This window comes from Coccinella septempunctata, chromosome X (genome assembly GCF_907165205.1).
Source record: "Coccinella septempunctata chromosome X, icCocSept1.1, whole genome shotgun sequence".
Taxonomy (NCBI): Eukaryota; Metazoa; Arthropoda; class Insecta; order Coleoptera; family Coccinellidae; genus Coccinella; species Coccinella septempunctata.
This window is the reverse complement of record NC_058198.1, coordinates 14,096,237-14,168,325: the sequence shown is the minus strand read 5'-3', so window position 1 is coordinate 14,168,325 and position 72,089 is coordinate 14,096,237. Positions and strand designations below refer to the sequence as shown.

Sequence of the window (72,089 nt, the reverse complement as noted above, 5' to 3'; positions counted from 1 at the left end):
AAAACCATTATTTATATTCTCACATAGACGTATAGACATGGACTGTGCCTTCCCTTTCTATCTATGCATGAAATATCGTAAAAAAAAAGTGACAGAGAAAAACGCACGTCGGGAATACAGTTGTCTCTTTCTAGAATTTTGAATGGTCTACACCGTAGATAGAGGAAAGAGACAGGTAAATTCCCGATATTGAACTCTATGGGTTCCCATAGAGTTCAATGATTCCCGACGATCATTTCTCTCTTTCTATAAAAAAAGCCAATTTCATGCATGGACCAGTATTATACATCTATGATTTCATGTTGACATTGCTCAGTCCATGTGTCTATGTCTATGTATTCTCATTGAAAATTGAAAAATTCCCCAAATTTTTTGAAATAAACTAACTCAAAACGTTAACGCATCGAGTTCTCTTCAAACTAACATTTGAATTCACTGAAATTAATGAAAAAATCGAAGACAGAAATCCAAGGTGGGTAAACATGAGTCGGAAGTTCTGTGGTTGAAACATTCTGTGGTCCGTATATGGCGAATCCAAAAATCTAGACGCCCTCTGTCGACTGAATTACGAAACTACTTTGTCAGTATTGCAAAGTCAAAACAAGTTTTGTTCCTCATGTTTTTTCTTATCTCACGTTGTCCAACAAAGTATTATAATTACTATTTGGAGAAGTTATATTGGAATTATTGTCTGGGTTTCTGAATATAAATATTGATTCCGAAAAAATATTGGAAAAGATATTTATATCAGTGCTTTCAACTGGCAGGAGTTAGATTAAACGATTTTTCTTTGCGAGAATTTTCGGTAATCGTACGAAGGCATATACGAGACCGGGGACGGTCTATGTTTTATCAGCAAGGACCGAATCATAAGTATCAACCAATTTGAACAATATGACAATTATTCAAACAAAATTACACATTCAATAATACAACAATAAACATTAATCGCCCCGAACTAAAAAAACAAATTGAACTTAAGTTCATCAGCAGCCCTGCACAATCGATAGACCGGAGCTTGCTCAAGTATGTTAGTCCGAGGTTTAGGGAGTCGAAAAGTTGATGTGGTCCTCGCTTCAATTCTTGGTACACGAATGTCAACCCTGGACAGTAGATGAGGCGAATCAATTCCTCCAGTGACAAGCTTTTGCGCAAATTTAGCGCACTGTCGCTTCTGTCTCTCCTGCAACGTTGAAATTCGCATTTCCCGCATGATCTCCGACAAATCCGCACCACGTTCAGGATACCTGCCGGTCTTTCTATATTCAGCACACTTCAAGAATTTTCTATGAATGCGTTCAAGTGATGTTAGGTGGGAACTGTATATCGGAAACCAAACCAAGTTGGCGTACGAATGATCTTTGTTTTACATATGGGTTCTTTTTATACCATTTTCGGAACATTTTCCCCGCACCAATGAAATTGTACGACGAAGGAGGCGTGGTTTCCTATGTTTCTCCGTTTTGATTTTCCCGTCGAATTTGTTGTAGGAATTCGGCACGTAAATTTATTTTCGAGGAAATTATTAAATTTCCTACACACTCCTCCACCAGTGACGAAGTTACGAAACCTACTGCAGGAATCTCTTGGGAAAATGAACTCTTCTGCCGGATCTAGTAGTTGTTCTTTCCTGGGCTGGAGTTTGATCTCGGGTTCTACAGGGTGTTCTTGCACTGGCTGGTTCTTCATATCGTCGTCCGCGATGACGTAGGCTGGTTTTAACCTGTCGATTGTCACTGTCGTTTCCTTGCCGTTCATTTTTATTGCGAAGTGTTTTGGACTTCTAATCAACACTTCGTATGGTCCGTCGTATGGGTTTTGCAGGCCTTTCTTCGGACCGTCATGCCGGACGAAGTTACCAAGTCCTTGAACACAAAGCTGGACCGCTCTACGTGGTGGTTTCCGTCAGTGGGCCCTATTTCTTGCATTTGTTGCCTCAGGTTCACTATGAAGTCGGATGTGCTCTCGCTGTCATCCGTACTTCTGGAATCCAGGAACTCTCCAGGCAATCTGAGTGGCTCCCCATATATCAGTTCTGCTGCCGTTGCTTTAGCGAGCCAGTGTTTCGGTCCATCGGTCGTTCTTGTGGCATTTCATTGCTGCCTTAAGTTGTCGATGGATTCTCTCCACCATGCCGTTTGCTGCTGGGTGATAGGCGATAGTTCGGATGTGATTCGTGCCAGTCAACTTACTTAATTCGTTGAACAGGCGCGACTCGAATTGTCTTTTTTGATCAGTGGTGATCCGAAGTGGAGTACCGAACCTCGCTATCCAGTTTGTGTGAAATTCTCTGGCGATGGCGGATGCCTCCTGGTTTTGGAGTGGGATGGCTTGTGGCCATTTAGTGAATCGGTCGACTCAAGTGAGGCAGTATTGGTAGCCCTCAGAGTGTGGCATGGTGTCCATGTGCACGTGGTCGAATCGACGGTTTGGTGGCATGAAAGTACCTAGTGGAGCATTGACGTGGCGAGTGACTCTGGCTCGCTGACACTCTATACAGCTGCGGGACCATTTTCTGCAGTCTGCGTTGACTAAAGGCCATACAAGACGTTGTAGAGGTGCAAGTGTCTGTGATGCTCGGGGTATGAAACGACGATAGAAGTTTATCATATCCAAGAATCTTCGAAGGTCTTTGGCGATTATTGTACAGTCTTAAAAAATATTACAATATCAGTCTCATATGAGGGGCTCAGAACTGAAGTGAACCAAGTCCATTCAGCCTAGTTTTGAGATGAATGGCTTAGAAGTTGTTTATCTCCAATTAATTCAAAAGTGACTTCTTTATTTATTATTATTCTTATGTAAACATATGCTTACATTCTAATCTTTTAAAATCTAAAGAAGTCACTTTTGAATGAATTGGTGATAAACAACTTCTAAGCCATTCATCTCAAAACTAGGCTGAATGGACTTGGTTCACTTCAGCTCTGAACCTCCCATATAAACAACACCAATCAAACCATCCTAATAGGGTATTGTAATGATTTGTCAAAATAAGCTGACCGTTCATTGCCGTGGGGCACACAAGCTTTTCCCTCGATTGATTTACATAAGTTTCAGTGACGTTTTAGTGAATTTATTATCAAAGAGTAACAAATCTTTTGGTACTCTTTGTTATTATGCTTCGTGAATGTTTTTGGAAAAAAATTGTTTCCGACGTCAGATCCCCTAATCATGGACAGTTCATTTAATCGAAATTCCAAACGACGGATATTCTTTAAACCTTTCCATCGTTCCTATCATCTCTACTTCTACACTTGAATACACAATAAAAAGCAGGCATTTTCTCATTAGCTGCGAAAATATAAAAATAAAATTTTTTAACACACACCAATAAAATGCTTTGTGCTTTGTGTGCCCCACGGCAACGAACGGTCAGCTAATTTTGACAAATCGTTAGAGAACCCTATAATTTTAAGACTACCACAGAGTTGTGTTTATAAACTTACTCCTAGAGAAGAGTATGAGTATGCATACCCTGAGGAATTAAAAGTACGTTTGTGAACGCTTCGAGTAAGCAGAGCTTACTCCATAGGGTAAGCGGAGTTTACTCCGTAGCTTGCTGAGAGTACATTTGTGAACCCAACCCAGAAGTAATTTATGATATATATTATCTACATTTGATGTTCCAACAAAAATTATTGGGATACACTATCAGGTTCAAATTAAAACACTCTTTTTAATTCATTCGAGCTTAGGGTAACTAGGGGTTTTATTAGCATCTTCAGGAATCTACAAATATACTCAGTGAATTAAAAAGAGTTTTCTAATTCGAACCTGACTGTGTATCCCAATAATTTTTGTTTGTCTCAATCTTACAGTAAATAATTTTTCTCTACTCTATTTGATGTTCTGTAAATTATCTCATATCCCCAACTACTTTACCTTTTCAAGCACACGTATGGTCCGTATACACACATTTGGAAACCGAAAGTTACCAGAGTGGTTACTCTGGTGACAGATATCGAACCGAATTGTCAGGAATTCTACAAATACGGACAGCCTACTTATTAGAGAGTTGAAGTGCACACAGAACGTTAGCCTGAACGTAAACGTTAACGTGAGAAATAACGTCAGATATAACGTTTACGTGTTGTAATGAAATTTGAGTTGAAGTGCTGTCATCATGAAACGTCAGACGTTAAACATAACCTATCAATTTGATTTTGCTTTCGTTTCGCGTGAACTCTCTTTTATCTAATATTGAGCTCCGACAGCTGAAATAACATTTGGAATATTGATGTTCTAATGATTTATATGCCTAATAAAGAGAATTTTTAGCTTGGAAGTATTTTATTATCAATGAAATGTTCAAGTGTTAGAGACATCAGAATTGCACTGTAGTTTCAGCTATTTCCTTATGTACTGAATGTAATCTGATAACACAGTAATTTAACTTAATCCTTTTGATAACTTTCAAATCATTGCTGATTTCCTATAATTTTCGTTCATTATGAGAAAATACACAGGAAATGTAAACAATGACAGTTTGAGGTTATCGAGAATTGCATTTAACAATCAAAATTCGGCCATTCGCAAGTCATCGGTGCTACTCGTTCAACGTTCGGTTAACGTACGTCGATGTTTAAGGTATACGTGGGAGACCGCTAGTTTACGTAGGCCGTAAAGCTGACGCTAACGTTAACGTTAAAAACGGACGAATGAGCATGCGTAGATGTCAATTATAACGTTAACGTTTACGTTCATGGCTGCACTTCAAGTCTCTACTAACCAGAAGAAACCAAAGTGTATACAGGGTCTTTCACGAGGAACCTCACCCATATTTATACGGGAAACTACTGAACGTATTTTCATGAAATTCAGCACTTATAAGTATTTCACGATGCTGATGAAATCTAAAATATTTTCAAGGCATGAGCACCTCCGGTTTTTCCGGAAATGACGTCAACTTCCGTTTTTCAAATTAGAACACCATTTTATTATTGCAGAAATAGATTCCTTAGAAAATTTCAAGTTATTTTGATGTAACATTCTGTTCTTTGATGCTTCTGGAGTGAAAGGATCAGCCAGCCGGAGCTGTTGCCCAGGGGACGCCCGAATGTGCATTAACACATTCTACGAGGAGGCTCCATAACATCCCATTCAGACGCAGATATAACTTCCAAAAAGCCAACTGGACCAAATTCCAGAAACTGTTGGATTGCGCAGTAGATACACTTGCGCCTATGCCGAGCTCCTATGATATCTTTGTGGATACCGTAAAAAAATGTTCACGACTCTCCATACCCAGAGGCTGCAACACCAATTATATCCAAGGCCTAACAAGAGCGTCGAAAGACCAGTTACAAAACTACTTAACTCTTTTCGAAGCCGACCCCCTGGGAGAAGATACTTTAGAGGCGGGCAAACAACTGATCACCTCTATTTCCGAGGCCAAGACGGAGAACTGGATCAAACTGATGAAGGAGCTTGATATGAGCGTAAGTAGCCACAAAGCGTGGAGACTGTTAAAGCGCTTAAACAACGACCCAACTCAGTCAAGAGCCCATACCAACGTAACCGCAGATCAAATAGCCGCTCAGCTCGTGCAAAATGGCAAACCAGACCAAAAGCCCAACAGGAAAACAACCAATATCAAACGAATAGAAGGCGACGAAACGACCGAACTCTCCACCCCCTTCACAATGGAAGAGCTGAACTCCGCCATAAATAAATGTAAACCACGGAAGGCCGCGGGACCGGACGATGTCCTGACTGAGCAGGTCAAGCATTTCGGGCCGAAAGCAAAACAGTGGCTGTTAGACATGTTCAATGCCTGCTTACAACAGTGCAAGCTTCCTAACATCTGGCGAAAAGCCAAGATCATAGCTATCCTCAAGCCGGGCAAAGAAGCTAATAGCCCAAAGAACTACCGCCCGATCTCGCTGCTATGCCACACGTATAAAATCTTTGAAAGACTCATATACAACCGACTTTCTCCGGCCGTGGAACCAACCCTTATACCTGAACAGGCTGGATTTCGCCCCGAAAAAAGCTGTACGGCACAAGTGCTCAACCTAACCCAGAACATTGAGGATGGTTTCCAAAGAGGATACATAACGGGTGCCATTTTCGTCGACCTCACGGCGGCATATGACACCATCAACCTCCGACTCCTGATGCAGAAGATATACCACACAACGAAAGATATGAACCTTACAAACATTATCAGGAACATGCTTCAAAACCGGAGGTTCCTGGTGGAGTTCCAGGGAAAGCGGAGTAGGTGGAGGAACCAGAGAAACGGCCTGCCACAGGGAAGCGTGCTGGCACCACTACTCTTCAACATATATACCAACGACCAACCCCTCCCTGAAGGAACAAAGAGCTATATATATGCAGACGATAGGGCAACCACAGCACAAGGGAAAACATTCGAAGAGGTGGAACAACGATTGAGCGCGGCCCTAGTGGAGCTGGATACGTACTATAGAGATAACCAGCTGAAGCCAAATCCGACAAAAACGCAGGTATGCGCCTTTCATCTTAAGAACAAACACGCCGGTAGAAAACTACAGATCGAATGGAAGGGAGTACCATTGGAGCACTGCCCTAACCCTAAATACCTAGGCGTAACACTGGACAGAGCCTTAACATTCAAGCGCCACTGCCTCAACACCAAACTCAAAGTTTGCGGAAGAAACAATATAGTCCGCAAGCTGACAAGCTCTAATTGGGGAGCCCAACCCAGAGTTCTCAAAACCTCAGCACTCGCCCTCTGTTACTCCGCCGGCGAGTACGCATGCCCGGTTTGGTATAGCTCAGCGCACGCAAAACAAGTTGATGTCGCCCTCAACGAGACAAACAGAATCATCACCGGATGCTTGAAGCCAACACCCCTGAACAAGATCCACCACCTAGCTGGCATCGCTCCCCCTGCCATCCGTAGGGAAGCAGCTGCACTCAAAGAACGATTCAAAGCAGCAGAATCTGAACGCCACCCCCTACACAGTGTCCAACCGGCCCCTCAGCGACTAAAATCAAGGCGAAGCTTCCTGAGATCGACAGAAGATCACGAGGAACCTAAAACCAGAGTAGACCTTTGGGGGAAGACCTCAAACCAACATTGGATGAAGCCGAGTGAAGAACTGGCACCGGGAGGCAGTGAAAACTGGGAGATCTGGAAGGCGCTAAACAGACTGCGGACGGACACGGCGAGATCGAGAGATACCCTAAATAAGTGGGGCTACCCTGTGGACTCCAGACTGTGCGATTGTGGAGAACTGCAAACCACGCAACATATGTACACTTGCCCACTGTGCCCTGCTAGATGTACCATAGAGGACCTTGTGGCAGCGAAGCCGAACGCAATTGACGTCGCCCGATTCTGGGCAAAAAATGTTTAGCCCTACTATACTTTATTACTGTACTTATTATATGACTATGCTTATTATGTTACAATACTTATTATATATGATGCTTCTGACACGAATAAATAATGTAACATTTTTCAGTTTTGGTTGGAAAATTCTCTCTGAGCGGGAAAATTCGAAAAAAAAATCGAAAATAGAGCTCCGCTGAAACAAGAATAACTTCGAGATTTTTGGATGGAAAATTTTCATTTTTGGGATTTTTCAAGATGTAAGATTGATGTATCCACTTTAAAAATCGAAATCGCGATTCCTGATACAGGGGGTGAAAAAATCGCTTTCAAAGTTAGGTTATGACAAAATCGTGAAAAATCAATTTTTTCAAATTAGAACCCTATTTTTTTTATGGCAGATATTGAATCTACGTTAAAAAATAATGTGAGTATATGCATCACACCCTTGCCATAAAGTGGATATTTTCTGAGTTATTCACAAAAAACTGTTTTTCGTCTTGAATTTTCAGCTATTTCTTCTCCATTCACGCCAAAAAGATGAAATTTTCAGGAACTGTTATTTGAACCATGCTGTAGATTTTTCACCCCTTCCTGAAACCGACTTCAAGTTACTATTAGGAGTACCATGGCAAACTCTCGCAGTTATAACTAGAGAAGATGCTCAAAGTTTTGACCGTTAATTTCTAGACATTTATTTATACGTCTCAGGAATGCTTCGTGCGTTGCTCTTCTTATTTCATCGGGAGGAAGAGATCTGCAAAAGTGTTTAAAAACCAAATTGAGTTTCAAAACTATGAATCTAAAAATCTAAACAAACCTGAACGCATTTCTGACTCGTTCTATGCAGTCCTCTTTATCAGTCAGGGGAGTTGAGTAGACAATATTTTGTATCCTACCCCAAACATAATAGTCTAAAGGAGTTAAATCGGGAGAACGTGGTGGCCAAAGATGTGGACCATTAATGAATATATTGACGGCATGCCGTCAATATATTCATTAATATTTAATTCTCAGACATTAATTCCACCACTCAATGTGGACCATTGTTCGCCAACCATCGATCTTCAAATAGCCTGTAGAGGATATTTGACACATTGAGTGAATTGTGTGTAGGCGCGCCATCTTGTTGATACCATAAGTCATTATGGTTCTGTACTAGCGGCTCAATTATTTGAGTCAATATGTCAGAATATCTCCTAAGGGAGAACATTCTTTAAATAATGCAAACATGTGTAGTGTTCTATCTTACCAGTTAAAGTCCCATCATAAATGTGAACATCGAGAATTGTATTATTTTTGATGGCGCAAAAAACATTGAAACTCCAGGTCTCTTGAAAGTTCCATTGTCTGAAGTGGTGGTTGTTCTCTTCATCCCAATAATGACTGTTATGCCTATTGAAAGAACCATTCTTTGTGAATTTAGATTCATCTGTCCAAATTATACAGTCCAAAAAGTTTTCATTCTCTTGAAATCGAATCATCATAGCTTCGCAAAACTCTGTTCTCCTGACGAAATCAGTTTCTTTCAAATGCTGTACCCTATTGAATTTATATGGGTGCATTTTATGTTTTTTTAATATTCTCCAAACACTCGATTGAGGTAATCCCAGATCAATCTCGGCATCTTTGAGAGAATTTTGAGGATTCACACGAAAATATGCAAGAACTGTAATTTCGTTGTTCTCATCTTCTACTACACTTTTTTCTCTGTGTATAGTTTTCTTAACGAAAGATCCGACATTTCTCAAGTTTGTCATGGTTCTGTTAATGGTATCTCTCGTTGGTCTGGGTCGGTCAGGAAACCTCTCAATGAACAGTCGAATCGTTCTATCTACAACTTAATTACATTCTCCATGAAGTAGAATGAGATTTAAATAATCTTCATTGGTAAAATTAGGCATAGTGATCGATTTTATAACTTAATACGAATTATCACCAAATTAATAGTAAACACAAAATGCTACTGAATAAAGAGGAATTTGGCAGATGTAATTGATGATATCTATCATTAAAAAAAAAAGAATGTAAAACATGGTTAGTTTTTGCATATGGTTCATAAGGAATTATTTATTTATCACTGGAGAGAAAACCGATGGCCGATTAGTTGAAATAAAGAGGATTCCGATACAAATTCGAATCAAAATTCGCCATCTATTTAGGAACAACCTGTAACTTTTTTCTCTTGCATATAAGGGTAGTAAGATCTAAAACATGGTTTAAGTAACAGTTCCTGAAAATTTCATCTTTTTGGCGTGAAGGGAAAAGAAATAGCGGAAAATTCAAGACGAAAACAGTTTTTTGTGAATAACTCAGAAATATCCACTTTAGGGTAAGGGTGTGATGCATACCCTCACATTATTTTTTTAACGTAGATTCAATATCTGCCATAAAAAAATGGGGTTCTAATTTGAAAAAATTGATTTTTCACGATTTTCTCGTCCCTAATTTTGAAAGCGATTTTTTCACCCCCTGTATCATGAATCGCGATTTCGATTTTTAAAGTGGATACATCAATCTTACATCTTGAAAAATCCCAAAAATGAAAATTTTCCTTCCAAAAACCTCGAAGTTATTCTTGTTTCAGCGGAGCTCTATTTTCGATTTTTTTTTTCGAATTTTCCCGCTCAGAGAGAATTTTCCAACCAAAACTGAAAAATGTTACATCAAAATAACTTGAAATTTTCTGAGGAATCTATTTCTGCAATAATAAAATGGTGTTCTAATTTGAAAAACGGAAGTTGACGTCATTTCCGGAAAAACCGGAGGTGCTCATGCCTTGAAAATATTTTAGATTTCATCAGCATCGTGAAATACTTATAAGTGCTGAATTTCATGAAAATACGTTCAGTAGTTTCCCGTATAAATATGGGTGAGGTTCCTCGTGAAAGACCCTGTATACGGACCATAAGAAATCATGGATAAAGAGTTTCACTCTTGATATTATATGAATAAGTATTATCAAAAAAAAAAAAAGATAGCGAAGTGTCAGGAATTCGACATTACTTATTTGTAAACGCAATCCTGCTAGCTATTAAGGTTGTATTCACAAACTTACTCTGAGTAATCTTTGATTAGTCGAAGCGCTCTGAAACAAAATCAGTTAAAAAATTTAAATAATCGATTGGCTCCTGCGTAAATTCTTGAAATACCTAATTTGTCAAAAGCGAATCAATTGGAAAAAAATGTTACCTGAAAATGAAAGGAAAATGGAATTCCAAAATGATAAAACTTCGTTACGTTTCGGAGTCTGCATCAGTCTCCATCGGACGAATTCATAAAAATCTTCATAATTTTAGATTTTCAGTTTGTCAATAGGCATTTGTCAATTTATCATTTCAAAGTTTCATTTTTCGTTTATTTTCTAGCAATATTTTTTTTTTCGTCTGATTTGCTCCTTCAAAAGATGCAGGAGATTAAATTTCAATCGATATTATACTCAATAATCTTGGAGTAAGTTTGTAAACGCAACCTTATTAAAAACATTTCCTTCTACGATTTACATTTTTTCAATCTATATAATACTGAATTATAGTTTTTGTTTGTTACATTTTTTCTTACATCCCCTGTCTGATAATAACAATACCATAATTCTGATGATAAATCGAAATAATTCAAAAATTGATCTTCTTCCTTACAGAATATAGTCAGAAACTATACCACATTTATGGCGGAGTACGCAAGAGCGTGCAATTACGTAAGTAAATTATTTTTTCTTACAATTAATTTAAAACTCGCAATTACAAAATATAAAGAAAATTCATTTTTTTTGTTCTGAAATAATAAAATAGTATTTTTAATTATTCGCAATTACAAAATATAAAGAAAATTCATTTTTTTTTGTTCTGAAATAATAAAATAGTATTGTTAATAAAGAAAATTCCAAACGGTTAACTATGGCCCCAACAAAACAATTATACGAAACAAATTAATGAAATAAAAGAACATGTAGAAATTTCCTATTCGATAAATAACGAGGTAACTGAACAACTGTTTCCATCGATTTTAAAGATAGGTAATTGAAATACCCAATAGCCTTATGTCTATAATTATTTATTATTAGTTGAACTGGCTCCTTGTGGCTCGATTAGCCTTTCGGGAACTGCGACCATGTAAATTTTTTTTCTCTACTCTACTCATTCATCGGAACCCACGGAGGTCGTTAATGGTATTGATAAAACCGATAACATCTTTAGGGATCTTAGCTGTTATCTCATGAGTATCCGCAGAACCAGTTTCCCCATATGTGTAGTTCTCAAGTCCGCCAGCTCAAGACACTTACGTAACGGGTGTTCAGCTGTTTCTGTTCCTGATCCATAGAGCCTACAAAACTCATCCGCTGACTTTCCCAAATATCATTTGTACCGACAGTGCCCTGCAAACAGTCCCACCATCACCCAAAGCTCAGCTCGTGACAGCGGTTTTCTGGTGTAGGTCGGTGAAATCGTCTCGAATTTCTTTGACTGAGTAAGCCCAGGAGTGTTTCTCCAGAGGGTTATTCTATTGTTCAACTCCCATTGTTGGACCGTCGGTTTTTTTCAAGCCAACAAAAAAGTTCAGGTCCAGGAGGTGTTAACCTTGGTGCTCTTTCTGCCAGAGTTATTTTATTGTTTCGGGCCAGTTGCTTTATGATATTACGGCACTCCTACGTCAACAGAGATCCCTGGCAATGTGGTTCCAGGGATCTCAGCATGGCCTGGCTACCCCTGGTGATATAAATATGCGTCCCTTTGAAGTTCATTTTGAGGCATTCCTGAGCGCATAAGTAAACAGCCAGTGTCTCGGTCTGTAAAATAGAGGGTTCACTTTCCAGGGCTTCAGAGATCCTTCGTTTAAGTCCATATACGCCAATGCCTGCCTGTACCCCTTTCTGATTTTAATCTATCAGTAAACCACGTGAATGACTTTTTGTCCAAATGATTTACAAAACTTATTGCACCAGGACTTGCTATGACCGTTTCGAAATCGAAACTAATTGGCATAACATCCGATGGTTTTGCCAAGAGGGTTGAGTTCAATTGATTCAAGATCTTCATATGTCCAACCCAGTTTCCGAGTAGTAGATTCCCATTAAGACATATTTTTATTGCTAATAGCAGGCTACATTTCCTCATATGTGAGTGAAAGGAAGGCAGATCAAGTATGGTCTCAAGCTCTGCTGTAGAAATTGTGTGCATAGCTCCCGTAACACCAACACAAGCCAGGCTTTACATTTTCTGCAACCGGCTGCGTGTGGGGATCTATACAGCTTTTTTCCACCATGCTAAAAACGCATAAGTGACAATAGGGAGTACGAGCGCTGTGTATAGCTACAATATCATTTTCGGTTTTATGCCCCATGTCTTTCCAAAGAGTCTTTGCAAGTTCACATGGCCACCGTGGCTATGGAAAGAGTTTTATCTATGTGTTTTCTCCAGTTGAGTTGGCTATCCAGAATATATATATATATATATATATATAATTTTTTTTTCTACGGAAATCAGAGTCTACTTTCAAGTATTTTGAATATAAGGTAAGGGTTATTGACTCAATTAAGGAGAATATTGGTGTATTTTTCTCTTTATTCTTCGCCGAGCTTTCGCATTTGTTTAATGCTTCTTCGGGGCTTCTAAAAAGTATAATCATGGTTAATATCAATCTTACATATTTGTTTTTCTTGAATTTTCACTTACCGAATGTGAGGTTTATTTGTAAACTTTCATCAAAGCTTCAACATTCGTCATTTTGATTTTAAAAAACATAAACATAAATCTAGTCACAAGGAATAAAATAATTTAAAGTACAATAAAAACACACAAAAGAGTTTGTTTTGATTCATTTCAGTTTTTGTTAATAAGGTTATGTTACTTTTTGTTGTTTTGTGGTCCGTTGTTCACCACTGAATATTGTTTCCATTGCAGTCTCCTGCTTTCTGGTTCCTTATTCATCTAGAGGGCCATCATAAAATTTTTTCATGCATAGACATTTTCAATAAATAACTGTATATATTGCTCAATTTATTAGTATCCGTTTTCTTGTTTATTGCATTTTCGTTTTTATGTATCTGTATCATTTCATGTATTATTCTTTTATGATAATTTTTCTCTGATTTCAATATTTTTACGTTTTCAAAGTCTATACAATGATCTAAATTATGTGCATGTGTTGCCAGTGCACATCTTTCATGTTGTTTTTTTATGTCCGATTTGTGCAATGCCATTCTACTCTTGACCCATTGGGATGTTTGTCCAATATATTTTTTATTGCATGTTCTACACTCCACTTGGTATACGACATTACTCTTTACGGGTATAGGGATGGGGTCCTTTATTTTACTATAAAGATTTCCAACAGTTTTGGTATTATAAACTGCAATTTTTACATTTTCATGTTTAAATACGTTCTTTAACTTGTTCGTGAGGCCATAAATATTTGGGTACGATGTTAAATGAGGTCCATCAGATATAACATTCTCTCTTGCATTAACATTAACATCGTACCCAAATATTTATGGCCTCACGAACAAGTTAAAGAACGTATTTAAACATGAAAATGTAAAAATTGCAGTTTATAATACCAAAACTGTTGGAAATCTTTATAGTAAAATAAAGGACCCCATCCCTATACCCGTAAAGAGTAATGTCGTATACCAAGTGGAGTGTGGAACATGCAATAAAAAATATATTGGACAAACATCCCAATGGGTCAAGAGTAGAATGGCATTGCACAAATCGGACATAAAAAAACAACATGAAAGATGTGCACTGGCAACACATGCACATAATTTAGACCATTGTATAGACTTTGAAAACGTAAAAATATTGAAATCAGAGAAAAATTATCATAAAAGAATAATACATGAAATGATACAGATACATAAAAACGAAAATGCAATAAACAAGAAAACGGATACTAATAAATTGAGCAATATATACAGTTATTTATTGAAAATGTCTATGCATGAAAAAATTTTATGATGGCCCTCTAGATGAATAAGGAACCAGAAAACAGGAGACTGCAATGGAAACAATATTCAGTGGTGAACAACGGACCACAAAACAACAAAAAGTAACATAACCTTATTAACAAAAACTGAAATGAATCAAAACAAACTCTTTTGTGTGTTTTTATTGTACTTTAAATTATTTTATTCCTTGTGACTAGATTTATGTTTATGTTTTTTAAAATCAAAATGACGAATGTTGAAGCTTTGATGAAAGTTTACAAATAAACCTCACATTCGGTAAGTGAAAATTCAAGAAAAACAAATATGTAAGATTGATATTAACCATGATTATACTTTTTAGAAGCCCCGAAGAAGCATTAAACAAATGCGAAAGCTCGGCGAAGAATAAAGAGAAAAAAACACCAATATTCTCCTTAATTGAGTCAATAACCCTTACCTTATATTCAAAATATATATATATATAGTCATTTTGACCCTTTTTACCCATTGGGTGTAGGGTGTTGTGTGGCCTCTACATCTGAATATATTCCCTCCATTTCTTTCTATCCAATGATATGCGTCTAGCTTCCGGAATATTCGTTCCCCTCTTATTCAATATCTCCGCAATGACTTGTCCCCAACTTCTCTCTGGTCTTCCCCGTCTCCTCTTTCTGACATCTTTGGCATCCCAAATTCTCCTCGTCATTGTATCCTCCTCCATTCTATTCAAGTGTCCCCACCATTCCAGTTGTCTCCTCTCAATAAATTCTTCTAAAGATTCCACTTGCAAATCCTCTCTAATTGATTCATTCCTTATCCTGTCTCTTCTAGTCACTCCCATTACTCTCCTTAAGTATTTCATTTCCATAGCCTGCAATCTTGACTTTTCTCTCGAGTTCAGGTTCCATGTTTCACATCCATAAGTCAAAGTTGGTCTGTAGATCGATTTATACACTTTGAGTTTTGTTGACTTTGATACTTCTCTCTTATTTATAATGCCTGACCTCATGGCGTGGTATAGTTTGTTTGTCTTTATTATTCTATTGTCGATTTCATTGACCCGTCCCCCGTGTTGTTCAAAAATAACTCCTAGATATTGATATCTGTCTACCTGTTCGATTTTTTGTCCTCCCAAATACACTTCCATTCTTCTTTCCTGTCTTGCCACCGCCATCACCTTTGTTTTCCCTCTATTCATCTTCATTCCATACTCCGATATAACCTCATCCCAGATATTCAAGTTCTGTTGTAATTCTTCTTCACTTTTAGCCAATATTACTACATCATCTGCAAACACTAGCTCCGAAACACATACCCTTTCCATTCTATGAAAACCCACTGTAACCTTTTTAGTTTTTTGTCTGCTTTTCTCTATTATATCGTCCATAAGGGTTATGAACAATAGTGGGCTCAATCCTCCTCCCTGCCTCAGTCCTCTTATCGTCGTGAAACTCTCTGAAATTCTTCCCTTCAGTATAATCTGGTTCACGGTATTTTCGTACAACTTCTTTATCAAGCTGATCATCTTTTCACTGACTCCTCTCCTTCTTAACGCATGCCACACTGTCTCCCGTATCACCCTGTCAAAAGCTTTCTCTATATCTACAAAAGCCAGGTAGAGAACCCCATCTGTTCCCAAAGTCCGCCTCATCAATTCTTTCAAACTGAAAATATGGTCTTGTACGCTGTGATTCTTCCTAAATCCACTTTGAGATTTCAACAACTTGCTCTCTATCTTCTTTCTAATTCTGTTCTCTAATATCTTTTCATAAATCTTCCTTACTGTGCTGAGCAACGTGATTCCCCTGTAGTTTTTGCACTCTTTGTTGTCTCCGCCCTTGTATATTGGTACCAGTAACCCTACTTCCCATTCCTTTGGTATTTCTTCAGACTGCCAAACTCTTCGAATAATCCTCCAAAGTATTTCAAATCCTCTATCACCCATACTCCTCAACATTTCCACACTTATTCTATCTCTCCCTGGTGATTTACCCAATTTCATACTCTTCAGTGCCTGTATCAATTCTTCCTTCTCTATTTCTGCCTCTTCTTCCTCTTGAATGTCTCCCTCGTTCACCAATGTATCATCTGTTTCTTCTTCCACTCCCAGTAAATCCTCGAAATATTCTTTCCATCTCTGTAGAACTTTTTCTTCATCCCTTATTATATTTCCCTTCTCATCCTTGATATTAAAAGTTAACTCTGTCGCTTTTCCTCCTTTCATGCTCTTCATTGCAGTATAGAATAACATCCAGAATAACATCTAGATATTTGCACTCACTGTAAAATTTCAGAGACTAGCCATTTAGGACCAGCGCTCTGAAGTCAATATTCCTCTTTCTTTTGAAAGGAATTAGTGTTGTCTTCGAAGGATTGACAGTTAGCCTTCCCTCCACGCATCATTTTTCCATAATCCTGAGAGCGGTTTGCATTAACCTGCTCAGTAGACCTTCAAGCTTGCCTCTAAAAAATCACCTCTTTGTCATCGGCGTACCTATGTCTATAATATATTGTCAGAAAACATTCATCGATTGGTTAAAAAACTTTGAATCAAACATCAACCCTGCGATTTATTCTTCTATAAATTTTCATTAAATGATAATCTGCACAAATTTTGAAAAAACATCTAAGGTATCATCAATCGTGGCCGATTCTGTATGGATCATAAGCATAAATAAATATCGTGCAAAAAATTCAAGTCAAAAAATTTATATGCATTTTTATTCGGAAAAGAAACTGTCGACTTAACTAATTCAGAATGTAGGAAGAAATACTCAATACTCAATAAAGAAATCTAACTGAAACCAAAGAGGAGACTTCTCACCCGATATTTCTTCCTACATTTTGTATTTTTATTCATTTGCATACACCATACAATTTGGTGTATGATACAAGAAATTAGGGAAAAACCTTAATAAAAAACACTTTCTATCCATAAATGTAGTGAATTGTAAAAAATGAAATTGTTTACGAAATAAGCTGAACTATTTTATATTAAAGGCCATATCACAAAGAGGACGCCCTAACCCTAAAAGAAGAGGACGAAACAACAATTTCCGCAATAGGAAAAGTAGGAGGGAAAAAAAATGAAGGAAGAAAAAAAAGAAGAGGAAAAAGAAAAACAAGAGCAAGAACGAGAAAAAACAGGAACGGGAAAATGAAAACCAGGAAAGGGAAAAAGGAATGGAAGAAGAAAAAAAGGAAAAAGAACAAGAAAAAAAAATAAATAAAGAAGATTAAATTAAAAAATTTATTTATTTAATTCCATTCATACAGAACAATGAAAAAGCTATGAAATAAGTTCGATCGTCAGAATAATATGCTAAGATTAATTTAAACTATTAAGTTAATTTATAACATGATGTTGAGTGTCCATTAGGAGGGCCGAGTCGGATCTCGGATTGCATCGCAACGGGTAAATCCACCTGCTTGCCTGCTAACATTTGTAACTACGTCCCGTAGAAACGCATCGAGCAGCAACGGAATCCGTAAACGGATTGCCAGGCGAGCGTATTTTCTATTTTCCCGTCGATGCAATGCTCTCACGCCCGTACAGTCCCAGTAGACGCTGGACAAAAGCAATAATGCATTGACGAATTATTTATGAAAATAAAAGTACGTATCCGTAGATGAAAAGTTTAAAATAAGGTTGATTCCATTTGCTATTCCTGTTTAGATTAGTACTCACCTCCAATTTTAACATCGATTTTTTCTTAGATAAAATATTGTATGAAAAATCGATTGGTACATGTCTCAACTTCGGGAGACTTTTGTAATTTGGGAGATATGATTTTTAAAGTTCTTATAAAAATTGACAATATTCGGTATAAATCAGTCATTTTTATATATTTTCTGTTCAGCGCTTAAATAACTAAATCCAATCGTTAATTCGTTTAATTTATATCTCAAAAAAATGGTATTTTCACTGTCCCAACTAAAATTAAACCAACCTAACCTCAAAACCATTATCTATATTCTCACATAGACATATAGACATGGACTGTGCCTTCCCTTTCTATCTATGCATGAAATACGGTCAAAAAAAGTGACAGAGAAAAACGCACGTCGGGAATGCAGTTGTCTCTTTCTAGAATTTTGAATGGTCTACACCGTAGATAGAGGAAAGAGACAGGTAAATTCCCGATATTGAACTCTATGGGTTCCCATAGAGTTCTCTTAAAACTAACATTCGAATTCACTGAAATCAATGAAAAAATCGAAGACAAAAATCCAAGGTGGGTGCTATAGTAAACAGGAGTCGGAAGTTGAAACTTTCAATAAATGGAATTAAACGAATGATAATAACACCGTTCTTTATTGTCCCAAATGGTCATCTACCAAAGCCCTTCAGCTTTGGTTCATTCATACAATGAAATATTAAACTCAAAAATTTAAAATGAAGATTTAATTTAGTTTTTGTGACTTCCTTCATCACTAAAAAACCTGAAAGACAGCATTAACCTCAGTAAAAATTCTTCAAAAAATTCATCATTTTTCGTAACGAAACGATGAAATAATTATTTTAAATTAAATTATATCCGGTATATTCCAAAATTGACGTTGAGATAATTGTCATAGAAATATAAAACGTAATTGTCAACTAAAACTTCAATAATTATCAGGTTAATACCAACATTATTTTGATCTTCCAGAGATTGGGAATTTTCTGAAATATTTATAGATCAAAATTAATATATCATCTTCCTTCAGAAAGAGCTTCAAATTAAAATATATAAATTTAAAAAAAGTCAATCAACCAAACCAAACTCAAACAAATAATTCATAATCTGTGTTGAACAATGTGGTTTGGCATAATCTGGAATTCAAATTATAAATTTCAATAAAAATGGGTGAAAATCATGTATTAATAAGCCCAAATATGTTGATTCCAAGATGATATATTCCATCCAAATATGTATCGGTATGACAAACATTGAATTCTGATTGAATTTCTATTGCTGAAAGTAGTGGTACCAAACAAAAGAAATTTAATCGTTTTCGAATAAACTTGAGCACCTAGATGTAAATACATGAAAATTCAATTCATTCCTCCTATAAATAATTTCTTTTTCAGAAGCATTTTATCATTTCAAACATGAATTGATTCATTATAAATACAAACTGTTGTAAAAATATGAGATGGTATCATTGAATGTGGTGGCTTCCAGAACTCCCAGCAAACTCAGAAAAAGCAAAAGTTGATACCTTTAAGAAATTGCCTTTCCGTTCCTAAAATATTTTCTGACTAAGGTCAATTCTGCCGTTTACAGCGAAATATGCAAGTGCTTACTTACTCAAGGTGGAAAAAAATATGTTATCGAATAACTTATTCAATTGGAATGATATAATGATGATTGGAACACAATCTATGGCTAAGTTTTTACGTTAAAATTCGATATTTCTAGATTTTTGCGAAGTTTTTTCCATTTTTAAGGTCAGTATTTGGTTTTTTACTATCGTAGAGGAAGCGTAGGTTTTTGTTCAAGTGAATTGAATTAAATCTTATAATGCATGAATTATCAATTATTATGCTTCCTTTCAACTGCTTACAACAGATTTTTTGAAAATATTCAAGCAAATAAGCAGTGTCCTGTGATAATGTTTTTCAATATTCTAGGTACAAGAAAAAATATAATTTCGAATAACTCATCAACGTGAAAACTATTTCTGTTTGTTATATATCGCTCAAATTGTAATTATTTTGAAGGTGGATTTGAGAAAGGATAGAAATTTGTAGAAGTCAAGGTACCGACGGAGAAAAATCTGATATGTTATTATCAACATACAAGGATTTTTTTCGGAAGAACCTCAGAATAAATAATATGACCTTTTCCAAGAAAATTTAAATTTTAGTGAGTATATCGATATTCTATACAAAATGTGTGAAATAATGGTTCGTTTTTAAAACTTGACTTTTTATGAATTACAAACAATTCATTCATTCATTCATTGCTGTATCCCGTTACCGGGAATAAATCTATAAAAAGAAGAAGAAGAAAAAAAAATTCGCACAGACTTGTAATTTCTTAGTGCTAGTTGCGACTGTGTGCCCTCCTGTGACTAAAGAGACCCAACCGTGACCTGCAGATCCTTCCACACTCAGAGCATGGATAGTCACCAACCAGATCTGGCCGCCGCTGTATCCTTCTCGATTCTCCATTATAACTGTGTACCAAAGACCTCCACTGTGACCTGTCAAAAGCTAGTTGTTCCCAGTTATGATTGGCATTAACTGATTTTAGGGATTGATGTAGTGTATCCTTAAACCGCTTATACTGGCCTCCTGGTTTCCGGGCTCCCTCAGTGAGTTCGCCGTATAGAGCTATTTTGGGGAGTCTTGTGTCTTGCATCCTCAGAATGTGGCCGCTCCATCTGAGTCGGGCCCTCGTTACTTTAGTCTCAATTGTTGTACAACTCGAGCGCTGCAAGACTTCTGCATTCGAGACTTTGTGGAACCATCTGATGTGCATTATCTGTCTTAGATGACGTTGCTGCGTCTGTTCAAGCTGTTTAATATGTCGCCTGTAGGGAGTCCAGCTTTCGCTTCCGTAAAGAAGCGTTGGGAGGACCACTGCTCTGTAAACAGCTGTCCTGGTCTCCAGATTGAGGTCGTGATTTTGAAACACTCTGTCCTTCAGCTTCCAGAATGCCCGTGATGCCGAATTGATACGGTTGTGTATTTCCGCGTCAAGGTTAGCCCTAGTATTTATGAAGCTTCTCAAGTATTTGAACTGCTCGACCTGTTCTAGAGTTTCATTGTCCAGGCTGATATCTGTTTGAAGGCTTTCTGGCGGACTTACCAGGATTTTGGTCTTGTCAATATTGAGTCTAAGGCCTAAAGCTTCGTAGGTGTCCATCATCATCCGTAGATCCTCTGAGCTGCTAGCGATGAGTGAACAGTCGTCTGCATATTGAAGTTCCGTGATAAACTAGGTACGGGTTTTTGCTCTGAGGCGCTTCAGGTTAAACAGGCCTCCATCAAATCTGAATCTTATCTCAACACCTCTTAAGGGCATGCTCATAGGCTTGTTCGTAGAGTGGTTCACAACGGTTGTGAACTGTACAGAGCAAGCGTAATTGGATTTTCGCTACCCAAAAATGGAATTGCGCTTGCTCTGTACAGTTCACAACCGTTGCAAACCACTCTACGAACAAACCCATTGTCAGCAATTATCGATACAGCTATGGCGAAAATATTGAACAGTAAAGGCGCTAATACGTAGCCTTGTTTTATTCCAGAGTTGGTTGAGAAATGGTCGGTTGTAGAGCCATTATGCTGTATTCTAGCGGTGTTGTTGGTATGAAGGCTTTTACACACTGCTAGGAATTTTTCGGGTACTCCTAGACGTGCCATGATTTTCCATAGCGCTCTCCGATTCACCGAGTCGAATGCCTTGCTTAAATCGATGAAAGCTGCATAAATCCTTGATTTTTGTTCACGGGCCTTTTCTTGTAGCTGTCGCAGTGTAAAAATTAGGTCCACCGTACCTCGATTTGGTCGAAAGCCGCACTGGGATTCAGGTAAAAGCTTCTCTAAGAGTGGAACCAGACGATTAGCCATAATCTTCGACAGAATTTTACCGGCCACATTAAGCAACGATATGCCCCTGTAATTGTTGCAATTCGACGTATCGCCTTTGTTCTTATAGAGGTTGATAACTAAAGCGTCTCTGAAGTCTTGTGGCACATCTCCCTGTTCCCAGATCTTGCGGAATAGTATTAGGAGACTATTGACAATGTCCTCATCCAAGGCTTTGAATATATCCGCCGGAATGCCGTCTAGACCAGGTGACTTATCATTTTTCATATTTTTAATCGCACTTATGATTTCCGACATTGAGATTTCGTCATCAAGCGATGTCATCGGACTATACGCGGGGAGCAGGTCTAAAATGGATAAATCCGAGTCGTTATTTTGATTCAAGACCTGTGAGTAATGCTCCTTCCATCTTTCGAGAATTTTTCTATCATCAGTTAGAATAGCTCCATGAGCATCTCCTATAGGAAAGCTAGCTTTTTTGCTTGGACCGTAAACAGTTTTAATAGCTTCGAAAAAACGCCTGTAGTCATGGTTATCGGCGTAAGCTTGTATTTCCCTAGTTTTTTCTTTCCACCAGCTGTCCTTGATTTTTCTTATTTCTTGACGGACCTCGCGTTTTATGTTTATGAAACTTATTTGGGCTGCGACATCGCCAGGCTTGTTAATTGCGGTTTTCATCGCTTTGTGTTTTGCGTCCAAAAGGAGTGCGATATGAGTTTCGCTATCGGCAAACCAGTCTGGGGATTTTCGGGAGCGTTCTGTGCCCAGTATTTCTTTCGCTGTATTTGTGAGGGATGACTTGAAACGAAGCCAATGAGTCTCAATGTCGTCGTTATAATCCGGTGGTGTTAGGCTATCTTTGACGGCAGCTGTGAATCTGTCCTTTGTAGAAGGGTTTTGTAGTTTGGATATTTGAAGGCGCTCTCTTAGATACTTCGGCTTGCGTTGGTATTTTGGGCGCATTGAGATTTTCATTCTCGAGATTACCAGCCTATGATCAGTCCAGCACTCCAGATCTGCTCTGGGTTTAGTGACCAACACCTCTTTCAGATCTTTCCATCTCACGATCACATAGTCGAGGGTATGCCAATGCCCTGAGCGCGGGTGGCGCCAGGTCCCCCTTGAATTGGTTCTCGTAATAAAATAGGTGTTCGTTATACACAGATTGTGTTCTGCACAAAGAGCCAGCAGACGTTCTCCATTCGAAATAATGCTGTCTGTGCCGTGTTCCCCTATTATTCCCGGCCATAGTTCTGAGTCTTGACCTCTGCCCACTCTGGCGTTGAAGTCTCCAAGGAGAATAATTCGTTCCCGTTTTGGGATTTTACTTAATGTAGCAACGAGTGTTTCGTAAAAAGTGTCCTTTAAGTTGTCAGAGGAGTTCAAAGTGGGTGCGTATATTGCAATGATGTTCACAAACGTGTTATTCGCTGCAGGAAAACGTAGGGTCATTAAACGTTCTGAGATACCAACTGGATTTTCGGTAAGTTTGGCGGCCAGGTCGTTTCTAATGGCAAAGCCTACGCCATGTTGTCTGATTTCGCCTTCCGGCAAGCCTTTCCAGAAAAAAGTATACGCTTGTTCTACCAAGCTACCTTCGTCCGAAAAGCGTGTTTCGCTCAAAGCAACTATTGCAATGGATGTTCGTTGCAGTTCCTTATCGATTAGAGCAGTACGCCTCTCTGGTCGGTCGGCCTTGGGGTTGTCTAGCAAGGTTCTGACGTTCCATGCTGCAAAAGCTATGTGCTTTTCATTGGTGTTTGTTCGATGATTCACTCGCTCAGGCACCCTCCCCCGGAGATCCGAATGGGAGGGTATTTTACCTCCGGATACGAATTTTGTCCTGTTCGACTGATCCATCTTTTTGTAGGAGGTGCGTTAGAAGGTGTTCAAAAGCTGCACTGGTAACGCTGTCAGTGCAACTTTGGTTGCGGCTACGACTAGATTATCTTGTGGCACAGGTATCCTGAGACGACAAGGTCTGAGACGTAACTTGAGCAACGCAGAGAGCCATTTCCTGCTCAAGCCAATGTTTAGGCTACGTAATTGTGGGAAACAGAGTTATACCGCTCATGTTCGGTCAACATGACAACAACAAACAAAATATGAAATTGAATCACACAAGTAACACTTTTGTGAAAATTGAGCAAAAATGCCATATTAGTTCAATTATGAAACTGGCTGTCAATTCTGATTTGAGGTTCAAATGAGTCGTATAAGTGGTGAGTAAGTGCTGTGTGATGAATTTCTATAATAGAATTTCTTTTTTCTTTTCAGGATTTAGAGGAAATAATGAAAACTCAACAGAATCGGTGGCCTGCAGTTGATTGAAAACTGATACAAATGGATTGAGAACATTCTTTATGTAAAACTTTATTATTTTTACTCTATTCTATACCTTATTTCGGTTTCCAAGGGGCAACAAAGTTTTTCCGTAATAAACTGAATCATGGATTATTATGGTTTCTATGTGTAATTCGAAGAAAGGTTAGGTATGGAAGTTGCTTTTTTTATGTTAAATAAAAACGTTCATCATTTTTAAGGTTTGAATCAATCGAAATAAGATGGCAATTCGAATGAATTCTGTGACTTGAAACATCATTGCCTCAAGTGGAAAATTAGTTTACGTCAACCCAAATATCGACCAGCACATGATAATTGTGTTAGAATGTTTGAGAATGTAGGGAAATTAGAAGGACTCTGTTAAAATTGTTGCACTGAAATGAGGGATTCCTACTGCCTTCGAAAATTCATAGTTTGTTTTAATTGAGGAAATTAAAATGAGGATTTAGTTCTTGTGACTACTTTCATCACTAAAGAAACCTGAAAGGAAAGACAGCATTAACTTCAGTAAAAATTCTTTGAAAACTAATTCCGTTGATTCAAAAGTCTTCACTTTGGCAACATATAATTTTTAAGATGTTCAAATAGCTGCTCATTTTGTGGAGAAAATTTAGACACTTCTACATATACAGACCAGTCCAGAAACCTATCTTCTTGAACAAAATCCATAAAGTATAATTCTTATTGCTTTCTTTTGAAGTATGAATAATGCTGTCAAGTTTCCAGCCCCATAAAATACTAATTCAAAGCGCAGCATATCGTTGTTAATGAATTTTCAACCAAATATCTAGCTACTTATAGGTACATCACAACTTGATAATTTATGTGTTATGTGTTACCCATCTACGCTCTACGACAATAAAATGATAGGTTATAAGATGTCTAAAACTCTGGTGTATTCACTGATTCGATTTTGTTTTTAATTTCGTGGGAATATGGGATCAGTTTCGTTTTTCCAACTGTAGGTAGCGCTGTTTAGAATTTGACAGACCATTGTCATTTGATATTTGAAAATAATTTGAATACTTTCCTATGACGTACGAATATGTGTATTTATAAGCGATTATTGGTATGTGAAAATGTATAAGTTTCGAGAAAGGGGTGTAGAACATTCAATCATTCAACATGTCGTTCAGTAAGTTCAGTTTTCTGTATGGACAATCAAGAACTACAGCTAAGAATTCGGTGTTGTTGGAATTTGAAGCAGAACCAAATCAGATGAATGAACATTCGGGACCGATATAGCTAAGTTTTATGGAAACTTCAGCAATATTTCAAAGAATCTGTAGTGGAAATACGTAATGTGAATTGTGAGCATGTATTGAAAATCAGAAATACATAAATCTATTCGAGTCTGTTACTTCAAATATTCTTCCTGAGTAGATATAGTGAAGATTCTCTTTCCGTCAACTGAATATATTGGATATTTGACCAATCAACTGTGTTTTATTTAAATCATATTGAATTACCCCCCTCACGAATTCAAGTTGTCAAACGGAAAATATCTTGAAGAAAAACAGTAAATCCTCCTTCGAACCCTTTTTCGATAGTGTTGAAATATTGACAGATTTGTTTTTACAACGAAAATAAAACTGTAAATCACAAATGTGTCGTCTGATTGCAAAACCGGTCATCTCCATAACAGAAAATTTTTCAGGAGAGACGATTTTTTGTCAAAACTAGGGAATTGGAGGTAGGATCCGAATCTCTTGTTATTAATGTGTCACTAGGATAGTAAGTTTTAGAGCACCATAAGAGAATCTGGGGGAAGGTGCTGGGAGGGGGAAATTCAAAATTATAGTTAGGATTTGGCTGGTTTTGCAACCCACTTTGGAGTTGGCCGGTTTTGCAACAAACTAAAGCTTATAAAATTGACATCAAATAGCGGGGTTTTAGCCAAGAAAAATCATTCACAATGTTTCTGTGTAACTGAACTTTATTTTAGGTTGAAAACTTATAAAAAAAATATATAATTATGTATATAACATAGTTGAAAAGAAACTTTACACTCGAGGGGCTAAATCGTCATCTTCAGGCTCGCACATGATGACGTCATTATTCTCCAAGGATTCGTTTAAACACAACTTTCAGTGAGCAACAATAACATGAAAACAAACTAAGCTATCGTAAGACGTAGTATGATAAGTGGGAACACTAGCGCCACCTGCCTACCTGTTGAATTTAGAGATGACCGGTTTTGAAAAACACTGACGAGTGGATGTGGCCGCTTTTGCAGCACATTGGAGTTTTCTAACCCCCAAAACGCACGGAGTTGACCGGTTTTATTATGGGAGATTTAATTGGATTTAATTGAGGAGTTGGCCGGTTTTGCAACCAGACGACACAAATATTCCTTACCAGCTGACAAAATGGGCCGGTTCATATTTTGAACTCGTTGATCGACATTCGCAAAACAAAATAAAACGAGAGAGTATCATTGGACTTTGGTAGAACAAGGATAGAACGAAGCAAATGACATGGTGGCGCTGCCACGAAACTGATTCCATATCCCCGATTTTCTGAAATGTTGATGCTTGCAAAAAGTGACAAGTGCACACACCAGTGTTTTAGACATCTTAGTTATAGCAAAGAGGCACTTTGCTTACGGGCATGGAGAAAGGGTCTCTGGTTATAGACCATATTAGTGAGGTTAGAATCACTCAATTGGCGGGAGATCCATATTCAAATTTTTTTACATAGGAATCGACTTTAAGATGGAATATCGCTAGCTAGAAGTAAATGTTAATATAAAGACATGCAGAATTGGGTGCCGCAATTATTAGAGGTTGTCTCCAAGTACATTTTACATCACAAAATACTTTTATATGTCCTAAAATCAAAATTGAACTCATTATTATACGGAATATATCCGTATGTCGTAGATCATTTCTGCTATACGTCAATCATGAACCGTAACAAAGAAAATGACATGCTACGCTTGCGCGTTAGAATGATGTCAGCTTCAGAGGTTAGAAACGAAATGAAGCTACGACAAACTTCCATGGATCTTGCTGACCAATTTTATATTGATCCATTATTAAAAGAATATATCATTTTATTACGAAATTTTGTTTTCAACTTGTTAAAAAAGGATCATAAAACACATTCCAACAGAAATGAATCTTAAGAAATTCGCTAAAATATCCAAAAACACGCGAGAAGTACGCGGCATTTTTAGTCCCATAAAAAATGCATAGGGAATTCAGGGACCAGATCCACGGATGGATCGCGATTCGAATTTCCCGCCTAACCTCACTAATATGGTCTATCGTTGGAATAAAACAATAAAATCTATTCAACACCTTTATTCACCATTAAGCACAATCGTAAAAAAAGAGAGAGAGCTCATCATGCTCGTCGCCTTATATACACAGAACCATAGAACTAAAAATCATCTTCTTTGAAGGTCTCTCCATAGATATTCCGTCGCTCCCTTCTTGGTCAGTTCGAAAACTTCGGACTGGACAACATCACCTCATGAATGTCTCCTTACCTACCTATAAAAAAGAAAATCTCCTCCTAACTCTTCTTATCTCACATAAACTGATATACTCCATATACTTTTTATCAACTTTATTATCAGATATATCAACGTAAATGCCAACATAACATTTCATCGTTAACCACTTAACTCCCTTCATTTTCAAACATAGTACATATTATATTTGTATAAAAAAATAAACTTCTTGAAACATAACAACTGAAATCTTATTCTTCTGTCCTCTTTTCCTTATCTCTTCTTCATCTCCTTTTCTTCACCTTTTATTCAAAGACATCTCACGTTTCAACCGTTAAATTTTAAGGAAAATTAGTCATCATTTTTTGCTATAAGTGAATTTCTTAATTTCTCGAATACGGAATAACCAAGAGCTTTTGTTAATATATCCGCTAACTGTTCTTTCGTGCTCACCCACTTTATAATGAGATTTTTATTTGCTACTTCAAGTCTCACATAATGATAGCATAGTTTTACAATATGCTTCAAGGCTTTTGATTCTTCAGATTTAGCTAATTTAATTGCAGCATTGCTATCTTCGTATAGTGTTGGGACAACTTCAAATTTAATCAGCCTTCTACACATTTCCCTATAGCAAGTTAATTCTTTGCAGGCTAATGACATAGCTATGTACTCTGCCTCTGATGAGGACAAAGCAACATGACTTTGTTTCTTTGATCTCCAATAGATCACATCCCCAAAAAGCATTATAACCAGACCACTTGTGGATTTTCCGGCTTCGTCATTCATACCCAATGAAGCATCCACATAACATTCTAAATCGTTCTTTTCACTTTTGTACTTCAGTCCATAATCTAATGTCCCTTTTAAATATCTGAAGACTCTCTTAACTTGAACCCAATCATTGAGATCAAAATTTACTTGTTTTCTACTTAAAACATTCACTGCATATGTAATGTCTGGTCTTGTTCCATTAGACAAATAAAGTAAACTACCAATAGCTTGTCTGTATGGATGTGTTTTATTTTTATTCGTCTCACTCACATCACCTGAGTAATTCACACTCACCATAGGAGTCCTCACAGGTTTGCTTTCATTCATTCCAAAACGTTCAAGCATTTTCAACGTAAAATCTCTCTGACTTAAAAATATAGTTTTATTCTTTATATCTCTCCTAACTTCTATCCCTAAAGCTGCATTCACAATCAATTCGCGGGCCGAAGTGCACTTCGGCACGAAATTTACCATTCGCAATAATCTTGGAACCAAATACTCAAATGAATCAAAAATGTAACTGATCAAAACATAAGCATCAGCATCATCTATAGCCGGCACGAAATTCCTTGCCGAAGTGATAGTTTGCAACTTGCAAGAAATTTTGTCTTGAATTTAATTGTGAATGGTAACGGAGAACGCCATCTGCTAAGCTTCCGTGCCGAAGTGCACTTCGGCCCGTGAATTGATTGTGAATGTAGCTTAAGAATTTCTTAGGGCACCCTAGATACACCATTTCAAATTCTTTAGACAAACTGTATCTTATTTGATTTATTTTGTTATTGCAATTCCCAACTATCAAAATATCATCAACATATAGAAGTAATATTACAAATTTTTCAATTTTTCTCCATGTGAAAATACATGGCTGAAATTCGTAAGTTTCAAAATGTAATTTTTTCATTACCACTCTGAATCTTTCATACCATCTCCTAGGGCTTATTTTCAACCCATATAAAGCACCAATCAACTTGCATACATACTTTTCATCCAAATTCTCTTTACCCTTATATCCCTCAGGAATCTCCATATATACAGGTTTTTCTAACTTTCCATTAAGAAAAGCTGTTTTAACATCCATTTGATGGATATCTAAATCATATTTATTAGCCACTGACAGAATGAATTTTACATCTGATAGTCTAGCCACAGGTGCAAAGGTTTCTGTTAAATCATACTTATTTCTGTCTGCAAAACCTTCGATTACTAGTCGAGCTTTATATTTTGTTCCAACATTACTCTCATATTTTCTTTTAAACACCCACCTTGATTTTAAAACATTATGATTATTTGGTACTTCATTTCTTTCAATCAACACCCATGTTTCATTTTTAATCAGAGAATTAAACTCATCTTAAATAGCCTTTTTCCACTCTTTCCATTCCTTACTTTCTTTTGCCTCCTTATAACTACTTGGTTCATTTTCAACATAAGCCATAAAAGCTTCAATATCACCATTTTTTTTTGTGGTGATTTCAACTTACCCGACGTACAGTGGCCATTATCAGGTGGAAGACAGTGTAACTCGTCCTCAAAGCCCTACGTTGATTTGATGCGCGACGCCAATTTCACTCAGTTAGTCACTGAGCCCACCAGATTTCGGACAAATCAAAATCCATCGCTCCTCGATCTCGTTCTCGTCAACAGTAAAGACCTGGTATCCCAGCTTCACTACTTGCCTCCGTTCGGTAGGTCAGATCATGTCACCCTCTCATCGAAGATTCACCTGTCACTGGGTTCATCAAGTACTAGACATACAAAAACGATCAAGTCAATAAACTTTGACCTCCTTGCTGAGGCTCTTGATGTGGATTGGGGGAGGATTCTCTCGCCTTGTGCCAACGTTGATGAAATGTGGAACATCTTTCTGGACACAACTAAGGCCGTGATTGATAGTTGCTCCGAGTCCAAGACAGTTGTTTGTGTTCCTACCAAACCGTGGATCAATAACACCATCCTCAAGATGATCAGGCATAAGAAAGCGATATGGCAGAGATACATGCGTCGTAAGTCTGGTCATATTTACCAAGAGCACAGAGACTATTCCAAACATCTCTCAGACGTAATTAAAAGAGCTAAGTCTGCATTTGAATCTAAATTGGTCTCTTCGAGGGATCGTAAAAGAATGTTCAGATACCTGAGGTCATCCTTGAAAACAAAAGTCACCATTCCACTAGTCAGAGATAAACATGGAAATGTCACCTCTTCACCTATGCAGTCCGCAGAGGAGTTGGCGGACGTCTTCGAGTCTGTCTTTTCTTTGGAGCCTCCTAGCTTGCCGAACCTGTCGACTGCGGACCCGGTTGCCGTATTGAATGATGTTGAATTTACTCCTGACATCGTATTGAAGCATCTCCAACAGTTGAACATCTCTTCTTCTCCTGGGGCGGATGGAATTTCTGCGAAGGTTCTCAAGTGCTGCGCATCGTCCCTGGCTGAACCCTTATCCATTTTATTCAACAAATCTTTTTCCTCCCACTCACTACCTGCCTCTTGGAAGAGGGCGCTTATAACCCCTATATTCAAATCAGGTGATAAATTGGATGCTGGAAACTACCGTCCCATCAGCTTGGTTCCCATAGCTGCAAAGGTATGTGAAAGGATAATACTGGAGAGAGTCGTTCAGTTCGCGCTCGACAACAACTTGATTCCAGAGGAACAGCATGGTTTCTTACCTGGCCGTTCTGTGTTGACCAACCTCTTGATGTGTGTAGATGAATGGTCGAGGATGCTGGACAACAGTTTTCCTGTAGATGTGGTCTACCTCGATTTTTCTCGTGCATTCGATCGCGTTCCACACAATCGCTTACTTTCTAAACTTGAGGGTTTGGGCATTCAGGGTGCCCTCCTTCAGTGGATCAGGTCATTCCTCTCTGATCGTAGTTTTCGCGTTCGCGTGGGAGATTCTCTATCGACCTCTAGACCAGTTCTTAGTGGGGTCCCCCAGGGATCAGTGCTGGGTCCAATTCTTTTTCTCCTCTATACGTCGGATTTGCCAAGAACCATTCGATCCCATTGTTCACTTTTTGCCGACGATGCTAAGATCTTTGGTAATCCCCTCGGTAATCCTGGTGTCATTCAGCAGGATCTTGACACCCTCTACAACTGGTCTGTGAAGTGGTCTTTACCCTTAAATCTGCTCAAATGTTGTGTGGTCCACATGGGAAAGAATAATCCTGGTGTCCAATATCTTCTTGGTGGCCACCCCATTACTCCCGTGAGCTCTCATCGTGACCTTGGAGTGGTGATTTCGCATGACCTCTCCTGGTCAGATCACATCTTGCAGACAGTTAACAGGGCGAAAAGAGTCCTTTATCTGCTGGGTAGATCATTTTCCCGTTGCGACCCGGCCACCTGCAGACTTCTATACACAACATATGTCCGTCCAATCCTGGAATATGCCGGTCCAATTTGGGCCCCGTCTCTGGTTCGTGATGCGGAACTGCTCGAGAGTGTCCAGCGTCGTGCGACCAGAATCCCGTATGGTGTGCAGCGGCCTAGCTATCCTGAACGGCTTTCTATAATGAATATTCCCCTGTTCTCTGAAAGACGGACTAGAGGGGACCTCATTATCACATATAGAGCCCTCAACGGCCTTTTTAATGTAGATCTCGGTGGAATTTTCTCTCTTAACAACGATGAACGTTTGCGTGGCCACAGATATAAGTTGCGGAGGGAAAATTTCAAGACATCTCAGAGGGAACATTTCCTTCCCAACAGAGTGTTTCATTTTTGGAATCAATTACCATCTGCCGTCGTGGATGCCACCTCTGTGAACAATTTTAAGAACAGATACGATGGATGGATGCAGGGTCGCCAATCTTGAGGATGTTACATTGTTTCATTTGTTTTATTCATAATTTTTCAATATTTATAATTTTTCAATCTTCTAATTGTAACTCATTCAAGTTTTGTTTTTTTTCTTTTTTCTCGGGATATGCATTACTTCTATTTTGTATTCTTTGAGTTTATAGAATTGTTTCTTAACTCTTATCAAATAAATAATAATAATAATAATAATAATAATGTCTGGCCTGCCTGGCAGCTATCTGGTAGATGGCCTGCCAGGTAGCCATCGTAACGACGTAGACGGTGCAGCCAGCCACGCCTGCTGTCCGCAGTCCCATTCCTTTTTCCTCTCTCTTTCACATCCTTTATAGGGGTGCTCTTTCTGCTCTCATTTCTCTACCCCTCACCCAAACCGAGAAAGGGGAGCACAAACCCATGAAAATGGTGATTACGAGAAGCCTCGGAAACAAGTCGCTGCCTGGGGATCGTCAGGGCATGTCTGGAGCCGGCGCTGGACATGACAGCATGCGGGACGTCGGTGGCAGGATGTTGAGGAAGCGGGCTCCTGCTGCAAAAGAAGCTACAGCTCCAAAGCAACAACAGCAACCAACGAGTCCAATTCAATTGTCGACTCGAACCGCTGAAAGTGCTGCGCAGGATATTCAGCCAGTGCTCACCCAAGCGGGGTTAGTTAGAAAGCGCATGAAGTGGACAACGTCCATGAATGAAACTATTGTGCGCATATATAACTCCATCACGGGACTAGGGCAGAACACGAACAACTATAGAAAAAGGCTCCATGAGGAATTCTGCAACGCCTACCCAAATCTCAATGTCACTGAACAACGAGTGGCAGACCAGTACCGCGTAATTCTGAGAAATGAACTAATACCTACGGCCCGAATCGACGCAATCAAACGAGAACTTCAGCGTCCGCCTACAATAGAGAATAACACCAACACCTCTGATGAAATTCACATGCCGGGGCAACAACAGGCAGAAGAAACTGATACTGAAAGTCCATCTTGCAACGCAAGTGAGCCTGAACACCAGGACGATAGGGAAGAGCTCCACCGACAAGTTGACTCTGACATGAGGAGATACTTTGCCGAACTGGAAGGAACAGATCCTCTTCATCGAGTAGCACCTCCACGACTCAATACATCCAAGAAACTGTCACTTATAATCGACATCTTGAATAAGGACGTTTTACCTGAATACCTACAGAACGGAAGTTCATTGGAATATCTGCATCTAGTTTTTCACTGTGCAGCGCTAACGACAGCGAAAACCATGGGGGCAAAAATTCGCCGAACGAACAACGATGGTCCAAAATTACACAAATTACACGCGCCAGCATGGCAGAAACGTCTTCAACACAAAACAGAAAGGCTAAGAAGAGACATTGGACGACTGACGGAGTACTTGAACGGGAATCGCGGAAGGAAGGTTGTGGAAGCTGCCAAAGAAATCATCGATAGAAACAGAACACATACCGAACGAGAGACGGAGAATGCTACAGCACACCATTGCCTTGACACTCTGAAGCAAAAATTAAGTCTGTATGCAGAACGCCTGAGGAGATATAAAAGCAATTATAGCCGGAAAAGAGACAATAATTCATTCGAAAAGTCCGAAGAATCTTTCTACCGGTCACTCACATCGTCGGATGGAGAAAATGGAAAGTTACCACCAAAGGAAGCCATTGAACAATTCTGGACCGAACAACTATCAACGAAACCTCAGTTCAATGGAAATACCGGATGGATTGAAGATGAAAAATCTGAAGCTATAAAATATGAGCCGATGCAGCATGACATGATCACAATTGAAGAAGTAAAATCAGCTATCAGAGGACTGCACAACTGGAAAGCACCTGGGCCTGATGGATTACAGAACTTCTGGATCAAAAAACTTTGGATCATGCATGACAAATTGACCTCCGCAATAAATGATGTCATTGAAAATCCTGAAAGAATGCCAGTATTCCTTACACATGGCACAACATACCTGTTACCTAAAGACCAAAGGAATACAGAAGACCCATCCAAGTACCGACCAATCACATGTCTTCCAACGATGTACAAATTAATCACATCGTGCATTTCGAACCGAATTTACAACCATTGCGAAAGGAATAACATCATCGCCATGCAACAGAAAGGATGCACCAAAGACAGCCGAGGGTGCAAAGAACAACTAATAATAGATTCAGTTATCTGCAATCAAGCGTTCTCCAAGCGAAGGAATCTTTACGCTGCGTACATAGACTACAAAAAAGCATTCGATTCTATACCTCACGAATGGCTCTTGACGATCTTGAAGATTTACAAGGTGGATCCAAATATTGTTAAGTTCCTTAAAAACGCCATGTCAACCTGGCGTACTAGTCTTCAAATGAAAGCAGCAGATTGCTCCATTACAACAGGACCTATTCCAATAAGACGCGGAATTTTCCAAGGAGACTCGCTGAGCCCTCTGTGGTTCTGCATGGCCCTGAATCCCTTGTCTCATAGATTGAATTCTACGGACTACGGATTCTCCATCAAGAGCGGCAGTAGAACTATGATGAAACTGAATCATCTCCTTTACATGGACGATTTAAAACTCTTCGCATCTACCAAAAAACAAATGCAACTGATGTTGAAAATGGTGGAAGGATTCTCGGAAGACATCAAAATGAAGTTTGGACTAGAAAAATGCCGACTGCTAAACATAACGAGAGGGAAAATGGAAGATGGTACGTTCAAACTCAAGGAAGGTGCAGAAATTGAAGCATTGAAGGAAGGAGACACATACAAGTATCTGGGCATAAAACAGTTAAGAAAAATCAATCAGACCCAGATGAAGAAAGAATTAACGGAGGAGTTTATCCGAAGATTGAGAAGGATAATGAGAACTGGTCTTAACAGCAAGAACCTGATAAAAGCGATTAACACCTACGCTTGCTCGGCGCTGAGCTATTCATTTGGTATTATCTCTTGGACGGCCACCGATTTAGCAGCTTTACAGAGAAAAATACGGACGATGCTGACTAAACACAATAAACATCACCCCAAAAGCTCAATAGAACGGACAGAGCTACCACGACATCTTGGGGGTAGAGGAATTGTTGATTTGTCCAACCGTATGTCCCAGGAAATTGAAGGACTTCGAAAATATTTCTTGAGCAAGGCAGCTTCGTCAGAACTCCATCGAGTAGTTTGTGTTGCTGATACTTCCACACCGTTAATGCTACACCAGGATCACTTGGAAACCGTCGAACACTCTGCAGAAAGTAAAATGCAGAAACTGATTGGCAAACCTCTGCATGGGAGGCACCAGAATGAGGTCAACCATGATTACGTCGACATATCTGCGTCGAACTACTGGTTGACTTCCGGAAGGTTGTTTCCTGAGACAGAGGGCTTCATGCTCGCCATCCAGGATCAGGTGATTCCAACAAGAAATTACATGAAATACATCGCCAAGGATGCCTCAGTGGCGGACGATAGCTGTCGTTATGGCTGTGCGACACATGAAACTATCCAGCACATCACCGGGGGATGTCAGAAGTTCGCGGGCACGGAGTACAAAAATAGACATGATGCCGTTGCCAAGATTCTTCACCAAGAATTGGCACTGAAACACCAACTTCTGAGTTCGAAAAAGGTTCCTTATTACAATTACCATCCAGATGCTGTATTGGAAAATGAACATCACAAGCTCTACTGGGATCGCACGGTTCTCACAGACCGGAAAATAACCCACAATAGACCAGACCTCATATTGCTCAATAAGGATGAGGACAGAGCACTATTCATCGATGTGGCGATTCCAAATAATAACAATCTTCTAGATAGGCACACTGAAAAAATTTCAAAGTACAGAGATCTCGAGGAACAAACCAGGAGACAGTGGAAGCTGAAAGATATCAAGACCATCCCTATTGTCATATCATCTACAGGCCTGATACCGAAGAAACTGCTAGAGAACTTGAGGAAGCTTCAGTTGGACGAAAATATCTATAAAGTCATGCAGAAGGCGGTACTGCTGGGAACGGCGAGAACTGTACGCAAGTACATGGGAAATTCAGAGGAACACCGTCTGCTTCGACAGGAAGTGCGGGTGGAGCAGGAATCCAACCTACAGCAGGGAGGCGAGGAGCGATCCGGACCCGACCACCACCACGAGCCCGAAAACCTGGAAAGGGCTCCAACAGAGCTTAATCCTTTTGATATCTGAGATATCTGGGATAAGTGAATTTTCCTCTGGAGAGGAGTGTGAAAGCCGCAAGGCTAAAGTCATCATTATCAAATGGAGTTTCATTCATACATTCTCCACTTTCACTTACAAATTTTTCACACATAAGACCAAAATGTTCTCTTACTACATTAATGCCTATGTTTTCTTTATTGGTCAAACTTAATTTATCTTCGCAAATCAACCATTGTGACATATTACCAACTTCAATTGGATCTGAAAGGACTGAACTTTTATCTCCCTTAACAAACACATTGCCATATGTTTTTGATTCTATAAAGTTAACATTTTTACTTCTATAAACTTTACCAGTTTCAGGTTCAATTACATAATAACTAGTCTCACCACAAGCAACAAGGAATCCACGTACACTTCTTTCATTAAATTTTCCTCTGGTTTTAGTGTTCAAAACATCGTCTGAAATATTTAATTGAACAAGATCTTTTATGAATTATTTCATAAGGTATTTTATAACCCAATGTTCTTTTTGGAGTTTTATTGTATACATTTACTGCAAAGTTTAAAGCATAACCCCATAACTGCAAAGGAAAGCCAGAGTCAAACAACAAACTTCGTATCTTTCGTTGAATATCTAAATTAAATCGTTCTGCAGTACCATTTAAGTTTGGTGTATATGGGGGTGCCTCTCTAAATGTTATTTTCTCTTTTTCAACTAACAACTTCATATTCTCCGTAAGGTATTCTGTACCATTATCTAACCTTAGAAATGTAATTTTAGCTTCTTTTCCTAAAATTGTTCTAGCATTTTCTAACATAGAACTAAGAGCAATATGGACCATTGATTTATTGGCCATTGGATAAGCCCACGCATATCTTGTAAAATCATCAATAAATGTAACTACATAAGTATTGCCAAATTTGAATGTACTTGGTGTGATTGGTCCCATTACATCTGTGTGTACCAATCGTAAAGGTTCATCATATTTATATCGTACAGATTTACAAGGTTCTCTAACTATTTTAGCTCTTTTACAGACTTCACACTCTAGAATATCATTCGTAAATTTTACATTGTGCAATGATACGTTTATTTTCGCCATCTGTTCCAAATAGGATTTAGAAACATGGCCCAGACGATAATGCCATAAAAGACCTATGTTGCTCTTCAAACTTTCAACTTTTCTTTTATTCATTTCTTCAAGGTCAGACTTATTCATTTCACTCACACACTCAACATATCGCTCGAATTTCCCTTCATCACTTATCTCCTTATAACTAAAATCATTTTCCAAATTATAATTATGTTCCTCATTTATACTGTATTCTTGTTCAGCAGTTTTATGATAATTGTGATCAATTTCCATCACATTCAGTTCTCCATTCACACCTTGCTCATCATGCATTTCAACATTAGATTCTGAATTGAATGAATATTTTGTTTGGTTAGCTAGTTCAAAGTTCAGCCACCAGAACCTTCCATCGTATTTACCACTCTTAACTAATTTATTAGATTTGCCATCAATAATATTTATCCCATTTTCAGATAGATTGACTAAAGCTCCTTTATTTACTAGTTTCCTCAATGAAAATAGATTTTTGGATAAATGTTTTGAATATAACACATTCCTCAATTTTTCTACTCTACCACTTGAAAGTTTGACATCAATAGCACCTTTATATTTAATCTTCAAATCAGCACCTTTATCTGAATTTACCCCCTTTATTTCAATTTCATTTTTAATTTAATAATGTTTACTAAATGTTCATTTGCACCTGAGTCTGCCAAAAACGTTATATTTTTGGAAATACACTCACCTTCAACTTCTGCTGCGTTTGCCTCTCCTTCTTCCTGCAAGTTCTCTGCATACGATGCATCAAAATCTTCCATTGCGACAAAGGCAAATTTAGATTTTTCACCTTCCTTCCCGCTTAGTTTTACTTTCTTGTACAAACCTCTTCTATTATTATTATCCTCTTTCATTTGTGAACCTTCATTATTTCTTCTGTTTCCAACATTTTTATACATTCTTCTCCCTAGATATCCACCTCTCTGCTCCTTTCTATAATTGTAACCTACACGATTCTTTCCGATTACTTTCCTCTTTTTGCATGATTTTGCATCATGATTTGTAGTTAGTTCCTTGCAATTGTAGCAAATGATAGCTCTGCTATTACATTCAAAACTCATATGATTCGGCTTTCCACATCGATAGCATACCTTCACCTTCCCTATATTGAATTTCTTTGAATCTCTACTTCCAACAGAGGCATTAAGAGCAACTGTTGTCTCCATTTCTTCGCACCTCGCTTTTGCTTCCGCTTCTGTTGCCTCAGTGTTTAACATCATAGATTTTATTTCATTCAGTGAGATTTTCCCACCAGAGGCATCATACCTTCTAATTACTTCTGGTACGGAATTGTAAATCGCCATAAGAAAATTTTCAAGAATATCTTCTTCTTTCATTTCACCTTCAGTAACCCTCATAAGATTTCGTGTAGCTTCTTCGAATCTAGTAATGAATTGAGTAGCTGTTTCTTTACCTTTTAGGTATGTCAAATTAGACCATGACCTTTTCAGAACAAATTTAGTCGATGGGATTTTTGGATGTTTTAACGAATCCAATTTTTCTAGTATTGCCATAGGCTCATTTATATCACATACTAATCTTTTGTATTCATCATCTAGTCTACTTATTAGATACCCCATAGCGAAACCACTTCTACTGGTTTCTTCATCGGCAGAAAGTGTAGGTTTTGTTTCGTTTTTGTCAATTAAATATAAATAGCCGAAGGTTCTGAAATCGTTTTCCACAATTTTCCTCCATACATCATATGAAGTATCCTTTTGTAAAATGCAGGCAGGATTCTGTATCTTTGGTACTTGCCTCAATTTATTTCTCATTTCGGTGAGTTGAGTTTTCAGCCTTTCTAATTCTTCACCAATATTGACATTGGAGATGCTCTCTGAGCTGTTTTCTTCCATTTTATTCTGAAAAATCACCACTTATGAATTTTGTGTCTTCTAGATATCTGATATCAAACTTCTCTCGCATGAAACTCCTTACCTCTCATACTGGGTACCCATTTGATAAATATTAAAAATTGTTTCGTCTATAAAAAATGTAACAGCCTCCATACCCTTCAAGTTTTCATTTAATTCATTCAACATAGTTACATTTTTGTCTCTTTACTATTCACCACCATTTTGTTTCTCACGTAAAGTTTGATATCAGTGTTCTCTACGTATAACTCAACTCAATTTTTGGGCAATACCTTTTAATTCAAAATTCAATTTTTATTACTCACCTAGCTTTATACACCACTTTTTCAACTTTAACTATTTTGGTGCCGAATTGTGCCCGGCTTACCTCCACCACGTTGGAATAAAACAATAAAATTTATTTAACACCTTTATTCACCATTAAGCACAATCGTAAAAAAAGAGAGAGAGCTCATCATGCTCGTCGCCTTATATACACAGAACCATAGAACTAAAAATCATCTTCTTTGAAGGTCTCTCCATAGATATTCCGTCGTCTATAGGATAGAGAATTTGAGCCACAGAAAAAATTCATTCAATAGTTCCTCTTTAGATTAATGGCTTTGTTTTGGTTCGCACTTTAGGCGGTTCCGAAGCGGTTCAAAGTAGTGGAGCAGCAATGCTATGGGAAGCTACACACATGCTACGCGCGAGCTTACGCTGAATAAATAAATGTGCGACTGTTTTGAACCGTTCTGGAACCATCCTAAAAGCGAACCAAAACAGGCCTAATGACAGTGACTGTCGACTAGGGTTGTTGAAGAAATATCGATATTTTCAGTTCGATATATCGATATTTTTTGGCGATACTTTATTTTTCGATGTATCGATATAAAATTCGAACTATCGAATCTGTATAGAAAATCGATATTTTTACAGACCGACAAAAATTTCTTCATATAAAAAGTATTGGTTCAATTTATAAATCATCAATATTTTTTATCTTCTGTTGACAAGTATTTACTTACTACTGGTGTATGAATTCTCAGAGCTGTAATACCTATCCTTTTTGAAATCGTATCGATATATCGATATTTTTTTGTAAAAATACCGATATTTTCTTGTAAAAATATCGATATTTCTGAAAAATATCGATACGATATATATCGATATTTTTTTTCATTTCCGACAGAGACCCTTTCTCTATGATTTCCGACATCCCTACTGTCTACCATAGACCTAATAATAGACATAGGCGTAACATGAAAAATATTCATACATGGACGTAACAATTTCCGTTATCATTTGGATCTGCACGAAAAACTCTCAGAAAGATGAGCGATTTTTCTATGACTAACAAGTAGAGAATAATCGGAAAAATTCTATGATATATAATAAATAGTAACCGAATGCCGACAATTTTATCGACAACGCGAATGAGAATGAATAGGTGGATCTACAGGCTATAGACGTATCTACCGGCACCACAGATCTATCGGCATAAATGAAAGAGTCCGCATAGACGAATCTATCTTCATAGCTGGATCTCCTGGCCATGCGAATCTATCAAAATAGGCGGATTTATCAGCATACGCGTATCTACCTAAAAGATGGATCTCCTGGCTATACTGATCTATATGGGCTTATACTTATCTACCAATAAAGGTAGATCTACGGGCTTATACTAATCTATCAATAAAGGTGGATCTACGGGCTTATACTAATCTACCAATTAAGGTATATCTACGGGCTTATACTAATCTACCAATTAAGGTAGATCTACGGGCTTACATATCTACCTAAAGGGTGGATTTTTGCCATTGACAGCGAATATTGCAAAACGTTCTGAAGATCTCATAACGATTGGAACCTTTTCGGGGTCCAGGAACGGGCTATGTCTTATCAAGAAGGACCGAATCATTGAGGGTTAACACACTTGCCCACTTTTACGGCCCCAAAATAACCGAAAATTGCGTAAGAATAAGGTGGAATTTGACAATTTTCAATTTCGCAATATCGAATTGTTTACTATCGACGATCAGAGAAAATTTGATGGATTTGACGATCGATGTCAGATCGGGATTCGTAGGTAAGTTATTTTGACTGAAGTACCGTGGCAGGGATCACAGAACGGGGTGCTTTGAATCGAACGGAATCATAAAATGAGTATTCAGAGAAAATTTGCAACACTCAGAGAGCGGGATGTTTTACATCGATGGGAATCCAATAGGGGCGTTCGTTTTTTTACTATCGGAGTGATGGGGGATCATTTTGACGCGTGACCGTTTATCACGTGATGATTTCTCATTTTCAATGTTGAGACTGATAAAAAAATCTATTAACTGGGGCGTCGAATCGCCCCCATTCATACATGTCCGTATTGATTTTTGTTTAGTTCGGAAAATTTTGCGTGGAGGGGGGTTATACCCACACCCCTTCTGAAAGGAGAAGGCTTTTTCTCGGCCCAGGAAAGAGCTACAGGTAGCGTTCTTTCGAATTAAGGATGGAAAAAAATCCTTTTTTTGCCCCACCCTTTTTTTGGGTGGAGGGGATCTCGGAAATCCGGGCACCTAGGACCTCGGCGATAGTTCCAAAATTAATAAGATGGAAGAACGAAAATTGTCGAGGTGGAGGAGGTGATACTCCCGCACCCCATCGGGAATGAGAATGCTATTTCTCGGCCCAGGAGAGAGCTACAGGTACCATTATATCAACAATGGGATGGAAAATGAATCTATTTTTTTTATCACGAGGGCTCCAGGCCCGAGCCATGGCAGAGGCGAACGACGAGGGCCGTAGGCCTGAGCTATGGCAGAGGCGAACCACGAGGGCCGCAGGCCCGAGCCATGGCAGAGGCGAACCACGAGGGCCGCAGGCCCGAGCCATGGCCGAGGCGAACGACGAGGGCCGTAAGCCCGAGCCATGGCAGAGGCGAACGACGAGGACCGTAGGCCCGAACCATGGCAGAGGCGAACGAAGAGGGCCGTAGGCCCGAGCTATGGCAGAGGCGAACAACGAGGGCCGCAAGCCCGAGCCATTGCCGAGGTGAACAACGAGGGCCGCAGGCCCGAGCCACGGCCGAGGCGTATCAGCCCGAAAAAGCGAATCTGCGGGCTTACTAGTTCTACACTAACTAATTCGAAGTAATGCTGAATATACGCTACTTACATCAACTTCTCGTACCAATCATCAGTTAATCTCATTTTCAAATGTTATCGATACGCTCTTCTAAATGAAAAAATTCACAAAACTTTGCCAATGATCTAGAAGACACTGAGGAATTCGCCAAAATTTTCAACTTCTCAAAAGAGCGAACAGAGTTATACTGAATAGAATTTCTGATACCTCACGAAAAATCGATATTCTTGAAGAGGTATAATGATTTTTGGTTATTTTGATTTTGCATGTGATTTTGAAGAACTGTGTATATGTTCAACTACTCAAAGTCCACAAGCATTCAATGAAAAAACAGTTTTATGATTGCAAAGTTAAACAAAAAGCATATAGTAAGAATTGAAATTTTATTATTGTTGGATATTTTGAATCACAATTATGAAATCATACGTTAAAATCTAAAATGTTCTCAATCAAAGAAAATACTGCAGATATATGGGAATTAGAAGGGTTACAGTAACGTTTCGAAAAAACTGAGCAATTCTCTAGTGAAAATGATGGAAAACCCGAAATTCACCACACTCACTAATTCAAAGAAATCACTACATATTATAAAACAGAGTTTTAAATTATTTGTATTATTATTATCATCATTCTTTATATTTATTAGAATTTAGAAGAGCAAACAGAAAGAATAAAGCGATAATTGAAATATTGAGTATTGAGAGAGTTGAAAATATTAAATCAGAACTATAAAACCCTACGATAAGTTTTGAAATGTCTCAATTGAAAACAGAATCGATACTGCAAATTCAGCTCAGATAGACGATATGAGAGATAGAGAGAAAAAATCAACTCCTCTTTTGTAGAGCTCAGAAAGTTCTATAAAAAATCAGCGATGCTATATATCCTACTCTTGAGTATAACCCAATTAATCAGTTACAAGGTTGTATATTTGATTCGAAAATATTCTGCATTCAAAGAGGTGTTTTGAGCGTCCTGAAATAAATCAATATATAAATTAATATGACCTTCCTCTTCGGCATTCATTCCTGATAAAAAATGCTTTCCGTAGCATCTTTTTTCAACGAATAGTTAGCGAGATGTTGCAGGTTGAAAACATGCATGTAATTCTGAGAAACCGAAATTATGTTAAGTATTCAAAGTCCACAAGAATTAATTGAAAAAAAAATTATGTTTATAAGAGCAAACCTAAAGAAGTCAGTTATAGTTGAAAATATTATATCACCATTTTGAAACTATACGATGAGTGGAGAAATGGTTTTAATAAAAGAAATTATTTCTGCAAATGTATTGAAATAGAAAGAGGTTAAACATAGTTTACAAAAATATTTGTTTTGCAGTTAATATAATCATTATTTTATTTTTGTTGAAAATTTGACTTGTTAGATGGTTTCAAGAATAAAAAAATATATTTTTGCTCACTTATTTATTTGAATAATTATAATATAACAGAGTATGGGCACTAAAAAATCCGCTGCCTTGGGCGCTGACTCTCTCAAGATAGTCCTTCAGGATTTGCGGGATGACGGCCATGCGATTGTCGGCTGGTATCGCCGTTATGTTAACAGCATCCGTTTCACTACAGAATAGTCTTATTCTTCGTCGTCACTGGTATCGGACAACGCCAATTGTATTCTGAGATCGCTGGAGGAGAAATTAAGGATCAGTTGAATGCGAATCTAAGGTTTGGGATGTGGTTCGAAAGCGCTCGACGGAGGGATACTTACGCTGATGTCCCAGAGACAGTGGCGGCGATTGGGCGTAAGAAGTGGGGGGGCAATAAGGTGAAATCTAAAACTGAAAATGGCATTGTAAGAAATTGCTTCAAGTTAGTTTGATTTTTTTGCACCTACAAGCCTTTCCAAATTCGAAATTCGAGGAAAAACTAAATGCAGTCGTAATTGATCTCGTAATTGATTAATTAATTTATCGGTAAAAAGAAACAATAGTTTAAGTAGGAATAAACAAAAATAATAAACAGTATGATATGTCTTCTCGACGTGTACTTGTTTTAAAATGAAGCTAGATGTCTTGATTTCCGCCTGGCATATATTTCTACGCATTCTTCTAATTTGATGTTTTGAGCAGCATCTTTCTCAATGGGATAGCCAAAAATAGTTGCAGAAGCTTGAACAAATTATGGAATACATACTGGTTGTGGACATTTTCTGACTTGAATTGTGAAACCGAATTTGGCACAAGATGACGATCAATTTGGTCTGAATCATGATGTTTTCTTGAAAATACATCGATTTCGGATGCTAAAGTATCATTTTTCTAAACCAAACGCGGAACTCACAGCAGAACACGCTTCTTTGATGCGGTCGTTACAAACTGCGTTATTTTTCATCGAAGCCGTCAGCAGTAGTTCCATCTTGCACAACGATGCATCGGATGCTCTAGCCAGAGAAGGCGCGACATCAACGCTTATTGGCCCGGAACCCAGTATAGGAATTTCTAATTCCTTAATCAGGGACCGAAACAACAGCTGGATAAGGCAAAAGGTCCTAGAGCACTGGCGCAACCGTCCTGGATTGCGTCACTCGCACAGGGCTATTTCAGTGCCTCCCAGCCCATATACCAGTCGCTGGCTAGAATTTTCTAGAACTAATCTGAGATCTATAATAGCGGTTTTCACAGGACACTGCAGACTCAGAGCCCACCTCAAAAAACTCAGCATCGTCAATGACCCACTCTGCAGACTCTGCTTAGAGGAAGACGAAACAATTGAGCATATCCTCTGCGACTGCCCGGCGGCAGACAGGGTCAGACATGGAGTTTTTGGCTCTCCGAAGTTGATCCTAGAGGAACTCAAGAATCATTCCCCCTCCGACATCATCTCCTTTCTGGGTAGGATGGGACTAGAGGGAGAGATCTAGCTCTATGAGCTTGCTTGTGTGCTACAATAGACCGCTTGGTCGCAGTGGAATTTCATCTGTTGATTCACTGACGAGATTTTGTGTGGTTGATCTATGGCTGGAGTAACCGTCAGTGATAACTCATTCAATTCACTATTTGAATCCGGAACAACAGCAATATTTAGAGGTGTATGGGACTGTAATCCTTCTTGGGATTTCTGCTTCTTAACGAAGAAATCGAACAACGTTTTTCCCGAATAACGCTTCATTTTGAACGTTCGATTTGATCAGAAATACGCGCGCAGAGAGGTTATATTTACGATGAGGCAATGCGCATGCAGTGAACTCTAAAAGAAGTCTTATAGAGTTCACTGTGCGCATGGCAGTGGGTTCAGATATGATCGCGAATTGTCGTATGACGTCGGTTTGCGAAGGCAGAGCCTCGCTCGCCACGCCGTGAGGGCCACTCAGTTTCAAAAGTATACAAGTGTTGCTACCCTAAAAAAATTATATAAATTCATTTCATATTCTCCAGAAAGGGAGGGGGCAACCGCCCCCCCTGGCCCCCCCTAATCGCCGCCAATGCCCAGAGATGTGCAAGGTTTGATCGGAAGGTTCTTCATTTTATTCTGAAAAGATAAAATTATGGTTACTAGATAAAAATTTCGAATTTTGGTGAAAGCCAGCAAGGTCTAGATCTATTCTCGCAACCAATTACCTCATAGGTGATCAGAAATTAACCTAGCCCGACTTAACTTTTCGGAATGAAATCTGCTGGCAGGTGGATGTCTGGAGTATTGTGGTGAATGAGAAATAACTCTTTCTTTCCATTCTGTTTTTTGTTCAACTCTTGAATTTCAAGATTATGTAGTTTATTCGCAATCGATCAACAAAACAAACAGAGGAAATTTTCAGCAATTTTTACAATTTTCTCTCTGAATTTCTTTATTACTTCGCCAAAGTTTCTGACATAGTTTGGTCCTTTCTCAAGGCTACAATATTATTTGACATGAAATGACGAATTATTACAAATAATTAAATTTTTGTCTTTTAATACTAAGTAGTATTTAGAGAGCAGGGTAAGACATCACAGAAACAGTTAAAGGAGATTGGGAAATACAAATTAAACAGCTCTAACAGTATATGTACAAAACAAAATTCCTAAATTTAATATTAGTTATAAATTCTTCCATAGTATGTTCTTGTTCAAAAAAGTATCAATCACAGGAAAACACACTATAATATTCCTCCAATTCTCAGCATGGATTTCTCAAGTCAAGGAACACTGAAACTGCGATATTTGAACTGACCAGATCGATTCTGCGGGCGCTGGAGAGCAATCTCATTCCTATGGGGCTCTTCCTTGACTTCTCCAAGGCTTTCGACTGCATCGATCATGATCGGTTGTGTCAAAAACTATGGACCAACGGGATTAGGGATAACCAGCTTAATCTTGTGCGGAGCTATTTGAGAGGTCGAGTTCAGAGAGTTTCCGTTGAGATCGATGGTGTTGTCTACACTTCACTTGATGAAGTACTGAATGCAGGTGTCCCTCAAGGTGGCATTGCTGCACCCTTATTTTTTTTGGTTTACGTTAATGACTTACTGATACTGATTGCTGGGTGTGTTGGACGGACTAACCCAAACCTGCCACCGCGACCAACGGTCTATTGTAGCACACAAGCATGCTCAAAGAGCTAAATCTCTCCCTCTAGTCCCATCCTACCCAAAAAGGAGATGATGTAGGAGGGGGAGTGATTCTTGAGTTCCTCTAGGATCATCTTCGGAGAGCCGAAAACTCCAAGTCTGACCCTGTCTGCCGCCGGGCAGTCACAGAGGATATGCTCAATTGTTTCGTCTTCCTCTAAGCAGAGTCTGCAGAGTGGGTCGTTGACGATCTTGAGTTTTTTGAGTTGGGCTCTGAGTCTGCAGTGTCCTGTAAAAACCGCTATTATGGATCTCAGATTAGTTCTAGAAAATTCTAGCCAGCGACTGGTGTATGGGCTGGGAGGCACTGAAATAGCCCTATGCGAGTGACGCAATCCAGGACGGTTGCGCCAGTGCTCCAGGACCTTTTGCCTTATCCAGCTGTTGTTTCGGTCCCTGATTAAGGAATTGGGAATTCCTATACTGGGTCCCGGCCAATAAGCGTTGATGTCGCGCCTTCTCTGGCCAGAGCATCCGATACATCGTTGCCACTGAAGCCAGAGTGTCCAGGTATCCAAATCAGTTGCAGTCTGTTTAAACTTCCCAATTTGGTGAGTTTAGATCTGCATTCAAATACCTGTGCCGAGTTGCATTTGTCAGCCGCGAGAGATTTGATCGCAGCTTGACTATCCGTAAGGATTTTTATCGATCTGCCCGCCCAGCCACTGTCAAGTAAATGGCCTGCGCACAGATCAATGGCGAAGATTTCTGCCTGAAAAGCTGTCGCCGACTTTCCCAGACTAGCACTGAGTTTGGTCAGCGGTCTACGGCTGTAGACTCCGGCTCCAGATCCCTGACTGGTTCTGGAGCCATCAGTAAACCAGCAAGGTCCTTGTAAATAGAAATCCTTGTGATGGAGCCATTCGTCTCTGCTTGGAATCAGAGAAACGAATGTTCCCTCGGTGCTGGTTCTTGTGATTATTTGATCAGTTCTCATGCCCATCACCTCGTCAGCCTCCAGTTGGGCCGACAGACGACTGGGCACGAAAGTGAGTTTGTCAGGCTCGTTCACGGTGAGGTGGTGGAGCCTGTGGGTTGCTAGTCTTGCCTCTCCCTGGACAAAAATGTGAAGGGGAGGGAGGTCTAATAGCATCTCCATGAACGAAGTTGGAGTAGAGCGGAATGCCCCCGAAATCATGAGGCAAGCCGTTCTTTGGAGTTTGGTAAGTTTGTTTTGGGTTAGAACGCGTTCAGTGCAGGACCACCAGGCGACACAGCCATAGGTGATCAATGGTCTGATCACCGTGACGTACAGCCAGCGGAGCTGCTTCGGCGCTATCCCCCATGTCCTTCCACAGATCCTTTGGCAGGCCCATAGGGAGTGCCTGGCTTTGTGGACGACTTTTTCCACATGGGACTTCCATAGAAGCTTCCTATCCAGGGTAATGCCTAGATATTTGGCTTCCTCTACGAGTGGAATGGTCTTACCGTAGAGAGTTGGAGGAAGGATTTGAAATTTCCTTCTCCTGGTAAAGGGGACAATCAGGGTCTTGGAGGGGTTCACCCCTAACTGCTCCCCATCACACCAACCCTGAATTACTGTTAGTGTTTCCTGAAGAGCATCTGAGATGGTTGCATCGTCATTGCCCTCCAGTAAAACAACTATGTCGTCAGCGTAAGCCTGAACATATACGTCAAGCGAGCTGATAATTGCAATTAGATCATCAACCAGAAGTGACCAGAGAAGGGGTGATAGTACACCTCCTTGCGGACAACCTCTGCCTGCTTTGAATCTAAGTGCTTCGCCACAAAGCGTGGTTATGATGTTTCTGGAGCTCAGCATTGTGCTGATCCAATTCGATATGGTAGGAGGGACACCTCTAACCTTGGCAGCCCTCACTAGAGATTCAGTAAGGGCAGCATTAAAGGCTCCCTCAATGTCCAGAAAGGCAGCCACTGCAATCTCCCTGGAGTTGAGAGATTCATTGATCCTGCCGACAAGATTATTGAGGGCAAGATCTGTGGATTTGCCTTTCTGGTAGGCATACTGATGAGCACTCAGGGGATGATTCCGTAGAATCACCTCTCTGACGTGCTCGTCTAGTATCTTTTCATTTTCATTTTCATCACGAACGAAATTAAACTGATCGGTCGGAATGATTTAGGCTGTGAGTCTGTTTTTCCCGCCTTGGGAATATAAACGACTTTGACCTTCCTCCAGTTGGATGGCATAAAATTCCATGCCAAGCTGGATCTGAAGAGCCTAATGAGGTAAGACATTAAGAATTCCAGTCCGTGCTGAAGTAGAGCTGAAAATATTTCATCGTCACCTGGCGCTTTGTATGGGAGAAAGGATAAAACTGCCCTTCTCACCGCGCTCGCAGTGACAAGTTTGTTGACAAATTTCCAGCATTCCTTGCTGGGTCGCTTGAGGCGACTGGTGAAGTTACCTTCTTCCGCAGATGCGGAATCAATCAGCACGTGATCCGGAAAGTGTGTGTCAGCCATGATCTTAAGGGTTTCCGCCCCAAAGGCCGTATAGGTGCCATCTGATCTTTTAACAGATCCCAGCGTCAAAGACGGCTCTCTGGAGAGAATTTTATGGAGTCTTGTCCCGCTTGCAGCATCTTCGATGCTGCTGCAGAAGTTTTCCCAAGACTCCCTTTTGGCCTTCCTTACTTCCTTGTTGTACAAGGTGAGGATTTGACGATACACTTCCCACTCACCTGCTGATTTTGCTCGGTTAAATTTTTTCCGAACCTCTTTACGAAGTTTCTCTAATTTAGAGTTCCACCAAGATACTTTCCTATTGTCGGATTTCTTTCTTAGTGGACAGTTTTCATGATATGCCGAGACTATAGCTTGGCCAATTGAGTTGGCCAGCCTCTCTAGGTCTTCATGATTGTTAACGTTGACGTTGATGGATCTCAGATTCCGTTGCAGGGATAGTTTATAACCATCCCCGTCGGTTAATCTGGGATTGCGATATTCCTGAATGGGTTTACCGCCTAATTCAATGTTAAATTGAATATTTCTATGGTCTGAGCCAGAGGGCGTGTCAGAAACCCTCCAGTCAGTGATTTTAGTGCTCAGGTATTGCGAGCAGAGCGTGATGTCCAATACCTCAGCCCGATTTTTCGTAACAAAGGTTGGAACAGAGCCCCGATTCAATACAAAAAGCGCTTCTTCTAGAATGAAGTCAAATAGATGCTCACCTCTTTCGTTGATGTCCGTGCTACCCCACGTAGTGTGATGGGAGTTGGCATCGCAAGCAACGAGGAGTTGAAGGTTTTTCCCCCTGCAGAAGGCAACTAATTTTCGCACTTCATTTGGCGGGGGGAACATGGTATCACCAGGGAAGTAGGCAGAACAGATGACCAGTTCTTTAGTGCCCGTTTCCATGGGAAGTTTTACCAGGATGGATGTTACATCTCTGGAACAGAATCCTGTAAGTACAAAAATGTCAATAGTGTTCCTGACAAAGATACAGGACCTGGGTGATTCCCCAGATCCGAGTGATATTACCTTGCCAGGAAGGTTACTGAGGCCGTTGATTCGGCCTCGGGAAGTAACCCAAGGTTCCTGGATGAGGGCGATATCTATCCTCTCGTCCAGGATTCGTTTTCCAAGGAGGTAGGATCCAGCCTTGGAATGTTGCACATTAGCCTGCAGGCATTTGAAGAGCCGCGCCATCACTAGATGTTGCGGCTTACTTCTTTCTTCCCACCGCCGGCCCCTTCCTGGCCGTTTTACCAGCCTTGGGAAGAGCCCCGGTGGGAAGGGACGCCTGCGGCGCTTTGCTCGTCGAGGGAGCAGAGTTAGACCTCTCTCCCTCAGCGAGCTCACCTTTGGAGGTGCCAACGGAGGTGGAGGGATTGGCCCCTCCTTCCTCTTTCTTTGTTTGGGTGTCCGACTCTTTGTCGGCACCCATGCCCTTTTCTTTGGCCCGGAAGGTAACCCTCCCGAAACCATAGTAGGGCATCATGTTCAGGGCTTTGAGCCTAGACATGGAGCTCTCATCTACAGAGAAGGTCCATGTCCGGCCCGGCCCTGAAACCTGGTGGTGTAACACCGCCCAGCTCTCTGCTTCCAGGTCTGGGTTCATCACACTCAGACCTGTCAGCACCTCATCCTGTGAGGGTCGATCTCCTAGTGGAGGATCAGGGATGTATGCTACGCATACGTAGGGCTTTGGCAGCTCCGTTCCCTGAACGATGCGGAGGTTGGCCCCATCCCACGGCTTGATCTGCAACAAGCAGTTTTCAAGCCATGAGACAGTAGCCTCGTCCGCGCATCTAATCATGAGCCAACCCGGCTTATGAGTGCAGCTCAAGAAGCGGATTCCCGCTCCCTTTTCCTCCTTCCTGAGGGTATGCCTCAGGATGGCGCCCTGGAGCAGGTCCAGCTGCTCAGCTGACAGATTGGCTTCAGGGTCTCTGTCGACAATGCCGACCTTGATCCCTTCCACCATCTCCTTGTAGGTCACCCCCTTGCTGACCGTTCCCCCAGGACAGTGCTTTTTCGCACTGGCACCCTAGTGCTAGTGCGAAAAAGTACTGCCATCAGAGCGCAACCTCTTCGGAGTTTTGGCAGCAGGCGTTGGGAAGTTTGGTTCCCTCTCCTTTGCTGCTGCCTTTTCGGCGCCCTCACGGGGTACTGTCGCAAGTGCCGACTTGTAGTCGGCACCTGATTTCAGTAGCCGTTTCAGGTGCCTTTTGGCTGCTCCCGCCATTCGCCTGCGTTTGGAGGTAAGATTCATCTTCTCAACCTCCTTAGCGACTACAGCGATTGCAGCCTCGGGGATACCCTCCCCTTGTGCGGTTCCGGATTTCTCCTCCGCGCCTAGGGTTGGGTTTGTAATGGCAGAATCAGGTTTCACCCCGATTTCTGCACATTCCTCTTTCGAGGTTTCGGTCGTCGAGATAGGATTGATCCCCGTCTCGACTGGTTTTGTGGTTTGTGTTTTTTCTAAGGTATCCATAAACGGTCCCACGAGAAGGGAAGAAATAGATGTCCGCCAGGGCAGTGCTCCCTTACCCTGGTAAGCCATATTGAAACCGGAGGGCGGCAGGTGTCCGGAGTTCGCCTATTAGGAACTCATCTTAACCCAATGAGCTACTCAAAGAGGAAGTTCTTCGGCATAGGATGTTCCACCTTGAACTAGGGGGTTTTTGATGAGGTTGTCTCCTCTCGATCCGGCCAATTAAGGCAAGATCCCCCGCAAACAAGTTTGCATGGTTTGTCAACTGCCGCCAGTCCTTGACTGTCCGGTAAAGTTGGCGCCGTTAATCCTGTGCAGGCCCTTAGCCACGACACTACAGCTGGGCAGGAGAAGTTGGTCCGCGGTGGGATTTTGGAAGGCTACCAGTAGTGTTTTTAAGACTACGAGCCAACTTATAGTCCCACAGTCCTCAGCTTCATTTGTAATCATTAGCAGAAGGACCCCTCCTATCCGCCACCAGGAGACGCGCCTGGTTGGTACTTCACCCCAATGGCCAGGACGTTAATGACTTGCCTGACCATATTCTGTTCGAGGAGACTATGGATTGCGCTGATGTGATGCTGGCCGCGTGGCTCAATGATGAGACAAATGTGGACGTGGTAATGTACGCAGATGATACCAATATCTTAAATAAGGCTCCCAAAGTGTCTGTGGTGGTTGAGCTAGCTCGGAAAAAATTCTCAACAGTCTCTGAATGGTGTCAAATTAACCAAATTACCCCAAATTTGAATAAAACGGAATGTGTGATGTTTGGAACCTCTCAAACAAAAACCATCACGCCTGATACAATTGACCTGCAGGGACACTGTTTAAAACTTAGTCAGAGTACTAATTTTTTGGGAGTTATGATGGATCAACATTTAAACTGGTTTGACCATGTTGACAGACTGCCAATTACGAGTTGCTAAGAACTGTATACTTTGCGAGTTTTCAATCTACGATGGGATATGGAATATTGGCGTGGGGGAACAGTTCGGCTATTGGAAGATTATTTGTTGTTCAAAAAAGAACATTAAGGGCCATGCTTCACTTATCCTCCAAAACAACCTGTCGAGGATTATTTAGAAAGGAAGGTATTCTCACAATATCTGCATTATATATCCACAGATGCCTAGTATTCGTACATAAGAACCAGATCTACTTTGAGAAATACCGTAATGTGAACATGACTAGGCGCGTTCATTCATTTCACCTTCCGAAATGCTCTCTCACACTGTCTCAAAAAAATGTAGAATATATGTGCCTCTCACTCTTCAATAAGCTTCCAAAAGAACTCCAGATTTTAACAGATAGTAGTAAATTCAAGAGACAAACTCGGAAACTCCTAACTGACTTGGAACCTTACAACATAGCAGACTATTTCGGATGCAATTCTTATCTGGGTGTATGAGATCCTATTGCAGTATTTTTTTTGTCATTTCTTTTTTCTCATGTTTGACCTATTTTCTTTTCGTAATGTAATTCGATTATGAAAATAATTATTATTATATTATAATTATTATATTATTATTATTATTATTATATTATTATTTATTAATCTTAGGCTATCGATTTCGGAACATTCCTATTCCATCATCAGGCCAGCTGAAGGTACACGATTTTATAATATGTATTTCAATTTGCTATGATTAATTTATGTATTCGAAATGGGATATTTAGGGTTAAGTTGAGAGTATGCAACTTACTGTCGTCAAAATGGATGGAAATGTGCTTCATTAAATATTATTATTATTCTAGTTTTATTGAGTTTCATCAACAGAATCGTATTATTTTATTTTACTTATTTCTTTCAGCAACGTGGTGTCAGTTTGGAATATGGAGAGTAGAGAGAAGGAGAATGATCGACGTACTAAAAATGTGTCCCCGAAAACGGGAAACGTAGGATAGGTGTCGCTGCGATTGCAGCGGGTGTCGATAAAGGGTGGGGATTCAAGCGTCAATTTGAAATGAACAGCCTTCATTTTATTTTAGGTTATCTGTCACCAGTTGCAAAGATTCTCTAATCTTTTGCACAGTTCTGAAAATAATTTTCAAATATGTTGAAATTTTTGCGGGTATTGTAACGTGGTTACTCGGAGAATACCTATCTCGAGCGCCAGCTATTCTTTTCAATAGGAAGAATAGCAAACCTACCAGAGTAGCTGCTAGTCGGAGACAGAGTTCGCTGTTATCTAGGGTGGTAGCGATAACGAAGAAGTCAAAATCGAATTATGTAAAAGTTTATTCACACCTTCGGAAACTAATTATATGTACAAGGGAGATATGTGTAGGTATGAAATATGAGTGATTCTATAAGCGAACATACATTCGGGAAATTCTATCCGGTCACGAGCACATTATGAATTTATACCGGGTGCAGTGAAAGAAATTAAAGGTTTAATAAAAATGCGCCAACCAGAAGTGACGGAATGATTACTAAGGACTTGCTATACGGTATCGGGATGTAATTGTATTTTTCCGGGAATGAAACACAACCAGGGCGGATCTATTCGAGACTTTTATTAGCTACCCCAAGGGCTATAAAGCGCCATGACTGACAGAAAAGAAGAGATTTCGGATTCAACACTTATGACGCGGAACGCGGACAGGGGGTTGAGGGGACTTTCCCTTCAGTACCCCAAGGGCTCGCGCACCATGACTGATAGCGAAGGGAAAAGTCAGACTCGCGAAACAGAGTAAAGAACGATAAAATACAACAGAAAACGATACAGTACAGCAGTGTCAAAGTTAAAGAAGTAACGGTGTAGGTCTAATAAAGAAACTGAACGGTACAGACGGGGACCTACCTCCTTTGTTTCAAGCACTATCGGAAACTCAAAGGAAAGAAAAGAAAACTAAAAAATTAATTCTAAATAGCACTGATGCAACACAAAAAAAATACTTCTTAAACGGCGAAATTCAGAAAATACGGAAAACTAGCGGAAGTAAGAGAACTGAATCTGAAGCAGGAGTCACCACGTTAAAACTGAAATCTAAGAGCGAAAAATCGAAAGTCGAAATACTGAAGTAACCGAGCAAAGTTAAAAGGTAAGTGCCCGCCGCGGGGGAAAATTTGCTTCTATAGGCAAATCCCCCCTCACGGTAAAAATCTGAAAATTCCAGAATGCGACAAGAATGAAAAACGTCGTCAGCTCCGGTTTATCGCATATCAACAGATGAAAACGTCGAAATCTTCAACGGCATGCAAGAAAAACAACGTTAAACACAGATAAACGGTTTTTTACATTTACTCTGCCTACCGGAATGAACGTACTGAATATTCGAGAATTAAAATATTTTCCAATTCCAATTTTCCTCAGAAAACTGAGATTCATTACACCCCCCGTAGTGCGGAAGAAATTAACTTACGATGAAATAGTGAGTTTAATTTCACGACTCTATCTACCCCTAGAAATAATGACCTTACTTTCGCGCGCGCCACCTATAAGTGCACATGACCAGACTCACAAATGGTACCTATACCTATTCCTCTCTATGGTTGGCAGTGGTAGTTCCAATGCGCACGCAGAAACGTCAGCGTCAGTCATTTCGGCGCAGGTCTCCGCCATTTTGTCGAAGAATTTTGTTCAGCGTTCCGTGCGTGGATGTTCAATTATTATAGTGGAAAATCTTCTTTCTCCATGTGGAAATCCATTTTCATCGCTGGTCGGAAACGTGCCATGCTTCATCCCTCCGGTGAGTACCCAATTTAACTGTGTTTGGCGGATGTTTGAATTCCATCGTGGTTTTGTAGGTTAACCAGGATTCGTGGGAGCTGCAACAGGTGGAAAGCCTCCGGTACGTGGGGCGCAATGGACTGGTCTGCCCCTTCCGACCTGGTTACACGGACGTTGGGACTCTCGGAGCCGGCATGAGACTTGCAGGCAAAGATATTACACACCAAGATGGAGCATCCCTATACTGAATGCATGGAATGTTTTGTCCGCAAAGTAAACACTGAATGTTTTCAAACAAACGCGGCAATAGTAAACAGAAACCAGTGGCGTAGTTGAAAAGTTGTAAATAATAATATGTAATATCTTTTATTATAGCGGTGTGAAGAATAGTAATGATGGGTGTATATGAATTTGATAATTACATCAATTCGTTTGGAAAATAAAATTGTTTGATATAATTTCTCGTTAAATTGAACTGAAATGACCTGAGGCACGAATTGTTTTCGATATAACTCCGAAGTTTTAAAAGAAATTTTCGCACAAATGGTTATATTCCGTAAAAAAATTTCTTTTACTGCTTGCAGATCGCCCCTATTCAATCCTGGGATATCAATTCGGGTTACCAATCTGAAGCACGAAGGTTTTCCGATATATCTCCGAAGTTTTAACGAGAGTCAAAACGAAATATTCACACATATGATTGTCGACTATCCAAACTTCATATTCCGTGAAAAAACTTCGAGACTAAAATTGGTTTTTTCCAAAAAATAAATATTTGTTTAGTATGATCCATAACATTGCCATACATCGAGGTATTTCAGGTTTTGCACTAGGCCGTTCGCTTATTGCGTCAAGGAAAATTTTTTGATAAAGGTAGATTTCAAAAAAAAATTGCTAAACCACTGATGCGAGGAAAAATTTATTTTTTCAATAATTCCAAAAATACAGATTCGATCATGTTGATAGCTAGTATTTCACAAGAAAATAATATGTGATATAGCCTTAAATTTTGTTTTCTACATTGTATTTAGAAATTAATTACAATAATTCATTAAAATTTGCTTTTGTAGTCGAACAGGAATAGAAGAAATATTCCTATAGAAATAATGAACAAAATCTTATAAGAACAATTCTTAATTAATATTATACAACTCCATCCGGAAAAACATTACAGTACAATGACATAAATTAATAGGTCAATAAGGAGCTCACAAAATTAATTAAGACTCTGACAATTCTCAAAATAGTTAATGCGTCTTTATCAAAATTATACTTAAAATTTAAATGATTGAATGTTCTTATTAAATGATTGAAAACTTAATACTGACAAAAAATTCCTTTATAAAAACATATCACAATAATCCTGTAGCACAACATTTATATGCAACATTTATAATAAGAGGGACTAATTAGAAAGCATAATTCTTTTATTAGATTACTGAATTCATTGCTGAACTTGAATCAAGTATTATTTTGTTTTCAACCATTCTGCACAATTGAATATGTGGTGAGTACCACACTATTTCAAGATAAAAATTATCAATCATTTTTAGTACATATAGTTCTGGAAAATAGAATATATAAACGAAACAATAGGATTCTGAAAGTTTGACAACATGACAATGGACAGATACTATCAAATTTGAAAATAAAGGAAATACACGTAGTTTCTTTGATGAGGGGTATCAACAGACTGGTGCGATCATTGCAATTCTGAAAGAAAATAATGTAATAACAATCCATAAGTCTTAAAATAATCATTATTGTATACCACTATTTTGTTGTATTCATATATGAAATAGAATAAATGACTTTGCAGCACCTTTTCATCTACAGCTTGATCTTATGCAAGGAAAAGGTAACCTTCCTTAAATATCTTCCCTATAGTTTGTTTATATTATCTGCCAATGAAGTACATCCTTTAAATCAATTGCTCATTTCCGTATGTGAGAGCTGTGTTCATCATTTCAAGTATAATATCCTCTTCAAGTCAACTATGATATTTTTGAAAATACATTGTCCATATTTAGTTTTATAGGATACATGCAATTGTCTTCTTATTCCAGTGGAATAGGATATATATTATATATCTATTACCGATGCTGAAAATCGTAATGTCAGTTTCAACAAATTCCAAGTTTTATATAAAAATTTGCTTAGAATATAATTAATGTTTCCATTGTACTGCCGTTTGACCAACCTTTTACTCTGTAATGTATTTTTCTTCTAAGGCTTGAGATCATTATGTTGATTATTGCATAGTGGCTGTGGCTTGGTGGTTAAAGCGTCACCTGGTATACCGCAAGGTATTGTGTTTGATTCTGGGCTTGCGAAGACATTTTCTAGTCAATATAGGTAAGGTGGTGTAAGGACACTGTAACAATGCCTGCTGTTGAAGTTTTAGATAGTTCAGAACCACTCAGTTTTGGGAATTCCTCTACTCTACAATATCTGAGAGTGTCTAGGTCACACTCCTTCCATCTGAAGCAGTCGATGTGCAACATGAACTGAAATGAAAATATATCAACATAAATTATGGTTGGAAATGATCGCAAGACAAACACTTTTTAAATGATTGTTTTCACCTGATGCATTCGAAATAATATTCAATACACTCACGTATTTGTATGTGGTGCTGCAAATTTTTCAGTATCAAATACTTCTAAGGAATCGACTTTGCCTGATAAATCTGAAGCGGCCAAAGCAACAGACATGTCTGTAGCAGATAAATCGGAAGCAGTCAATGTGGCAGATAAATCTGAAGCACTTGCCGTAGCAGACAAATCTGAAGTTTCTGATAATTCAGAACCAATCAATTTTGAGGACTCCCCAACTTTACCAACATCTGATGGGTCCTGGGTCATATACCTTTCGTCTGAAGCCGCTAATGTGTTACTTGAACTGAAATAAAATATAAAAAATTAGGATTCTTCAATAAGAATTGTGTACTCCCTTGATTTATTATAGTAACATTATTTAAATGATTGATTTCACTCGATACATTCAAAATATTCAGAATACTCACCAAGGATCAGGCAATGAAATCCTGGATGGAATAGCTTCAGTTTTCAAACATTTTTTTCCAAATTTAAGGATGAAATCTTCGTCACAGAAATGGTCAGAGCAAACATATAGCCATTTGGAAGATTCTAAAATTTTCAGTTTTAACTGGTTCATCCATAATTTCTGTCGAGCACTATCAGTAGGCATTCTAATGGGAGGAAAAATTCTTTAGTGATGAATTAAACAATACGAAATTATTAGTACGAGACTAATGAAAAAAGCTAGGTATCCCAAGCTACGCCTATTCAAAAATATCGTTTGTTATTGTTTACTTACCGGTGCATGGATTTCCCACTGCTTTTACTGCTGATTTTTTTGCACACCACACAGCGATTCACCATTTTTGCAGTTTCTAGTTAAAAATATTTATTGTCTAACACCGTTTTCACTTAAATCGTCCAACAATAACGTTTGTATCATTCAAGATTCGAGAATAAGCACAGAACAGAGAGAATAAGTAAACATGTGGCCATTCGAAGTGGGTTGTTAAATAAACAACGTTGTCAATTTTCTTTCTTCGTCATCTCCTAATTTTTTTATATTAAATTTATGAACATAATTTCATTCTGTAACTTGGCTTAGAACATATCCTGAATTCATCAATCATTAATATTGTCAGTATTATCATTTATTCAATAGCCGATACACTTTACATTGAAATAATTATGTCATATTTCCTCTCGAACGGAAGCGAAAACCTGGGATTATATACTTTTCCAAAAATATTGCCAACGCTGCTTAACAATTCAGCATCATTCGGATAGCTTCGGAAAACACGATCCTTTCAACCAATCGTTGTATGTGGTTTATTGTTTTGGTTTTGATCATCACTTCGGTTGACTTCGGAAAACACGAGTCTTTCAACCAATCGCTGAATGTGGTTTATTGTTTTGGTTTTGATCCAAATGTAAACATATAGCTATCTTATTTCGAGGACGTTTTCTCTCTCACTATGCTCTATCTTGGTGTGTAATATCTTTGCTTGCAGGTGAGTAATTTCTAACAATAAACTCTCCGATCTTCATCGTTCCTCGTGGTCCACCTTTCTTCTTGAAACGGTTTTTCTCTGTCTTCTGTTTTCAGGTAGACGGTGTTTTCTCCAGGTAGACAGTGTTAAATTGACGGTACAATAATTTCGGTTCGGTTCAGAATAGAAATTGGTTAGATCTATTGGATTAATAGACGGATATACTCAGTTGCAATGTGAAACAGTATCCTTTATTGGTATTCCTTACATAAATAGCAGATTTTTCAGACAGCTTCAACAGGTTTGATTTATATTCAATTGCATGCTGAACGGATGAAAACTTGTAGATATAATATTTTGGTCAACGGTGGTGCATGTACAGAATTTAAACGGAATTGTGACGGTGTAGTCGGATATAATCATATTCAATAACGGTCTTCAGATTTACGAGATGTCTCCTTGCAGGTGCTCTCGGCTTGTCTGGGTGGCATGCGGAACTTGTTCAACTTCTTCTGGGGTGGTTCTATCCGCTGATTCTTGGAGACAGATTGTCTGGATGCACTGGATCTGGTTGGTCGAGCAACTACAGTTATTCAGATAAACAGGTAAACGGAAAATAATAATATAATCGGTAACGGAAATAAAATATATAAGTAGAGGAGCAGAGCGGTTTCTGGCCAACTTCAATGGCGACTCAAGAGTAATCCGACAAAGTATGATTCGGAGTACTTGAACATTATGTGGTTGGATTATGAAATGTTATACTGGTGCGTTATTAGATTGATTGATGAATATTTTTCAGAGTTAGATGAAAAAATCGTTGTTTAATTAAGGGTGGTGTCTCTGTGTGCGTGAAAGGAAGAAGCTATAAAGGTGGTCCATGATTTCGTATAATAGATAAAATTGGAAATGTTTCTTTGTTCCTTTGACAGAGGTTTTTTTTTTCTCATCTGTGGAGATGTTCCGAGAAAACGTTTGGGTCTTTTATTGTTTAAATAAGGGTGTCATTGCATGCCAGAAAAAAAGAGCAATAAAGATCGGCAATAATTCAGTATAATAGATGAGATTCCTTTGACAGGGTTTTTTTTCTTATCTATGAGGATGTTTCGAGAAAACTATCAGCTTGCGTCTTTTATCATGAAATGACAATTATCTGAATTAATGGTCACTCTTTTACTCCCCAATATACCTGTGGATTCTCACCGTAATAAAAATGTAAATTTTACCCATTCGAAATAGTTTTGGTGCTATAGGTATTCGAAGATGTCAGTCTGCATTCTGCATGTGATAAGAATGACAGGTTTACTCATTTCCTCTGTCCCAAAATTGGTACATTATGACCGCTAATGGGGGCTGAAGGTTTATTGTGTTTAATGACAAAGGGCGGAGCTATCCCTTAATTCTTCTCGATACACCTGTCGAGTGGCGTTTCTCACCGTAATAAATAAAAGATTTAATTGGTCTTCAGTTCAGATTCGTTTGATGCAGATCTTTTATAACGAAAACAGTCTGGTTATTTTTTTGAATGGTAGGAGGGGCTATGATGTTGAAAAAATTGTAATGGTGAAATACATAAAACGTTGATGAATAGTATGTTCATATCAGTTTTCAATAAGAAATTGTTCATAGCCTGCAGCACTTCGGCCTTGGGAGTAATGTTCGAAATTCGAACATTATTCTAAAAAATAATCAAGTTCAAGAATATGGAAAATTCCATCTGAATTATTCACAAAACTGGGTCACGCCGAGCGAGCCGTCGATCTACCGAAATCTGCTGACTGGCTAGAAACAATTGATGCAACCGGGGACTCCGTCAGTGCAGTAATACCAAATATGGCAATGTTATTTCTATCGTCAATATTCAATTTAGTATATAAGCTTAGACTGTAATTAATAAAATCATCATTCATCTTTAGTTTGATCAATATACCTCTTGGGCAACTGTGGAGTTAAGACATTCCCTTGAACGTTCTGAGTCTGGTCGTTCAGTTGCCCTAAACTTCAAGCAAGTGTTGTTTAGGTGATGGAATTGCATGTTCAAAATGTGAATCCTTTGGAAATTGCAGATGCGATTGTGTAACTTATCAGTCTATGAGACAAAATAAAAATTGATAATGCATAGTATGATTTTATCCTCCTATTCATCCTATTATATTTATTATTATTATTAAGACTTTCGCATTGGTGACTTCACACGCTTCTCCAGAGCAACATTCACTTATCTCAGATATCAAAAGGATTATGCTCTAATGTTTTTTCACATTTTAAGGATAGATAAGATGAAGGTAGCTAAAATGAAAAAGAAAATATAAACTTGATACATTACTCTTTATTCAATCTTATATGTCTAGATGAACATTTTAGTTTTAGAAATCTATGTTTATTATGAAAAACATCAATCCATTTATCATTTGATCTATTAGCAGTGTCACACAACCATGTATATAATTTCTCACAATTATTTATACTACAGATTCTCATATTATCCGCATGGGCAATGCATTCAGGTTTTTCCATTTCAAATTTCGGACATATCTCATTCCCCAAATTGATCATTGTAACAGTAGATTTCGATATATTCATTAAGAACTTATATTTTGAAGCCCTTTCAGATGAACAATATCAAGGCCAACCAATATCTTGTTGAATATGTTACAAGTTCCTTATAGTCAATGAACCCGTCACTATATTACATACTGATCATATCGATGTCAACTTTCGAACTGTTTCAGTTAGAGGCAAATACTCCATCACACAGTCGTACACGATTATACAATATGCTTTAGTGGAGGTGGGAAAACCAACTCTAGATTCAATCTCAAGTTTCACATCAACAGTTGAAGATTTAAAAGATTCACTTCGTCTCGAGCAATCAATAACAAATAAGCATCTGTTTTTGAAGTCTGAATATTGCAATATTAGATTGATTTTCAGATTATTATAACTTGTTGAAAATTCTGTATAATTATAGTATGCTTCTGCATAATCATTTTTATTGAAATTCAATCTTAAATTTTCTTGAGGAATGAATTCACCATTCAGTAGCAAATGGACATTTGAGATGTCCAGATTGTCGAATAACGTGGAATTTGCAGTATTTTTTTTCTTTGTCTGAAAACAGCATATTATGAATCTAGGATAATCAATAATTGAAGTGGTTTTAATATTATATATTTCTGTTAAAGAGTTCGCTGTCAGAGTTGGCAATTCGTGAATTTCCCATTTTCTGAATGGAAATAATATTGCTCTATTTGATTTCATTGATTCTAGTAATTCAATCTTCAATACATCATTTGGATAGATATGTTTAACTTTCAGTTCGATACTATCAATTGTAAATTTGCCTTTTGTAGCATTGACTGTTTCCTCAGGACCAGGTGTGATTTTCATAGCATTATTGTCATTTTGAGATCTCATCAATCGAATAGTTTGCTTCCCACAGATAGCTAAACGGTAATCGTCGTAGAAATTCAATACATGTCTTAATGGTATTCTAAATACAAAATTTCCATCAGCGTTCATTTTGGGATCATCAGGATATGACCAACTAGCTGTTTCCAATTCCCTCACAGAATCTTTATCGTAACACAGATATCCTTTTATTGTACTCATTAATCCTGGATCTCGTACCGAATCAACTTCAGTTCCATGTAACTCATATGAGATTGTGTCAAAAAGGAAAGCTCCCCCATTCAAAACTAATTGAACAGTTTCATTACCAGCAGTTTTTTGAAGTTTTCCCTTAATGATGAGAGCTGCATCATGCATGAGGACCCATGTATCAGCACGATTTATGGTTATTTCAATAGTATCATTATTGCCGAAAGATTTCACAAACGGCAAATATGTTCTTGTCTCCACTTTTGTGATTGATTCGTCATTGTTGACTGGCTGATATAGGTTAAAGGTGTTGTTGGATAGCATGTCCAATAGATTTTAGGAATAATTTATTCTTCACGGTGAGTTTTCCACCCAGCTTCTTACACGTTCTCTTCACAACTGGTTTAGATAGAGTAGGGGCTGCATATTTATTTTTCACAACTGGTATAGATGGAGTAGGGGCTGCATATTTATATGATGAGTTACTTATCAAGACCATTTTTTCAATTCTAATCGTATTATTATCTCCTCACCCCTGAAGTTAACTAGTTCAGAATCTTGATCGAGCACTTTCAAAGTTATGTTGTATATTCTTGATGTCGTCAGTGGCAAATAAATCAAATTTCTAGGCACTTCGTCGATACTATATCCAGGATCGGAGTCTACTGAAAATTCATATATTGTATGTTGTAATGAGAAAATGGGTTTTCCAACCTATTCCCTCATTTTGGAATGATTATTTTAGTTTTCCTTTTTAAATAATTTTGTTTCGAATTAATTTCCGGGAAATCTTTTCGAATTTCCAATTCAGGATTCCGACATCGTTCGGAATTGTAAACATACCGCACCGTTTTTATTCCGTTTTTATTTCCTAAAAACGATGTCGCACCGTATAAAACATCCTGAATTGGAAGATAACCGAGTTTTTTGTTCGCTAGCACAGATAAGTCGAAATTAAGACGTTTTCATCGACGCAAAATCACCGAATTTCGACTGTCGGGCACATCTGATTTCCGCACCCCCCCTGTGGGTATAAAAACAGATGTTCCCCCGCAGGCCACTTCACTTACGATTTTCACTTGTGATCAACTTGCTGCCGTTTTGCGATTTTTCCGTATTTAGTTTTGACCACCGATTAGCCGCCGAGTATTCTCGAGAATTCACAAATTTTGTTTTAGTTTTCTTTTCGGGGGAAATTTTAGAAGAAGTTTTTTTTGAGTTATATTTTTTTCTTTTTTTCTACTGTTCTTTCTACTCTCTTGTGAGTGCAAGTGGCCAAGCCAAAGGTAAGACGACACGCCGTTATTTGCTTTTATATTGGCTTCAGCCTCCCTTCATCAACACTCAGGGGGCGAAGAGCGCAACTAGGGGTGAGCTGTTGTGAATCTGTGCCGTCTTTCATCCCCACACCTGGCTGAAGACCCGATATCTGTCCGTCAAGTGTACGTCTCAAGTTCTGGCTGGCGAACAAATCCGTTAACCCCCGTATAATGATTGAGATCGGATCCCGTGATATTCCGTCCGTCTTGTCCGTCTTTCGAATCACTGTAAAATTTAGTAGTAGTGCTATTTGTGTTCCCCTTTTCGACGAATAAAAGTTGTATACGTTGATTCTGCCTATCATTGTGCGTCGCTAACACCCTAGACACCAGGGAGCCCTGTCTCCGGCTAGCAGCTGCCAGGGTAGGTTTGCTATTCTCCCTTAAAGAATAGCTGGCGCTCGAGTCCGCCGAGGAAAACCCCATTACAATGTGATGGTTTATTGTTATAGAAAGCTCCTCCAGTAATATTGCTATCTATGTGTATAGTTTGAACCTTAACAATATTAACAGGTATATCAGATTCGTGAATTTGAGTTGGTGGAAGAATTATTTTAGAGAACCCTAAGAGTTTTCCAATCGAATTGTCTTTGGAGAAATCAATCGCAAAGTCTTTATGGTAAATTTCACTTTTGAGTGTATTGCGATTGGGTCTTAAGAAAAATAGTTCCTCACTGTCACTCCTGTATTTTTCTTCCGGAAGTAGTTTTTTCTTCAGAAATTCTTCAATATCACTTATTTCATACGCCCCTGAAGGAATTTCAATTACCTTTTTATTTTCATTCAGAAAGTCATCAAAACCTCCTTTAGTTTCATAATAACAGAACTTATTATTATTTTCGTCAATGTTTGGGATTGAGTTATAAGTATGAAATCCTATCGATGCAATGCCATACTGGTAATTTGGATCTAATTCTATTGGAGTTGGTAAATCAATAGAGAGTATAGGAGATCGATCTTTCAATGTGAAAAGAACAGACATGACTGAAAGAGAGTAACACATCATCTATTTATTTATATCATTTTGTTTGATAAAAATTCCAAACACAGATGACCACAATTGTAGGGATTAGTTCTCTGATAATCAGTTTGGTTATATTTAATTTCAGAGTTTCTGAAATAACGAACTAATTCTTCAGGCGGTTTCAAATTTCCATAACTATCAAAATATTCCACATCTTTCCCCTTTTTGACATATGCAACCCAGTGCGTTCCTGCACCATATGAAGTATCTAAATTCACAACTCCACGCTCTGTTCTGTTTATAGCTTTTGGTAAAGTGTTTCGCATAAATACACCTCGAAAATGAGGAATACTTTGGGCAAATTGTAATATCTCGTGATCATATAGTGCCTTTTTGGGCAAACTTTTCAGAGGTTTTTTTTTTGCTTCTTCAAAAATAGTCCATAACCTTTATTCATCTTTTTTAAGAACAATCCATGTCCAATAGCTTCCATAGCCCTATTATGCCGTTTTTCTTCCTCTAGCTTCTTTTTTGCTCTATTGGAATTGATAACAGCATTGGCAACTGAACCACTTCCTCCAAGCACTGATCCAATAGCACCCAAACCAGGTAAAATACCCATTAATGGTAGTACTCCACCACACTTACTTTCAAAGGGTATAGTTCGTGGAATTCGTATTTCGCACTTTTCTGTCGCAAACGTTTTTCGCTTTAAGTTTCCCTATCTAAAAATTTCAACACAAGTTTATATCTGGTCTTACTACGAATCAAGAAAATTAACGATCACTCCTCGAATGTTACTTTACTGCCTTCCGATAAACTGACTTTAACTTCAAATTATTTCCAAATTTCTTCAACTACCTAATTCCCGATATTCCGTTTCTACTTGAACAAAATCAACAAAAACAAAGGACTGGACTTTTCTCTACAATGAACTTTTCCAAATATCTATGAGCCGACCGAGTCTCCGATTCTATTCCGTGATCTACCTAGACTTTTCTCCTACTTCGTGAAAACCTGATTATTCTAAGTCCCTATACTTTTTCCTTATTGACTGACTCTACAAAAGATTTATAACTTCTCTACTTATCCGTACCGACTCGAAGGGGGATATTTTCGATAATTTTCAGATCACGTCCCCGGACCGACTGACTAACTTTTTCCGATGTAATTTTTCCCCGGTCTTTCTCTCCCACCTATGGGTGGTACCAAAACGTCCCAAAATCGAAATCATTGGACGATCATTCTTGCTGAGTTGAAAAATCAGCGTTCCCAAGCTGGGCGGTTACAAGAAAATTTCGGCTACTTCGAATTCTGAGAACTGTTTTCCTCTCAGGGTCTCCAGACTAATAAATCTTTCTTAATCTACATGACTGACCGTTTTCACCCGTTCTGAAGTCCTTATCACCGGATATTGGAATCAATGACATAGGCCGGCGATCGCCGGTTGCTCTCCGAAAACGTACATTGTATCAATATCTGCAGAATTTCTGACTGAGTGACACTAACTCTTTCAACTCTTATCGAGTTGATTATTATTTAAATTCCCGCAACTTAATACCGTCTGATCTCAAGTGCCTCAAAGTATCGTATGTCCAACTAAAAATCGCCTCTGAAGCACGGCTGCAACAATGTATGAATGTTCCAGTGATACCTCGTTTCAATTATCCCAAATTAATTCGAGTTTCTTATTCCGATTTATTACAATACTCCCCCCTTTTAAAAAGTTTTGGCATTGGATGCCACAACTTTTCCTAAATCATCATATATTCGTCCAAAGTCCATCATCTTACTCTTTCCTAAAACTAACATTCACAAACTTAAGTTTCATAAACGGATCTATCTCACAATTCATATTCCTTACTCATTATTTAGACTACTATTATTCTTAAACGACTAAGGTGGTATGTTCTTCGCACAACATATAAGCAAATTTCAGAACTCTTCCGGTACCTCTTAGCTGTGTTAACAAAATTAAAAGAGCCGAGGTACCCCCCAAAACAAATAAAATAAACAAAACAAAAATGCTGCTCTACAATTATTTAATCAAGCAGTCTTTTCATCCCTTCTAGCACTTTCCCAAAACACCCCACTATCTCCAGCATGGAGTCCCTTTCACTCTACGGAATTGCTATTTCACTTTCGCGCACACTTTCCGCTTAGTCCCCTGGTTGCTACGCTTCCTGCCATCCTCTCAGAATCATGTGGAATAACTCTTCAGGTGAAAAACCAAAAGTTACCTCAGGTGGAAAAGCTTCTTTACACGGAACGCCACTGTTTAACTTGTGCTAATGTCCATATCGTATGATCATCTGGGTTACGAAAACACAAACTCAGTTCGACCTTGTTGACGCGGCACATTACTTGGCTCATCGTTTATCGGCTATGTCTCTCAGTCCAGTGTGGTATCCCTATTGGTAAAATTGGGTGTAACCCTGGCTATTGCTCGATTTGTTTTTGGTAGCGTACTTTCGACGTTGGATTTGCTCGCACTTTCTCGCCGTTATTCGTCTCCCTTAAGTTGAAAACATTCTTTACTGAGTGATGCATTTGATTAATCGCAGTTTGGTGAGCTTATTCTATTCCTTCTTGAACGTCAAAGTATGTAGTGGACAGTCTATGTCCCGCCGTCTCTAATCTAATTCCCTTCTGGTTACCTTACTCTCTCGAAGAACCTTTCGCTGAAACATCGTCGTTCTACTGATGACGATTACGTCTACCTCTGGATGATGAGTTTCGAGCCTCAAATACGGACCGACATTGTTCCATAAACCGCACTTGATCAGTTCAGAATACCCTCGTACGCACAAGTCCACATATTGTGTTGAATGTCTCTCATTCTTACGCAAAATTTCCAAACTTTCTAATTCTTTGGCGCACAACTTTTCGAGTTCATGAAGATTCTAACATTTCTGATGGAATAGCCGCAATATCCGGTTTTCCGCACTATGGTATACTATCGCCGTCGCCACCTAGTAACTAAGGTTAATCACCATTCAGAGGTTATCCCACTGATGATGACCTGATGATTATACCTTCCTCCTGGTTGAAAATCTGCCATGGATTGTCTTTCAAAGATACCTTCTTTTGGATATTGATTGACCAAAACCTGACTGAATACAAGAAAAACGAAAAAACACATGCAAAAATCATACAAACACAATTCATCTCCCATGAGCATGCAATTTAATCATGGAGAAAACAATAATCATAAAAATACCTATCATAACTATATCAACAAAACTCGACCTTATCGTAAAAGCATGCAGAACGTTGTGCTCACGTTAAAGGGTGACCACAACGCTTCTTCATAATCCTATTCCGTCCAGGATTATTTCTATCATTCTATCTGTTCCCGATATTCTTTATGGATGGTATTTGAAATCATCCATCAGCAAATCAAAATTAACCCCTATATCGTTAATCTAACTTCCAACATGGTTTTCCTAACACAACCGAATATAAAATTTCTTCTATCACCTTATAATGAATCTAAGTCCAGCTTAACTCAAAATACTTCAACTCTGCAGTGTCTCTTTCAAAACTCCTCATATTTAATACAGCAAACAATCTTTAACTTCAACGATTTCAATCTAAACGAAAATGAACCAATTGCTATATAATAGGGGTTATTCAACATATTACTTCGTTATAATACCTGTCGCGGAAATAATGAAATTTTAGAATTATTTCGATTGTTGAGTGTGCACTTACCCTTTTTTGCGAGTGGACTGTATTTTCCAATGACGAAATAACATGCGGTGATAATCTACGTATATAGCTTTGCGGCGGTTGATTTCAAACTGTCTCCTGTCTCTCTTCTTAAACTCCACATGACACGGCGCACATGTGCAACCCTCAACAAAACCCGCGTGATTCAAAAATGAAAACAAATAAGAAAGAACAAAAGAAAAACTGAGGTGAACTTCTATCCCAGCAAAACAAGACAAAAATAAAAATGATCAAGTGGAAGAGAAAACACCGAACATTCTCCCCCACTAAATTATGCAATAATTTAAATATCCTTACTCAGCTCGGCATTTGGTAAAGGACACAACTTTACCAAAGCCCTCTTTAGAACGCCATTCTTTGTTCGTACATCGGCAACTCTCGCAACCTCATCTCTTCCATAATAAAGTTTTTGAATTCGCCCTACTAACCATTTCATTGGCGATGTCTGGTCATTTTTTATGAGAACTATTGTACCGATCCCAATTGGGTGCGAGGCGTTCAACCATTTACTTCTTTGTTGAAGTGTGTGCAAATATTCTAATTGCCACCTTTTCCAAAAGGATTGAACACATCGTTGTAAAAATTGGAATCGGTTCAACCTACTGATATTTAAATGGGCTAAATCAGGGTCAGGCAATGACGTCAGAGGTTCCAAAGTTAAGAAATGTCCCGGTGTCAAAACTGACAAATCATTAGGATCATTACTCATTGGACATAAGGGGCGAGAATTTAATAGCGCTTCAATTTGCGTCAGAAGAGTGTAAAACTCCTCGTAAGTCATAATCTGTTGACCCACAACACGATGAATATGTGTTTTTACAGACTTTACTCCTGCTTCGGCCATACCGGCGAAGTGTGGCGAACCAGGTGGATTAAATTTGAACTTGATTGTTTCGCGTTCAGCAGCTTGCTTCATTAAAGTGACCATTTCCCTGCTTGCGCCTATAAAATTTGTACCGCAGTCAGATATTATACAATCGCAGCGTCCTCTACGAGCTATGAACCTCCTCAAGGCAGAAATAAAAATCTCGCTTGTCATATCTGAAGCCAGTTCCAAATGTATGCACTTAGTAGCCATACATACAAACAGACAAATATATGCTTTATGAGTCTTAGCACCGCGTACTTTACCAAGTGTTATAGCAAAGGGACCGGCGTAGTCGAGACCAACTACTGAAAACGCCTTCAACTGAGAAACGCGAAAGTCAGGAAGATTACCCATAGGGGGTTGATAAGACCTTGGTGATAAGAGCCAACACTGTTTACATCCTGATACTACCCTTTTAATGGAACTTCGAGCTGATAAGATCCAAAATTGCTGTGAAATCAAAAACTGAAGGGTTTGAACACCCGGATGTAAGTGAGTGATATGAAAATGTTGAATTAATAATTCCGTGAAACGACTCCTTTTAGGTAAAATTGCAGGATGCTTCTGAAGGAAGCTCAAATTTGAATTTCTTAAACGACCTCCTACCCTGAGAATATCATCTTTATCCAAAAAAGCGTTAAGTTTTCTTAAGAATTTTGATGTTGATTTTTTATTTTTCAATTTCTGAATTTCATCATGGAAATGAAAAACCTGAACATATTTAACCAGCGTCATTAAGGAATCATTAAGCTCCTTCACTGTGAGTACACCAGTTCTTCTGTTCACAGAATTTGCAGAATTATATAAAAATCTTTGAACATATGCGAGAATTCTTTTCAATTTAGATAATGTAGAACAATCTTGAATTAGTGTCTCGATAAAATTCGGAATATTTAAAGTGGTAAGAGTCAAGAGTTTTTGTTCCACCTTTTCATCAGACAGATTCACACAATTCGGATCGAATTTACTGACTGGCCAGTATTCGCTCGACAATTGAAGCCATTCTGGGCCGTAAAACCATAATTTATTTTGTAGAATTTCACCAGGTAACAATCCACGGGAGGCACAATCTGCCGGATTGTTGTCTGTTGAAATATGTTGCCAAGAAGCTGGGGGTATTTTATTCTGAATATGAGTTACACGATTGCTGACAAACGTTTTCCACTTATGTGGAGATGATTTAATCCAATGAATGACAATCATACTGTCGGTGTAGGCATATACATTAGAAAATTTAATTTTGTTATCGAAAATTGTCAACACTTCTGACAGTAAATTAGCAAGTAATACCGCGGCGCACAGTTCCAGACGGGGAACTGAAATACTCTTCAAGGGAGCAACCTTTGTTTTTGCACATACAAAAAATACAGTAACTTTACTATTTTGTCGAACCCTAAAATATATGACCCCGGCATATGCCTTCTCAGAAGCGTCGCAAAAGGCATGAATTTGGCATTCATCAAAATTGTCAACAAGAAAACGCCGAGAAATCCTAAAATCTGATAACATCGCGAAAGACGATTTAAACTGGTACCACTTTTCACATATTTCGCGAGGCGGAGTATCATCCCAGTTGAGACCTAAAGTCCAGAGACGTTGCATAATCAATTTCGCGAAACATGTCAATGGTGCGAGAAATCCTAAAGGATCGAAAATTTTGCTATATCGCTCAAAATTTGTCTTTTGGTGTAACCCACAACAGTTGCATCTATAGTATATATGAAAGCATCCAAGGATGGTTGCCATCTCAACCCTAAAACCTTTATGCAGGAGTTTTCATCATCGAAAGAAATCGACGAATTATTGTTGTAACGATATTCAATTGGTAAATCATCTAGAAGTAATGGAGTGTTGGATGCCCATTTGCGCAATTCAAAACATCCCCTGTTTAAAATATTAATCAATTGATCGCGAATTAACTTTGCTTCATCTAAACTGGAACA

At 38.8% G+C, this 72,089-nt stretch overlaps 3 protein-coding genes and 3 long non-coding RNA genes across 11 annotated transcripts in view; 2 read left to right on the top strand and 4 right to left on the bottom strand.

The window, feature by feature from the left end:
- LOC123321540 overlaps positions 1–106 on the bottom strand; it is an 836-nt gene extending 730 nt beyond the window's left edge. Inside the window, exon 1 of the long non-coding RNA XR_006538880.1 lies at positions 1–106. This exon is cut by the window's left edge and continues 272 nt beyond it. This is a non-coding gene — a long non-coding RNA (uncharacterized LOC123321540).
- An 18,964-nt stretch (positions 107–19,070) lies between these two features.
- LOC123321845 lies at positions 19,071–23,711 on the top strand. The gene is made up of 3 exons (XR_006538956.1): positions 19,071–19,680; positions 19,864–20,098; positions 23,657–23,711. It is a non-coding gene; the product is annotated as an uncharacterized LOC123321845 (long non-coding RNA).
- Positions 23,712–23,788: 77 nt separating this feature from the next.
- Positions 23,789–24,580, top strand: LOC123321844. 2 transcript variants are annotated; one of them, XR_006538955.1, is made up of 3 exons: positions 23,789–24,008; positions 24,064–24,273; positions 24,330–24,580. It is a non-coding gene; the product is annotated as an uncharacterized LOC123321844 (long non-coding RNA). The 2 variants fall into 2 exon arrangements; XR_006538954.1 differs by having other exon boundaries at positions 24,064–24,580.
- Positions 24,581–27,937: 3,357 nt separating this feature from the next.
- On the bottom strand, positions 27,938–28,705 carry LOC123321750 (secreted RxLR effector protein 161-like). The gene has a single exon (XM_044909487.1). The coding sequence runs from the start codon at positions 28,703–28,705 to the stop codon at positions 27,938–27,940; it is 768 nt and encodes a 255-aa protein (XP_044765422.1).
- A 15,252-nt stretch (positions 28,706–43,957) lies between these two features.
- On the bottom strand, positions 43,958–51,561 carry LOC123322162. Of its 2 annotated transcripts, XM_044910025.1 has the most exons (4): positions 50,501–51,561; positions 50,191–50,421; positions 44,198–44,267; positions 43,958–44,114 (listed from the first exon to the last, which is right to left on the bottom strand). In XM_044910025.1, the coding sequence occupies exon 1, from the start codon at positions 51,444–51,446 to the stop codon at positions 50,685–50,687; it is 762 nt and encodes a 253-aa protein (XP_044765960.1). In that variant the 5' UTR covers positions 51,447–51,561; the 3' UTR covers positions 43,958–44,114; positions 44,198–44,267; positions 50,191–50,421; positions 50,501–50,684. The 2 variants fall into 2 exon arrangements, with proteins under 2 accessions (XP_044765960.1, XP_044765961.1); XM_044910026.1 differs by lacking the exon at positions 44,198–44,267 and having other exon boundaries at positions 43,959–44,114.
- Positions 51,562–56,645: 5,084 nt separating this feature from the next.
- On the bottom strand, positions 56,646–59,096 carry LOC123321520 (THAP domain-containing protein 5-like). 4 transcript variants are annotated; one of them, XM_044909171.1, is made up of 6 exons: positions 58,973–59,096; positions 58,659–58,844; positions 58,253–58,534; positions 58,091–58,140; positions 57,834–57,838; positions 56,646–57,346 (listed from the first exon to the last, which is right to left on the bottom strand). In XM_044909171.1, exons 1-4 carry the CDS (start codon positions 59,035–59,037, stop codon positions 58,095–58,097), a joined length of 579 nt encoding a protein of 192 aa, XP_044765106.1. In that variant the 5' UTR covers positions 59,038–59,096; the 3' UTR covers positions 56,646–57,346; positions 57,834–57,838; positions 58,091–58,094. The 4 variants fall into 4 exon arrangements, 3 of the variants coding, with proteins under 3 accessions (XP_044765106.1, XP_044765107.1, XP_044765104.1); XR_006538877.1 differs by lacking the exon at positions 57,834–57,838 and adding an exon at positions 57,405–57,460; XM_044909172.1 differs by lacking the exons at positions 57,834–57,838; positions 58,091–58,140.
- Positions 59,097–72,089: the final 12,993 nt, after the last annotated feature.

Excerpts from the sequence above, each read along its gene's own strand:
- LOC123321750 (XM_044909487.1), bottom strand. The coding sequence starts at position 28,705 with ATGCTTGAACGTTTTGGAATGAATGAAAGCAAACCTGTGAGGACTCCT.
- LOC123322162 (XM_044910025.1), bottom strand. The coding sequence starts at position 51,446 with ATGGTGGAAGGGATCAAGGTCGGCATTGTCGACAGAGACCCTGAAGCC.
- LOC123321520 (XM_044909171.1), bottom strand. The coding sequence starts at position 59,037 with ATGGTGAATCGCTGTGTGGTGTGCAAAAAAATCAGCAGTAAAAGCAGT. Across the intron at positions 58,535-58,658 it reads ATTTCATTGCCTGATCCTTG|TTCAAGTAACACATTAGCGG; the intron begins GTGAGTATTCTG and ends ATTTTATTTCAG. Across the intron at positions 58,141-58,252 it reads GCAGCACCACATACAAATAC|TTCATGTTGCACATCGACTG; the intron begins GTGAGTGTATTG and ends TTTTCATTTCAG.